The sequence below is a fragment of the Camellia sinensis genome, chromosome 3 (assembly GCF_055761805.1).
Source record: "Camellia sinensis isolate YWXY chromosome 3, ASM5576180v1, whole genome shotgun sequence".
NCBI classification, from domain to species: Eukaryota; Viridiplantae; Streptophyta; class Magnoliopsida; order Ericales; family Theaceae; genus Camellia; species Camellia sinensis.
Genome location: NC_138963.1, coordinates 104,685,069 through 104,757,157, shown reverse-complemented (window position 1 = coordinate 104,757,157; position 72,089 = coordinate 104,685,069). Strand labels below are relative to the sequence as shown.

At 34.2% G+C, this 72,089-nt stretch overlaps 5 protein-coding genes across 7 annotated transcripts in view; 3 read left to right on the top strand and 2 right to left on the bottom strand.

Moving 5' to 3' along the window:
* LOC114274598 (retrovirus-related Pol polyprotein from transposon RE2) overlaps positions 1–14,719 on the top strand; it is an 18,291-nt gene extending 3,572 nt beyond the window's left edge. Inside the window, exons 1-2 of one of the 2 annotated variants that reach the window (XM_028216588.2) lie at positions 7,531–8,145; positions 14,124–14,719. In XM_028216588.2, the coding sequence (XP_028072389.2) occupies positions 7,665–8,145; positions 14,124–14,143 (501 nt within the window). In that variant the 5' untranslated portion in view covers positions 7,531–7,664 and the 3' untranslated portion in view covers positions 14,144–14,719. Of the gene's footprint in view, positions 1–7,530; positions 8,146–14,123 lie in introns of those variants that run through there. The other variant, XR_014364379.1, reaches the window with a different exon arrangement.
* Positions 14,720–21,232: 6,513 nt separating this feature from the next.
* Positions 21,233–33,972, top strand: LOC114274589 (Exostosin family protein). Its single transcript, XM_028216554.2, has 3 exons — positions 21,233–21,933; positions 25,757–26,010; positions 33,201–33,972. The coding sequence occupies exons 1-3, from the start codon at positions 21,297–21,299 to the stop codon at positions 33,750–33,752; spliced, it is 1,443 nt and encodes a 480-aa protein (XP_028072355.2). The 5' UTR covers positions 21,233–21,296; the 3' UTR covers positions 33,753–33,972.
* Positions 27,296–31,181, top strand: LOC145822707 (uncharacterized). The gene is made up of 4 exons (XM_082920495.1): positions 27,296–29,276; positions 29,387–30,199; positions 30,297–30,415; positions 30,508–31,181. Exons 1-4 carry the CDS (start codon positions 28,310–28,312, stop codon positions 30,970–30,972), a joined length of 2,364 nt encoding a protein of 787 aa, XP_082776621.1. The 5' UTR covers positions 27,296–28,309; the 3' UTR covers positions 30,973–31,181.
* Positions 33,973–34,477: 505 nt separating the features above from the next.
* On the bottom strand, positions 34,478–35,335 carry LOC114274733 (protein DMP2). The gene has a single exon (XM_028216712.2). It carries the CDS (start codon positions 35,256–35,258, stop codon positions 34,578–34,580), a length of 681 nt encoding a protein of 226 aa, XP_028072513.2. The 5' UTR covers positions 35,259–35,335; the 3' UTR covers positions 34,478–34,577.
* A 14,564-nt stretch (positions 35,336–49,899) lies between these two features.
* On the bottom strand, positions 49,900–63,878 carry FAB1D (FORMS APLOID AND BINUCLEATE CELLS 1A). 2 transcript variants are annotated; one of them, XM_028216543.2, is made up of 13 exons: positions 63,610–63,878; positions 61,884–62,093; positions 61,756–61,789; positions 60,919–61,635; positions 60,263–60,407; positions 59,846–60,187; positions 55,751–56,602; positions 55,073–55,407; positions 54,193–54,319; positions 53,914–54,069; positions 51,059–52,504; positions 50,705–50,971; positions 49,900–50,525 (listed from the first exon to the last, which is right to left on the bottom strand). In XM_028216543.2, exons 1-13 carry the CDS (start codon positions 63,626–63,628, stop codon positions 50,169–50,171), a joined length of 5,007 nt encoding a protein of 1,668 aa, XP_028072344.2. In that variant the 5' UTR covers positions 63,629–63,878; the 3' UTR covers positions 49,900–50,168. The 2 variants fall into 2 exon arrangements, with proteins under 2 accessions (XP_028072344.2, XP_082776622.1); XM_082920496.1 differs by having other exon boundaries at positions 61,884–63,083; positions 63,610–63,796.
* Positions 63,879–72,089: the final 8,211 nt, after the last annotated feature.

Below are 72,089 nucleotides of genomic sequence, written 5' to 3'. Positions count from 1 at the left end.
ATCATCCCAAAATTATTTTCAAAACTCATAACCAAATAAATTTTCAATTTTCAACTCTTTTCAACAACTTATCTTTCAAAACTCTAAACCCTAAACCCTAACATTTTCTGCCCCGCTGTATCCCAAAAGTATCCGGAACATATCTCCCATGTATCTATGCGTATTTGAAATTCAACAAAAAAAAAAGTGGGATACTTTTTGGCCGTATCCAATACATATCTAGGCGTATTGGATGCGTGTCTGTATCCGATACTTGTACGGGACCTATTTTGGAGTATCTGTGCTTCATAGGTTCCCTCCAAAGTATTTCCTTCAAAAAGTAAATAATTTTTGTTCATTAATAAGTATTTAATTTTCAAATTTGTGTTAAATGTATTTAACGTTAGACTCATTTTAAATGTATGATTTCAATCTTTTTAATGATACAAACTTTATAAAAATTTGGATGTACATATTAAAAATCATTTGTACTTTATAACGTATACAAAAGAATATGATTGGTAGATAAAGTTGAAAGGAAAAGGTATTAAAGACAAAATTGGTATTTAAAAAAGTGAATAGTGTATTGATGCCATCCTCCATTTCTCATCCTTCCTCAAATATGGAGGATTAACCACTCGTCCTTCCAAATAGAGATGCTATGCATCTCCAACCAACACTCTCAATTAGAGCATGAAAACATATTTTTTTTTTTTCAAAAAGTAAATATAGAGTATCTCAGGATTCACTCAAACTCCAATCACAAATCATCATTTTCTTCTCTAAAGATTTCCCTCCAAAACATTTTCATGTGATACCAATTGTATAAAAATTAATTTGCATATTAAAACTTATTTGTAATATAATAAAAAATATAAAATGGATAGTGTTTTAGAGGTGCTCCTCTATTTTTCATCCTCCCTCCAAATATGGAGGATCAACCCATCCTCCTCCCAAATGGAGATAGATTTAGAGGATGGGTTGGAGGTGAAAATCCTCCCTTAAAAAATCCTCCAACCTATTCTCCATTTCTTCATTTTTGAAGGATATTTACCTCCAATCCACCCTCTAAATCCATCACCATTTAGGAGAAGGATGGTTTTTTTTTTTTTTTTTTTTTTTGAACTAGGGAGGAGGATGGGTTGATTGTCCATATTTGGAGGTAGGATGAAAAATGGAGGAACACATTTAGAACACTATTCATTTTATATTTTTGATTATATTACAAATAACTCTAATATGTAAATTTAATTTTTGTAAAATTGGTATCATTAAAAATGGTGAAATCATACCTTTAAAATGAGTACAATATTAAATATATTTAACAAAAAATTGAAAATTAAATATTTATTAATGAACAAAAATTATTCACTTTTTGATGAAATTATTTTGGAGGGAAATTTTTAGAGGAGAAAAATATGATTTGTGGTTGGTGTTTGGATGAATAGTGAGATACTCTATATTCACTTTTTGAATAACAAATATATTTTCATCCTCTAATTAAGAGTGTTGGGAGGAGCAAATCCTTCAAATATGAAGATATAGAGGGTGGGTTGGAGATGCTCTGACACTATTCACTTTTTGTAATAATGGCACTGAATTATGTCGGATTAGATGCTTCATGTCACATATATAGTATATGACTAACACATGAAAAAGTTCGTTTCCTCTGAGGGATTTTTTTGTTGTTTGATGATATTAGTCAATTGTTACACTTTAATCATTATTATGAAGAAAAAAAAAAGGGGAGATGCTTCAACTCTCCCTTGCTCTAATTCTTTCTTTCGATTTTTTTCTTCTATGACATGAAGGTTCTTTTATTCGTTTAAAATAAATAGGCACTTTTAGAATTAGCCCTTGATGTTTACAGATGATAATTTTTTGCAATGTGAAACAGAAGAATTAAAGGGACAAGTCCGTTTGGTTTTGAGTTTTTAAAATTACTTTTTGAGTTTTTAATTCATTTTTTTTTTTTCCGATTTTTAGTTTAAAAATATAATATTTGGGTCAAAAAAGTTTAGTTTTTAGATGCATTTAATCTAAATGTACTTAAAAAGTAAAGGCCTTGTTTGGTTTGTGTTTTTAAATATTATTTTAAAAATAATTTTTTGAAGAAAGTTTAGAAAATTTGAAATTTTGTTTTTTTGTGTATTTTGAAAATAGTTTTGGAGTTTTAGAGTTTGGGATGATTTTTTTTGTAGTTGAATAAATGTGTGTGATAGAAAAAGTGATTGAGGAGAGATGAAAGAGAAAAAGTGATTAATTGATGTGTAATAGAGAGAAAAGTGATTTTAGAATTTTTTTCTAAAATTCTAAAATCACTTTTTTTTGGAATTTTTTTTTCCTCCCAAAACATGTTTTGAGAGACAAACCAAACATGCCCAAAATATTTGTGAAGAAATTTTTTAAAAATTCAATAAATACGTGAATATGAAAATACACTGATTTTTTTTTTGTTTTTGTATTTTTTTGTATTTTTTTTTTCCTTTTTTTGTATTTACTGATTTTTAAAAGATTTTTTCATAAAATTTATACTTTTAGTGTATTTAGATTAAGTAAATCTAAAAAGTAAAAATCGTTGATTGAAATATTTTAAAAATTCTCTAAAAAAAAAAAGACGGATTGAAAACTCAAATACTGTCTTTGATTGCGTGTTGACTAGAAGGAACCGATCAAGTTTTGAAAATAATGGGAGATGATTAAGTAAGCCCGTCAAGGGCAAATCTAATTTTCTTTAATGTTCTTGTTCCCACATGCTCCAAACTTCTTGAACCCTCCTCACTATAGCAGATTTCAAATCTGAATCCTAAACAGGCCCATGTTAATATTTTGAGGGCAAAGGAAGACTGACCAAACCGTATATGCCTGAGCAGGGTACTCCTGTTAGTTAGTATGTTACCTTCTATAAGGTTCCCCACGTTTTTTTATTTTATTTCCCCATGGACAAACATATTAATCACTTAGTGTTTCTCCTATAGCTTCTCAAATAAACAATGGTATAGAGGCTCAAATTTATTTTTTTTTAAAGAATGAGTTTTTGCAATTATCTGGGCTAGAGTTCAATTTACTGTACTAATAACTTGTTTTTGATAGTTACCTTAATTCTTTTTCATTTGGATGTGTTCTCTAGCTTATACTTCCTACTTTTGTGCTCTCTCTGTTTGAAAGAGTGGCATATCTTCTATATTTTCTATATGACTTACAAGTTTCTAAGAAAGATGACAGAAATTAAGCTGGTGGAAAACTTTTTCAAAATTTCCTTTTTCTACTTCTGTTTCTGGTTCTATTACGATTATCTGAATGCATATTCGGTGGAGCTAACATCCTTCCTTTATGACATCAAACTTGGAGTTGATAAATTAAATCAGTGGATTCTTACCAAGGATTCGTGATGATATGTTTTACATTGCCCGTCAACCTGCCACAACCTTGGGATCCGATGTGTAAAAGCTAAAACACTTGGAACAAACTGGCAGAGTTTATCATTATCACTAATGGGCATTCATAATTGCCTTCTACAGTTAGTTAATAATTAGTCAAGCAAATGGTACCTGGATCAACTTATGAAATACTCGTAGAAATATTTTTTTGAAATATTATCAATAATCTTATTCGAGGCAAACAGGTCTAGGGCATACTTAAGATTTAAGTACTCACACCATTAAGTTTACATTCTCTTCCCCTTGTACAACCTTAATAAATAGAAAGATTTAGTGATGTGCTTGGGCTATGGTAAACAAGTCTAGGGTAGGGCTGCAAATGAATCGAGTTGTTCATGAACAAGCTCGGCTCGAATATTAGGCTCATTTAGTAAACGAGCCGAGCTTGTCAAGCTCAGCTCGTTTATCTTTATTTAAATTATATGATAAATATATTATTTATATATTAAATAATATATAAATAATAGTAAAAATATATTATTTATATATTAAATAATATTAAAAAAATCTTATCGAGTCGAGTCGAGTCGAGCCAAGCCGAGCCGAGCCGAGCGAGCTGAGCTCAAGCTCAATAAGCAAACGATGGCTTGGCTCGACTCTGTTGGAATATAGAATATTGTATATTTAGGAGATCCTGTGATTTATTTAGGGATTTGATTTTAGAATTTGATTGTGTAATTATTTAATTCATTTTTCCCGTGTATCTTATATTTATTATATATAAACATGGTCTTACCCAAATTAGGGTAAGTCAATTTTGTACAACTTTCTTCTTGGTATCAGAGCCAAAGAAACCCTAGCCGCTCCTCCTATCACCACCGCCAGCCTCTCCTCCTTTTCCTAGTAGCCAACCCACCTACCCAGCCCCTTACAACCACCCTACACCACCCGAAATCTTGTCTCTCTCCCTCGGCAATCCTTTCCAATCATTGTTAGGGTTCCTACAGCAGCCGACCAGGCTGTCCTGGTTCTATGCAGTTCGACACCGTTCTAGCGTGTTCCGGGCTGGTTTCTAATCCTTTTAGGGTCGTGTGTTGCTAATGTGCTAAGCAACCTGTGTGTGTTTCTTATTACTTAGGCTACCGGTTTGTTCGATAGCATATCTTTTGTGTGACGCCGCTACTTTAGCTTCGTGGTGTTTCAGAATGTCTTTGTTGCACAAACCCAAAGCATTGTGCCTCATTCAAACGTTCCTTGCCTCCTATGTTCCGGTTCATCGGATTACCAGTGTGTTGCTTAATGGTCGCAACTTTGCTGCTTGGAATCGGTCTATACATCTCTACCTTGGGGATAGAGGCAAATCTGGATGGCTTCTGGAAACCGAGACCCAACCTCCCGCTGATGATCCTAAGCGGGTTCAATAGGATATTAACAATTGCACCTTACTTGGTTGGATGTTCAATTCTATGGAAGAACGCATCTACAACATGTTTATGTACTGTGATACCGTTCCTCGGTTGTGGAGTGCTCTTACCTAAATGTACGCACATGCCCACAATAATGCTAGGATTTTTGAGCTCTATCAAGATATTTCTCATGCCTCTCAGGAAGTTTTGGGTTTTACCGTTGTTGAATTTTTTGGGTATCATTAGTCTCGCTGGGAGGAGTTAGCATAGTATGAGCCATTGAGTGATTTTCCAACTGTTGTCGCTTCTATTGTGTCTGCTCGTCTTGCTCGCCAGCACACGTATCAATTTCTGATGGGTTTAAAACCTGAATTCGAGTCTCTTCGTATTTAGATTTTGAACACATCACCTATGCCATCTTTATATGAGGCTTTTGCTACTGTTGACAGCGAGGAGCATCGTTGTCGATTGATTCAACCGGTTGCTTCGCTTCTTCCATTCCTGCCTCATCTTTAGTTTCAGATCAGATGGCTCTTGTTGCGAAGTTTAGTTCTCGTGCTTCTAGTAGCAAGGTTATTTGCCACCATTGTGGTGCAGCTGGTCATGTCCAAGCATGGTGTTTCAAGCTTCATCCTGAGCTGAAGCAACGCTTTGCAAGGACACGCCCTTCAGGCCCTCCCCATACTGCTATTATTGCCGACACATCTAGTACTCCTCAGCCGACTCATTCTGTTGATCTTCATCAGCTTCAATCTCAGATTGGTCGCCTTCAAGAGTAACTTGGTTCATTCACTACCATGTCTCCAAGTGTCCCTTCCACTGCCATACTCGCTACAGGTACTCCTAGAACCTTTCATGTTCGCACTGCACCTACTTGGGTATTGGATTCTGGGGCCAATGATCATATGACCAGTGAGTTTTCTTGTTTATCCTCTCCTATCTCTACTGCCACTCAGACTGTATGTCTTACTGATGGGTCTATTTCACATGTCCAACATAAGAGTGATGTGTCTTTGTCGTCTGATATTACACTTACTTCTGTATTACATGTGTCCCATTTTGCTTATAATCTTCTCTCTGTTAGTCACCTTGCTAAAAACCTTCATTGTGTTGTTATTTTCTTACCTACTCATTGCTTATTACAGGACTTGACTTCGAAGAAGATTTTTGATAGGGGGTTTGAACGCGACGAGCTATAGTACTTTGGGGACCCGCCACCTTCTCATCCTACCACATCTGACCTGCAAGCAGCTATGTTACCTGAGTCGTCTTCTTATGAGTTTTCTTTTCAGACTTTAGCCTTGTGGCATGCTCATTTAGGACATGCAAACTTTAATTATTTACGTTTACTTTTTCCGTCACTTAATAAAGCTTGCAAGGATCGTCAATTTCATTGTGTTGTTTGTGAACTGTCTAAACATACTCGTACTTATATTCCTCACATGTATCACGTCTTCTGTATGCTTGACCTTATCCACTCTGATATCTGGGGTCCTCCTATTTTGGCTTTTTCTGGGTATCGATATTATGTGACTTTCATAGATGACCACTCTAGGTGTACTTGGGTTTATTTGCTTAAAAAGAAGTCTAATGTGCTTCCACTTTTCATTCAATTTCTCCAAATGGTCGAAACCCAATTCCATACCGTTGTACGCAATATTTGTTCTGATAATTAGGAGGGAGTACACCTCTGATGCATTTCGCTCCCAACTTAATCAACAGGTTGCAACAACTCACTTGTACTTACACCCCCGAACAGAATGAGATTACTGAACATAAAAACCGTCATATTATGTTTGTTGTCTGGTGTCTTCTTTGTGAGATGAATGTTCCTAACTTCTACTGGCATATGGCTGTGCTTACTGCTGTTTACCTCATTAATCAGACACCTAGTTGGATTCGTCACAGGTTGGCCCCTTTTCAATTACTTCGTCTAGATACCATGTTATTTCCTCTTGTGCCTCATGTGTTTGGTTGTACTTGTTTTGTTCAGAATCGTAGTCCTACTCGAACCAAGTTAGATAACAAGTCTCTTAAATGCATCTTCTTGGGCTATTCAGCTCTCTCTAAAGGCTATAGGTGCTACGATCCGTAGTCTCATCGTTTTTATCATTTTATGGATGTCACATTTTGCGAAGATATGTAATTTTTTGGTTCTAACCCTGTGTTGTAGGATTCCGCCTCTAGTGCACCGCCTCCTGCTGTGTCACCGAGTGCTTGCCCTGTTCCTATCATTGATTCATTTGCTCCCTCGTCATCGCCTGTATCTGCACCTGCCAGTCCTCCACCATTACAAACATTCTCTCGTTGCCCTCATGCTCCGCCCCCTCCAGCATCTTCTTCGCCCTCAAGCCCAGGTGCTCCCTCTACTATTCGCTTCCCAGCTCCTTCCCGTTATCCAACCCATGAACACCACCCCCCTAATCGTTTTGGTTGGTTTAGTATTACTAATCACCCGATTTTCCAGTTTTTATGTTATGATGACCTTTCAACTTCTCATCGGTCTTTCTTGGAAAAACTTGAGTCAGTCTCTATCCCGTGCTCTGTGTGTGATGCTCTCCAGAATCCCCAATGGGTTGCAGCTTTGCAAGCTGAAATGGTTACTTTGGAGCATAATCTCACTTGAGATCTTGTCTCTTTACCTTCTGGTGAGACGACTGTTGGGTGCAAGTGGGTTTTTATTGTCAAATACTTGGCTGATGGTACAGTGAAACGATGTAAGGCAAGTCTTGTTGCTAAGGGCTTTACACAGGTTCTTGGCAAGGATTAAGGGGCTACGTTTGCACCGGTAGCTAAATTGACCACTATTCGTTTACTCATTTCCTTGGTTGTCTCTTCTTCTTGGCCCCTTCATCAACTTGATGTCAAGAATGCTTTTCTAAATGGGGACTTACTTGAGATGATCTATATGGATCCTCCACCTGGGTTTCGGGCTGAGGGGGAGTATGGTGGCAAGGTCTATCATCTGCGTAAGTCTCTCTATGGCTTGAAGCAATCTCCTCGTGCATGGTCCCACCCTTTCAGCTCTATTATCCTATCCATGGATTTTATTCAGTGTCACTCCGACTATACATGCTTCATTCGTCGTCAGCCCAATGGTCGATGTATTATTTTGCTGGTCTATGTGGATGATATCATCCTTAGAGGAGATGACACCATTGGTATTGCTAAGGTAAAACAGGAGCTTAGTCGAGTATTTGATATCAAAGACTTGGGTCCTCTCAAATATTTCTTGGAGATTGAAGTAGCTCGATCTCCCAGTGGGATATCGTTGTCCCAACGGAAGTATACTTTGGATCTTCTTCGGGACACTGGTATGATGGGGTGCAAGCCTGCATCTACTCCTGTGGATTTGAATCTGAAACTTTCGGCTGAGTCTGGTGAGTTGCTTTCTAATCCATCTCGCTACCAGAGATTGGTAGGACATTTGATCTATTTGACTAATACACGACCATATTTGACATTTGCTATGAGTGTGGTTAGTCAGTTTATGCATTCACCTCACACTGCTCACATTGATGTTGTTCACCACATCTTGAGATATCTCAAGTCATGAGTACCGAGCCATGGCTCATGGGACATGTGAATTACTATGGCTTCAGTCCATTCTTACTGAGCTAAGCTTTGAGGAGAATATTTCCTCCAAGCTATTTTGTGACAATACAATAAGTCTGCCATCTTACTTGCCTCTGACTTTATGCTTCATGAGTGTACTAAGCTTATTGAAGTTGATATTCATTTCATCCAGGACAAGATTCAAGCTGGCATTGTATGTCCCTCGTTTGTTCCATCTTCTGATCAGACTACCGACATCTTCACCAAATCTGTAGGACCATCCTTACTTTGGTCTTCCATTGGCAAGCTGGGTTTGGTTGACATCTTTAATCCAGCTTGAGAGGGAGTGTTAGAATGTAGAATTAGGAATGGCAATGGGGCGGGGCCGGGGATCACCCTCCCCGTCGCCGATCCCCAATGGTAAGAATGTCCACGTCCCCGGCCCCGATCCCCGACGGGGAACCTATTACCGTCCCCATCCCCGTCCCCTAACGGGGATCGGGTTTCCCCGACCCCGAAAATTCCCCGGATCCATAAAAAAAAAAAAGAAGAAGAAGAAGAAGCAAACACACAGTAGTAACAACATCCTCAACATCAACATCATCAACAACGATATCATCAAACAACATCAACAACACAAATAAATCTGAGTAGAGAGAGATAAATCTAAGTAGAGAGAGAGAGATCCATCTGCTCAGATCTGGCGTGGTAGAGGGAACGTCGTCGTCGTCGGAGGTCTCGGAGGAGAAGGAGGTGGCCCTCGTCGGAGGAGGAGGAGGAGGAAGAGGAGTTGGCGCTCGTCGAAGGAGGAGGAGGAGGTTCTGATTCGGTGGAACGTCGTCGTCGTCGTCGGAGGAGGAGGAGGAGGAGGAGGAGGAAGAGGAGTTGGCGCTCGTCGAAGGAGGAGGAGGAGGTTCTGATTCGGTGGAACGTCGTCGTCGTCGTCGTCGGAGGGAACGTCGTCGTCGGCTGTAGACACCTTATTCGGCAATGATTCTGTAGACACCTTATCTGCCATTGATCTTCACAAGAGCTACACAGCAGAGAGAGAGGGAAAGGGGCTCAGAGATGTGAGTGTGATGTGAGTGAGAGAAAGGGCCTAAAAACATATAATATAATATATATATATATTATAATAACTATACGCGGGGATCAGTCGGGGATCTGTCGGGGCGAGGCCGGGGTTGGGGAACTTATCCCCGTCCCCGGCCGGAAAATCATTGGGGATTTAATTTTCAATACCATCCCCGGCCCTATGGGGATAATTTTCAGGAAAAAACCGTTCTAATCAGGGTCGGGGAATCGGGTCCCCATCGGGCCGGGTTTAAATTGCCATCCCTATGTAGAATATTGTATATTTAGGAGATCCTGTGATTTCTATAAATTACAGTTATTTAGGGATTTGATTTTAGAATTTGATTGTGTAATTATTTAATTTCTTTTTCCCGTGTATCTTTTATTTATTATATATAGATATGGTCTCACCCAAATTAGGGTAAGCCAATTTTGTACAACTTTCTTCTAGCTCTGCTCATTTGCAACCCTAGTCTAGGGTATCCCATATATTAGGCTATAGTACTAATTAATCCAGGTCAATGTTTTTGAAACCGGGCCGAATCGGCCAGTTTAACCGGTTGATCTGTCGACCTGTCTAGGTTCTGGTCTGGTTTGACCGGTTGATTTGTCTACCTGTCTAGGCTCTGATCTGTCTTCCGGTTGACCCGTTTTACCTTGAAAACCGGTCTATTTTTGCTAAACTGGACAAACCCATGATTAAACTTCTTGACTGGACGAACCGGCCACAGTTGGAGAAAACCGGTCCAAAGGGAAGCCTTCGAAGTGCGTCTAATTAAGTGATGAAAAAGGTTACTCCCAAGAGTCAAAGTCAGCACCAAGAGCTGAAACCCATTCTTATTTCCATTGCACCACCGTATCTCCTTCTTGATATATGGTAAAAAAAATAATATTTATGGTATTCATTATATTTTATTCCAAATAAACATAAACATAACATAACCAAACCAAACCAAGCTAAGCTTTAAGTCCCATCAAATGGAGTCGACTACATGAATCCTTCTTCTCCACGCAGTCCTATCAAAGGCCATTTCGTTAGTCAAATTAAGTAGATCCATATCTCTATTTACAACGCTAGTCAACGTTAATCTATTCGTACCCCGTCCCCTAACACTTCCATCTACCGTTACAGCATCGCATCTCTTCACTACTATCTCTGTTGGTCTCCGTTGGATATGACCAAACTATCTCAATCGATTCTCTCTCAACTTATCTTCTATCGGTGCTACTCCTACCCATTCTCGAATACACTCATTCCTAATTCTGTCTTGTCTAGTCTTGCCACACATCAACCTTAACATCCTCATCTGAGCCACACTCATCTTATCTACATGTTGTTTCTTGGTTGCCCAACACCTATGTTACACGGACTCTTTGGAATTTCGAAGGTACCCGTGTCGACACGACACGTCACGGGTATGGGTGTGAGATACAGCCGGGATACGGCTCCTTAGAAACGAATACAGCAGAAGAATCGAAAGAGGAGAGAGCAAGGAGAGAGCTTGGCCTTCGACTTCAATTTGACTTGGTTGCAGAGCATCGATCGATCTGTGAAGTTGATCTACGAAGTCGATCTACTGTGCTCCTTCATCTTCCCCTTTGATCTCGATCTTGATCGTCTCTTCGTCTCTCTCTCTCTCTCTTTCTCTCTCTCTCTCTCTTCTTTGTTGATCAGTCTGTCTCTCTCTTCTTTTTAATATAATTTGAATTATATATAATGTAAACTATATTAATATAATATTATTCATATTATATAATATTATTTATTCAAAAAAATATTATATAATATAATATGTCATAAATAACATAACTTTTATGTCTAAAATTAAAATAATTTATTTTATTATATATAATATAATTTATTTTATGTCTAAAATAATGTTTATAATTTTTATTTACTATTTATTTGTTATTTTTTTTAATAAAATTTGTTATTCCTTAAACTTTTTAAACTCATCTTCATATAATAAATATATTTAAAAATAACTATTTAACGTATCCCCGTACCCATATGCTAATTTGGATCCATATCCACGTATCCTTAATTTTTAATTTTAAAGTGTCCGACCCTTAGATACACACCTGTATTTGATACCTGCACCCGAGTCCATGTAACGTAGCCCAACACTCCGTCCCATACAACATCGTTGGTCTAATAGCCGTTCTATAGAACTAACATTTTTAGTCTAGTGGGTATTCGTTTATCGCACAGTACCCCAGACGCACTTCTCCACTTGCACCATCCCGCCTTAATTCTATGGGTCACATCCGCATCAATCTCCTCCACTGTTGTCATAATCAACTCTTAATAACGAAAATGTTCACTCTTAGACAGTTCTTAGTTCTCAATTTTCACTTCTTCTCTGCTTTCATTGTTACTATTATTAAATTTACACTCTATGTACTCTGTCTTAGTTCTATTTATCCGGAATCCTTTAGATTCAAGAGCTTTTGTTTATATATATTTAACAATTAAGTGCTATGTCATCTTTAACTTTTGTTTATATTTGCTATTTTTATAACATTTTCTTTCTAACATTATATATAATTAATATATTTATGTAATGTATCTTAAAATATAAAAATAATTTATGCGATAAGGTCGAAAGAGGCTTTTCATTGTCATTTAGTAGCTTGGGATTGGATTTGTGCTCCTAAAAGAAGAAGGGGCTTGGGGGTTCGGAATTTGGCAAGGTTTAATCTGGCTTTGTTGGGTAAATGGTTGTGGCGGTTTGTGGAAGAAAATGATCGATTGTGGAGAAAGGTGGTGGTGGCAAAATATGGTGTAGGTTAGGGAGATTGGTGTTTTGGTGGAGTTAGGCAAACTCACGGGCAGAGTGTGTGGAAGGGGATTTGGTTAGAGAGAGAGGAGTTTGGAAGAGGGTTTGTTATCGGATTGGAGTGGGGGATAGAGTGAGTTTTTGAAGGGATAGGTGGTGTGATAAGGTGCCTTTGGAGGAGAGGTTCCCATTGATTTTTGGCATTGCGGAGGATCAGGAGGCGACAGTTGCATCTTATGGCTCTATGCGGGGTCAAACAACAGTGGGGAATGTCCAGTTGCAGCGAGAAGTACAGGATTGGGAGATGGATCAATTGGTGGATTTGTTGGGTTTCTGGTATGGGGTGCATTTTGGGGGTGTGGGGGTTGTAGAATGGTGTGGAATTGTCCTAGCTCCAAGGGGGTGTTTTCAGTTTCCTTGTTTTATCGTAGTATGGAGGATGGGGTGGAGGTTTTTTTCCTTGGAAGTGTGTTTGGGTCGTAGGGTGCCCATCTAAAGTTGCTTTCTTTGTGTGGACAGAGGTCTTAGGGCGTATTTTGACTATTGACAACTTGATTCTCAATCGGCATATTTTAGTTAATTGGTGCTGCATGTGTTGTGGGGACGCGGGGTCTGTGGATCATTTGCTTGTTCATTGTCCGGTTGCTTGTCATCTTTGGATGCTCATTGTTGCTACTTTTGGTTTGGTGTGGGTTCAACTGGCTTCGGTGTTGGCGGTGTTGTAAAGTTGGGCTGGCGACAGTTTGGAAAGAGGCACAAAAAGGCGTGGATGCTTGTAAGTCACTGTTTGATGTAGTTGGTTTGGTTAGAGCTGAATAGGCACATTTTTCAAGGGGTGTTTTATTCAGTACTGTGATTGGAACGACGATTGCTCACTGTGTTACATAGTTGGGTTGCGAGTTCGATAGATCCAGTTGTGTTGGCGTTTGTAGATTTTGTTGAGGACTTGATTAGTTAGGCTTTTGGGCTGATTTAGCCTTGGTTTTTGTATTCTTTGCATCCTCTTGATATTTTTTAATAAAATTAATTTATTTATCAAAAAAAAGATAAAAGACATTTTCTGATGTTTTTTACTTTGAAATCTTTGAAGATGTTGGAAATTAAAAAATAAGCCTTCAGTTTGTTTCACATTTCTTGTCATAGTAAAGATGTACTGTTATCATATTTGAATGTTATTTGCTTGAATGCCAAATGGATGAGGAAGGCAGTATTAGATTTTCTTTCCTTATGTATAAAACCTTATAATTAAGTTCTCATCTAATTAGACTAAATGACATTGAAGTTTAAATTTCCAAAAGACATAAGTCATACACCAATTGAATAATTTCTCATTGTGACAACATCAAGCTTGCTTCTGTTTTTCATTGCTACACATTTCTAGCCTTTTGGCAATCATGTGAGACATCTTGTATTTCTCATTCATGATAAGACTCAGGAACCATATCCATGTACAGGTGGTATCTAACTAGAGGTGCTTTGAGTTTATTTATCAAGTGTATGTAAGGACGCTCTCTTCTTGCAGATCTTGATACATCTTTAGGAACCTTAAACTATATGAATTACAGAAAGGTCTCACCACTTTTCAGATAACCTTTTGCTTTTCATATCAATGCAGAATAATTGCATTCAGGTCGATGTGTGAAATTCCATATTCATGTTCATGACATGAATTTTATTTAAGAAATAAAGAATAATATTCCCGTGTTTATCCTTTGGTGTAACTGTGATTTTTTAACAGAATTCACACTTTCTGGATTACACTTTTCACCAACAGCAACTCCTCCGTATTTGTATTGTTATTTATCAATTTTTGAACAGTTGCTTAAACCAAGGCAAAAATGTGTATGTGGATTTTATAGCAAATTTGAGTATTCTTAGTTGTCAATTTCTAAATATGTTACTTATATTTTCTTCTCTTTTAAAAGACAACTTTGCCATGTAAATTGCAGCGAAGAACATTAGGGCTTGAGACTGATTAAAGACTCTAAATATGAGTCTGGCATGTCTGGTGTGCCACAGCGTAGAAAGTCCTTCACACTCATATAGGAGTTACTCTGTTTCAAGTTCAGACAATGAGGGAAGATGTTCTGCAATCACAAACTGCCTTACCAGGAAGGTCTCTCTTCCACACCTGACAGCAAACAACTCTTCTATTGCATCGGCTAAGGTGACCCCACAACCAGGTATTCCTGATAATGGAGTTGCGGGGGCCCCACGGCTAGTCCGGAGCCGTGCTGTTAGAAGAGACATTGTCAGAGACTGGAATTTTGATGAAGTTGAAATGGGTCGGTAGTTTATGAATTCAGACTAGGAGGAGAAGGCTCTGCTCGTAGGGTAGCGTTGAGAGAGAGGGAGGGAGAGAAATAGAGAGAGCTTAAAGCTTGCTTTCGCTTATGTTTTTGGGTAAGGGAGGGAGAGAGATAGAGAGCTTAAAACTTGCTTTCACTTGTGTTATTGGATGCAGTTGAACTCTTTCCTGTTATGTGAGTTTGAGCATCTGTTAAAACTTGTGGAGAGTTAAATTTGAAGTATTTGTTTTTATTTCTTTTGTTTGTGTACTTTTTGCATTGTGGATTCATATTCTTTTGGAATTGTTTTTAGCCCATAGAATCCAACTGAACTGCCCAGGCAATCTTGATCAATATGATATTTTTTTCTTCTCAGTTTGGAACTTGGTACTCTAGTCTTAAAACACTATAATGCAGCTAGTTTTGAAAACATGGTAAATTCTATACTCAATATAAGTCAACTTTGGCATGACCTGTTCATTATTTTATTTTTTATTTTTTTTAGGAATAAACCTGTTCTTTGATTATTGGTATATCTTCTTTGGAAAAAATTTGCTTTTCACTCCTTAATTTTCATTCAAATTTCACTTTGTTCTCTCGCCTTATTGCAACAATTAAGTTCTTGTATTCAAACCCACGTGTTAGTGTGGTTTTACTGTCACTTTTGTTTGAAATTTGAATGCAAGTTAAAATATGAAGACCAGAGTGGAAATCAAGTGTAAATTAGAATTGAAAAGTGTAATTTACAAGAGGATCACGTAAAACACGAGTTGAAATGTGAGAATTTGTTTATAACCAATTCAAAGACTCGTAATAATTGTTTTTCTTATCGTTCTTGTTTTTGGGGCTGTGGTAAATACATGCTTATTTCCTGCTTTGGATTCAGAAATGAATGGATTTCTAGATTTGTGAAATTGTAATTTGATGGATTGTAAAGAGATTTAACAATGTTATCAATGTTTTGTATAGTTTAGAGATTTAACAATCCACTTGTTATGAGAAATTGTAAAGAGATTTAACAATGTTATCAATGTTTTGTATAGTTTTAGAGTTCATTTTGAATAGATTCCCATAACAAGTGGCCTTTGGGGTAATGCTTTACACCACTAGATGCGACACACCAATCTTTTATTAGTGTTACACATTATGGCCCGTTTGTTTGGTGTTATGGGGAGAGGATTGGATTTGGTAGTTAGGAAGGGATTGAAAATGGAGTGTTTGTTTTGAGAGATAGGGAAGTGATTAGTAATCCCTTGGAATTAGTAAGGAGGAGGAAGGGGAGTTGGTAAGGAGAAGGTAGAGATGGTATTAAAAAAATAGTGAGGGGATTAGAAATTTTTTATTTTTTTATTTTTTATATATTGGGAATTTTTTTTAAAATATAATGTTTATTTTTTATATTTTTTATTTGTTTTATTATTTTATATAAAAATAATTTAACAATTCCTCACTATCAATCCCCTCACTAACAATCCCCTCACTATTAATCCCCTCACTATCAATCTCCTCCATTCTATCTCCCAAAATAAACGGAGCCATGTTGTTTCTCAAACTCAGTAGTGATGAATTCTACTATTTATACTAATAATTATTAATTTGGAGTCCCATGTCCAAAAGCCACCAGAAGTCATGAGAGGATGGTCAAAATTCAGCTGGCTCACACTGATCGAAGATGGTGGATTGCGGTGGACAATAGGCGGAGGAAATGGGAGAGGAAGGAAGATATATAATTTTTTTTTTTTCTTTTTTTGCGTCCACATATTTTAGAAAATTTGGAGTGTTTCCACTTCCATCAAAATGAATAGAATCATCAAATTTGTTTTCATTTTAAATTTTCAAAATTTTTAAAATTAAAATTAAAAAAAAGGTTACCGACGAGGCATAGCTTTGCTTTGCCTATGCTTACCTCACATTGAAGGGTCGTTTGGTAATCACATAAGATAAAAAAATAAAAATAAAAAACGTTAAGTTTTTAACTTATACGAAATGTTATAGTGTGCACCCATTTAGGAATGCATATTAGATGCATCCTATTACAAAATTATATAATTTTATTATAAAATTTCGTAATATCAATCACAAAACGTATAATCTCGCATAAATTGACATAACAAAAATGTTTAAAATTTTGTAGTTGATGTTGCAAATGTTTGTGGCTTAGTTATGACATTTTTTATTACGCCAATTTGTAGCGATATTATGTATTTTGTGGTTGATGTTACGATATTTTGTAATAAAATTACACATTTTTGTAGTAGGATGTATATGGTCGAAAAATCAAAAAGTTATTAAACAAAAAGGAAAATTACAAATACACCACCTGTGATTTACTTAAAGTACAGATTGCTCCCCGTAGTTTTGAAAATTACCAATACCTCATTGTTAGAAAATTTTTATTTAACAAAATTAATAGAAAAAAAAAATTCCTAAGTACTCTCCTATACAACTATAAAATTATCAAAATTGTTAATTGAAATATATTTTTGATATCATTAAAAACGGTTAATTTTTCACACCCTACTTTTTATTACCCAAATAATTTTACCATATCCATTAACATAAATCCATTTCTATTAAGAATATGTAGAACTATACATGCATTACATCCGTAATAAATGACAGTTTTCTCAATCGTACATACATGGACTGCAACAGGAATTACATTTTAAAAAAATGTTCATAACGGTTTAACTATTTTACAACGATGGAGTCCTGCCAACAAGTATAGGCCCCGTGGCCAACAATCTAAAAAAGATCATCAATCTTGAATTATCTCTCAATTTACACCTAAAAAATTATTAGCAACGTGAGATAAAACATAAAGTCCAGTAAAGATTCCAATATAATCCTAAACAATAATAACATACAGATATCTATGATCATGAATGTACCATGACGTACAATATAAATAATGTGATAGTTTAATATTCAAAATATATTTATATAAGTACATTTTCTCTAAGAACATCCATTTGAACACTACAAGCGGTAAAATCATCTGTTTTCTTTCTAATTATCCAGTTTAGTTTCAAAAGCATCTCTTCACAATACAATCTTGGTTATTTAAACCCCCACGCTAATATAAAAGAATTATGTTTCTACATTTGTTTGAAAGTACGTTCACATATACGAGTCATAATCCAATCACGTATCTTCTACTACACACACTTAAGTAACAACACATCTACTATCTTCCTGGCTATAGGCCCAAGGGCTAGAAACACATATAATGGGATACCAAGAAAACATATCTTTCTAAATATAAATAACTGAACATAACACATATTTTCATTTCCACTAGCCTACATCACAGATAGCAAATGATGCAACCAACATAACACATAACTTTTTACCAGCCTCACCCGAAAGGGAATGACCCCAAGGTCACACTTTATCGGGCACAAACTGGAAGAGAGAGGAACCTATCACAAGGTGTCACGCTTTACCGACTCAATATGGAGAGAAATGGACCTCTTTTCACACTTTACCGGGTGCAAACTAGAAAGGACGAGGAACCTCTGTCAAGGCCCCACGCTTTACCAACCTCACCCGGAGGGAAATGGACCCCCAAATAATAACACAATAATAGCATAACATGCTAAACTACATAATACCGTACAAGTGTAATACTTACACATCATCTACTCAACAACAATAATGCCATCCTGCACTGATGACCAAAGACAAAACCTCTAAACATATAAATAGATACACGACTCATACAATAAAAATTCATAACTAATTCCATCTTTTCAAATCAACCATTTCTCATTTCATTTCATAAAAGAGTTACATATGCCATTTTTACTTCCAAAACCAAATTCGTTGTTTTAAAACCATAAACTACGTCCAGCCTTAACCAAAATTTTATCTTTTCCCTTAAACCAATAAAATACAACTACAATACAAAGTTAATTAAAAACTATTACTAAACCCACTTAAGTTTCCTTTCATAAGACTAAACCACTATTCAAATTCTTTAACACATAACTTGGTTATTACACATCTTCACCCCCTTAGGATTAATTAAGCCTATAATGATAAATTAGGGTTTTTCCCCACTCTCAACACGATCATGCCGAGCTACCTCTCAATTAACCGAAACATCCGCAACTCATCCAATCCCAACTCCCAAGATCCAAACCCCAAACTCCTATCATGCTTTTTATAAAATTTCTTAACAAACTTGTTTTTAAATGCTATAAAAACTAGCACATGTATATCTATAACGAGGTATTGAAAAAGAGTAAAGAAATCCTTACCTCAAGCAAGAAGAGAAGAAAGCCCGAAAATCCAACTTTGACGAAAACACGATTCGTTCAGATTAAATGGAAGCCCTCGCTGAGCTCTACGTTTTGATATATGGAACTAGGAGTCAAAGATGTATAAAAAAAAGATGAAATCAAGGTTAAAGAGATTGAAAACTCAAAAATAGCAGAAAGAGGGAGAAGAGAGGGTGAAAAGTGAAGAGATTTGACTAAAAAAAATGACTTTTAAAGTTATGATTCTGGATAGACCGCTCAAGCAATCAAAAGTGCACTCGAGCGGTGAATCGAGACTTTCAGTTTCTCAAACAATTTTGAAAGACAGAGTTGGAAGGGTCTACAAACCGCTCGAGCGGTGAAAGTTGCGCTCGAGCAAACAATGCACATAGCACAGATTCACAAATTTCAAATAGACATAACTCTCTCATCTAGACTCCGTTTAGGGTTGTTCTTGTGTTCAAATTGAAGCCCTGGAAGTAAGCTTTCCAATGATTCTAGCCCCACATCAAGATGCAAAGCATGAAAAGCAAAAATGATAAAAAAGTGAAGACTACTCAATAATAACTATTCAATTTTGTAGTTTTTGATCCAATCTCGCCCTACCACTATGGTAACACCTCGTCCAAGGCCCAAATATCGACTAAGAAGGTTCTCAATCATAATAATCAAATAATCAAATATAATCCCATTATACAAAGAAGTACAGAATGCTACATAAATGACTTAATGATTTATTAATAAAACGGATAATTTATTATGTGATTAAAAATTTGAAAAGGCAAGATGTAATTTTCAAAATTGCAGGAGGCAATTTGTATTTTAAGTAAATCTCAAGATATATATTTATAAGACTGCTGCTATTTCCCTAATTAATACTTTGGACTCCCATTTCTTTCATTTTCTTATTACAATAAAACCTCAGATGAAATTACTAAAAGGGACATGAATTATTTTGGAACACTCAATCTCACAATTAAACAAACCCCACCCACTAAATCATAATATAGGGTTTATGAGAGTATCTACCTCCACCACCACCCACATACTTTAAAACCCTCAAAACCTACACATCATAAAAACCTTTCAACGGCAACAGCGGAAATGGCAACAACTATTCAACAATACACACTTCTCGAACAATAGCAATGAGTGAAAGTTTTTCTGACAACCCTAATACTTTGAGGCGAACGGAGCATCACAATGTAAGCTAGGTTCACAACTTGGCTAATGTTCGCAACTCGGAGGAGGTTGACCTTTTAATGCTAAGTTTTTTCAAAAATACAAAGACACAACAAAAAAAATAATGAAAATGACTTGAATTTTTTTTTTCCCCCAAATTGAACTCCTAAATATATGCACCAAAAAAAAAAAAATGGCAACACATGACCGATTTAAAGGCATTAGTTCGAAAATGTCTAACCGAATATTATTCATATGTTTGGCCCTTTGAATCGGAACTTTTTTATGCATATATTCGGCACCTTGGATGTAATCTTAATGCATACTTATGTTTTGGTTCTGTAATGAACTCTAATTTTATTTGTTAATCAAATAGGTTGATGCATACTTATCGTTATTTATAAAACTTTGATGGGTTAAACTTGTTCACAAACACAAGATTTTACGTTTTTATAATGTTCTATAACACAAATCCAAATATGTACAAATTGTTCGGTAACATAGGTCCAAACATGGGTAATTTGTTCAGCAACACATGTTTGAACATGGTGACAGAGAGACTAACAACGAAGAGATTGAAAACGGAGAGAGATCGGCGGTGAGAGATCAGTTGTGACAGAGATCGACGACAAAGCGATCATCAGCACAGCTCTATCGACAGTGAGAGAAAGATTGGTAAGTTCAATCGTTAAGGGTTTTGGGAGATGAAGGGTTTTTAGGAGGTGTGCTAAGGGATGTACATTTTGGTGAGTGTGATATTTTTAGAAAGATAAATTTGGTAATATTTAGGGAGTTCTTAAAAGTTTTTAGAGTTTTAAATATTGTAAGTGGGGATCCCGAGAAATGGAGGGTCCAAAGTATTAATTAGGGTTCTACACGTTGAATGCTCTCAGTTCACATACTTAATGAAACTTTTTTTTGTTACAATTTTATCCTAAAATAAAATTATTAATTTATCTTCATCTTCCTTCAACATCTTAATTTTTCAAACCCTAATTTCTTAAGCTCCAACACCGACGGTAGGTGTTGTCTAGGGTTCGAGTTAGGATTAAGGTTATGATGAAGTTTAAATAAAGATGTTTACTGAGTAAATAGTGTTTGAAAATTATCGAGTGTATGCAGTGATCAAAGATATACACGGAAAATTTATGGCGTGTGAAAATAAAAGATCCCACTTAGAATTTATCTTCAAAAAGAACCACTGAACTCTTATTTTCTAATAACCTAACACCAGTTGGGCTGAATCATACAACTTCTCCCGGGTCGGGTTAATCCATATAATTGCCAAATGACTAAATTGCCATTCTTCCCCAAATCTGAATCCTTAGTACCTCAAAATGACTCATGGCACAAAACGAAGCATATCACAGCAGAGAAGAGTGAACCAAAAATGGCCTCGAAGAACAACACCAACAACGCAACTCTATGCTCTGTCTCTTCTCTGTTTCTCTCACTCTCTCTCCTCTGCATTCTCTCACTCTCTCTCTTCTTCTTCCTCTCCTACACAACCCACCAATCCCCATCTTCACTTTCCCAAGCTACCCCTTCATTCCCCTCCAATCCCATCAAAGTCTACCTCGCAGACCTACCCAGATCTCTCAACTACGGTCTCTTGGATAAATACTGGTCCTTGGACACCGATTCGAGGCTCGGAAGCGAATCAGACAAGGAAATTCGATCGACCCATTTGTGGAACAAAAGGCTTCAATACCCACCCTACCCGGAGAATCCACTGATCAAGCAGTACAGTGCGGAGTACTGGATCATGGGTGATCTGATGACCCCTGAGGAACTCAGAACTGGGTCGTTTGCGAGGCGGGTTTTCGATGTCGGCGAGGCCGATGTTGTTTTCGTGCCGTTTTTCGCGACCTTAAGCGCCGAAATTCAGTTGGATGTGGGGAAAGGGGCGTTTAGGAAGAAGGTGGGGAATGAGGATTATGAGAGGCAGAGACAGGTGGTGGATCTTCTCAAGACTACTGAGGCTTGGAACAGGTCTGGTGGTCGTGATCATGTTTTTGTTCTTACTGGTAAGTTGATATTTTTGTTGATTTAGTATTCGAATTTCGTCATGAATTAATGATTGTTGTTTCATGGGTTGTCATCACTTTTCTTCTTTTGTTTTCTGTTTCCAATTGAAAATTTTCAAGTCTAATTTATAATATGTAGCCTATATATGATCACTTTGTTATATATATGTATGTGTAGTAGATGCAGCTACTGGATTGATACTAGCTCTTCTTTGTTTTGTTTTTTCACCATCTCCAAATTTCAAATAGTCGTGTGTGTGTGTGTGTGTGGTGGTCACAAATTACCTTTGCATGTGAATGGTTTGCAAGTAAATATGAACCTATTACACTCTATCATAAATTAAGCTTTTCTTTCTTAATTTCTAAACTAGCATAATACCGGTGCTAAATTTATAAATGTTTGTAAATTTTTGTCACTGTGTTCAAACTCTAATGAAATAAACCCCTTGCAATGAGATGCTCTTTTTAATCTAAATCAATATTATATAATAAATAAATAAAAACTATAAGTTGTTATTATTTAGATTGTGTTTGAATCTAAAATTAAGTAAGAATTTGTCGAGAAAAACAAAAACGTGAGGAAAATGTAAAGAAAGGGAAATGGTGCTTCATTCATATTTTTTCATTGTTTCCTTTTTCTCCTCAAATTTCTTTACAAATTTTATATTCAAATCCAACTTTGAGTATAAACAATCTCAATTAATGTATTATATATTAAGAAATTACATTTTCATATTGATAATTTAAGTCTCACGATTTATTTACAATGACATGGTAAGAAAATTTGGTCTTACATAGTTAAATTAGTGACAAATCAAAGTTTGACACGTAATTTACTATGTCATTGTAGGTATTATTGTAAAACTTATTTTGTGTGTCTCAATCTTTTCCCCTTATGTATTATATTAATAATTAACAAATATATTTGAAGACTTAAACCAATCAGTGTTGGATACTAACATCACCTATATTAATAATTTTTGTGACATTTCAGAAGTTATAATTTTTTTTAGACTAGCAAATATCAACATGGAAGAGCAATCTAGCTATTGTGAATTTATTTGTATGGGTAGATTGTGTGAACAATATTGAAAAAATATATATATGTTCCCATATGAGAAAGTTTGTATTTAAAAATAAGGACAAATTATACTGATGGTCCCTTCAATTCGCCTCTTGTATCGATTTGGTCTCTATAGTTTTATTTATATCGATTTTAACCTTGAATTTTTCATGTTATGTTTATTTAGTCCAATTGGTAACGAACCTTTAAAAATTGGACCAAAATCAAAAACCAAAATAGTTTGTTCACTATTAACCTAAAAATGATTGAGAGATTAGTGTTCAATTTAAAAGATATTAGCTCAGTTGATTATTTTTGCATGCTCATATTCGAAACTGTATCGTGATTATTTCGTGTCAAAGACGAAGATTAATTGTTTCTTCTCCACTATGAAGATTGTATGTAATTGTTTATTTCTTTTCAGTTTAGACTATTTTTTGTATCAATTATTGGGATTTGTCCGCTTGATAGTTGTTAGATTTTTGGATATGTGTTATTGGATTATAATTGTCTAATTTAATATATTTATTTCATATTTGTAATTAATCTCCTATGGAATAGCCAAATCACAATGAACAATGTAAAATGTCCTCTCCTGTGAAAGACTTGTAATTGTATTATCAATTTACATATATCAAAAAACTAGAAACAACAATATGAATAATAATATAAAAAAGTCTTACATACATAGAAAACTACACAAATATCTATATAAAAAAAAAAAAAAAAAATTGCAATCAACTCCCAAAACAAAGACAGCTAAACACTTATATCTTTATTATCAATTTAGTATTTAAAAAAAGAAAAAAGAAAAAAAAGAAAGTACTCAGTTAAAAAAAGAAAAAAAAAGAAAAAAGGCATACGAAAATAAAAATCTAAAAAAAAAAAACTCGAAATAAGTTTGGACTATTGTCTAAGAGAGCAAGACTAACCTTTGCACCATTACATGATAGAGTTGGCCAATTTGGGAAAAATATTGAGTATGGGGTACATCTTAGGGTTTTCAAAGTTTTAAGTTTTATATTATTTTTATTGTTTTGATCAATATTATTTTTGGAACGAGTGAGGGTGAGTTACCATATTATTTTGAATTTTGAAATTCAACATTATTAGTTGAGTTGTTTTGATCAACATTATTTTTAGAAAGGGTGAGAGTGATTTACCATATTAGCTTGAATTTTGAAATTCGAAATCATAGATAATTAGAGCCTTTTTATTTTTTTAGTTTAATTAACCAACCAATAGATTTTTATTTTTTTATTTACATTTTAAATTATAAAAATCAAGAAATTTAGTTTGAGAACTTGGAGCTCTCACATCCCTTCTCATTAGAAGCCTCATTTTTCTTAATTTATATAGTATAGATATGAGTTGGAGCTCAATTAGGTTTGGTTTTGGTGCTATGAGTGGTAAGTGTGGGGATCGATGTCTTTGGAGAACAATAATATATCAAAATTTGGAAGGTAAGTATGTTTTATCCATTTTTAGGGTTAGAACCATCAATTTTGAAATTTAGGATCTCCTTAACCACTTATTCTATAATCATGAAATTTAGTGGGAACGTCCCTTTTTTTCAAAGTCTGTTTTCAAATGTCATTGGTCTCTACATGTTAGGTTTGGTAAAAGTGGAGTTACGATCCAAACAGTGCATAAAGGTCATTTTTTATTTATTTATTTATAGAAAGACAGAACAGTTAGGCTGACTTTAAAAATCACTTTCCCTTGGGCCACTCATTAGAAAATTATTTCCAAAATGAAAATCATATCTAGGGCTTGCCATATATAGGAACACTAATATTTTTATCAATCAAGTAAAAGTAACCCAAGCATTTACCTTATTGAGAATATTAATTTGGTCCAAATTCAACTAACTAGTTCATGTAACCATATTCCACTTTGGGTAAGGTCGTGAATACTTTCGAAGTCACATTCCAGTTAAGATTGAACTAGGAGAATTTTGCTAACCTTATTCACTTTATGATTTATATATGAAATTAAGGTGAATAATTCAAAAGCATTACCAAACTAATTTATCAATTGTCACCCAAACTGATGCTTTAATTAAATCATAAAATAATCAAGTGGTGCATTACTTAATTAAATTAAGGTTTGAATTTTTATGACATTACATAGTATCGCTAAGGTGCTTTGTTGGGTTTGAGGAGCATATTTAAAATGGAAGCTGGGTTGAAGGGGATTTAGCATTAGTGCTGAAGTGGCTGATACACCAAATAAAGTGGCGAGTTATCAATCTTGAGCAGGAAGAGGGGGAGGCTGCACTGCTCTTTTCTTGAGCACCTTTCAGAATGAGGTTTCTAGGCTTCCCAGACTCGTAATAAACTGCTATGAACAAGATTTTATTTATTTTATTTTATTTTTTATTTTTTTCTGCGTTCTTGCTTCTCAGCATGTCGCAAAATCATGAGGAAGCTTTAATGACCTGGAAATTAGTTGTGCCTCGGCCATAGTTTTTTTTTTATTATTATTTAAATTAACGGTCAATATATATAGGGGGTGCCATATGTGTGACAATCTTACAAAAATTGAAATATAATGAAAGTAAAAACCACTTATTTCTTAGATTGCCCTTGCTTGTGCCAATTGATGTGGATCAGGATGTCTGTGACATTATTTATTAATTTATCTACTACCAAAATTGAAAAGGGAAAAAAAAAAAAAAAAAAGTTGCATGCGTTAGCAGCTTATGATTTAGTCTCTGCATTGTCAGGTTATGTTAAAACTTGAAGCGTTCTTTGGCAGACCCTGTTGCAATGTGGCATGTCAGAGCTGAGATTGCCCCAGCAGTTCTCCTAGTGGTGGATTTTGGTGGGTGGTACAGGCTTGACTCAAAAGCATCTAACAGTAATACATCAGATATGATACAACACACCCAGGTTTCACTGCTGAAAGATGTAATTGTGCCATACACACATCTGTTACCTAGGTTGCAGATATCAGAAAACCAGAAACGTCCAACCCTTCTTTATTTCAAAGGAGCTAAGCATCGGCATCGGGTTAGTATTCAATTTCCACCTTTTATTCAATTTGATACTATCTTAGGATTTCTTTTGACTGAGTCATCCAATTATAGTAAATTGTTTTTTGATTTATAGCTTTTGGTGTTTGATGTAGTACTTTTATGTTTTGTAGTTCCACAATTGCTTGGTTTGCCTATAATTATTGACTCTTGTTAATTTATGTTGATTATAAACTGATTTTTAAGTTATTTGTGTTAATCTACGAGGCTTTTGTACATATTTAAAGTAGATAAATTTCCCCTAGATTTGTATATTATACAACTTGCATGTAGTGGCGGAACAGGATTTTAATTCAGAAGGGGCACGACTGAATTGAAATCTTAACAAAATTCACAATCCAATTTAATTTAATTTTTATTTGATGGTAGAACTAAAAATTAATGTAATGCAAAAGTTATATTTAAATATAAGCTCAAGTTAACCAATTAAATTATATAAAGATGCACACACAAAAAGAGATGTAGAGAGGGATAGAGAAAGAAATAAAACAAATGGTGAATAAATAATATATAGGGGCTGCTATATATCATTTGTTTTTTTCACTGCTTTGAATAACTGAATCACATGGTAATATATTATTAGGTATTAATCATGTAATAATTATTTATAAACAAATTAACTAATTATGAGTATTCATATAAGAGGTAATAGAAAGGCCATGTTTGGTGTAGCTGTTAAAACAAATTATAAATTATAGCTTAACAGATTATAGATTATGATTTAATCAAAAGTTGTTAATCTGTTTGGTGTAGCTGTTGGCAGTGTTGTCAAAGGCGCGCCTAGGCGCACGCCTAGGCGCAAGGCGAGTCGAGGCTCAGTATCTGCGCCTGTACAGGTACCAGGCGAGGCGGATTGAACCAGGCGCTCGCCTTAGACGCGACTTGATCAAGGCGAGAGAGGCGCAAGTCGATCGCCTAGGCGCGACTCAGTGTTCAAGTCGTAGATCTGATCTAACGACTCAGATAACCTTTCGAATGGCTCGTAATCACAGAGGATTACGACCCATGTAGCATATGAGACAAATAGGAACCCTAATCGATCGATTACGAACCTGTGTTCCAAAAAAGAAGTCTGCGACTCGACTTCTCGCGACTCGACTTCGATCGACTCGACTTCGATCGACTTCTCGCAGGTTCGACTTCGCAGGTTCGAGACGACTTCGCAGGCTCGAGTTCAACTTCGATCGTCTCTCTCCCCTTCTCCTTCTTCTTCGATCGTCTTCTTCGCAGGTCTCTGTTTTTTTTTTTTTTTTTTTTTCTTTTCTTTTCTTTTACCTTCGTTGAAGGTGATCTGTTTTTATTTTTTATTTTTTATTTTTTTCTTTTCTTTTGATTATGATAAATAAATAAATCCATAAATAACTTAATTAATTGATAAATAAATTCATAAATAACTTAATTAATTGATTATGATAAATTAATTAATTCATAAATAAATAAATAAATTGATTATGATAAATAAATAAATAATTTTTTTTTTCAATTATTTGACTTTCATAACCTGATTATTACATAAACAAATAAATAAATTAATTAATTCATACATACATACATAAATAAAAAAATAGATATTTTACATTTATTATGATTATATTATACTGAAATTGATTCATCATTATACTGAAATTAATTAATTCACCATTAATTAAAAAAATTGAAAATTGATTCATAACATTAATTAATTCATACATTACATACATTAAATTACATACATTATATACATTAATAGAAAATTGAATGTAACATAATTCACCATTAATTAAAAAAATTGAAAATTGATTCATAACATTAATTAATTCATACATTACATACATTAAATTACATACATTATATTATACATTAATAGAAAATTGAATGTAACATAATTCACCATTAATTAAAAAAATTGAAAATTGATTTCATAACATTAATTAATTCATATATACATACATTAAATTACATACATTATATTATTAATAGAAAATTGAATGTAACATAATTCACCATTAATTAAAAAAATTGAAAATTGATTCATAACATTAATTAATTCATACATTACATACATTAAATTACATACATTATACATTAATAGAAAATTGAATGTAACATAGGAATAAATGTAATGGAATGTAATGTACATTAATTAATTAATTCATCATTAATTAAAAAAATAGAAAATTGATTCATACATTACATTCATTAATTAATTCATCACATAACATGCATTACATTCATTATACTGAAATTATTTTTTTGTTATTTATTTTTTGTGTTTTGTAGTAAGTACTAAGTAGAAAATGACATCGGAAAGTAATAGAAAAGATCCGGCGTGGCAATATGCCCATTTGGTGGAGGAGAATAATTTAAACAAGTTTGAGTGTAATTTTTGTGGTAAAGTATCAAATGGAGGTGTTTATCGGGTGAAACAACACCTTGCGGGAGGTTATAGGAATGTCACTGCTTGCCCGAAGTGTCCTTCTCATGTAAGAGAAGAGATTAGAGAGTTCATGTCCAAAAAAAAGACACAAAAAGAAGAAATGAACATGTTGCCTGATTTCGATGACATGGACATGGAAGATGAAGATGAAGATGATGATGTCGTTGAGATCAATGTCAATCAACACCGCAACTTGACAAGTAGTAGCCAAGGTTCATCCAAATCCAAATCCAAATCAAAAACGCCAAAGAGAAAAGGGCCTATGGATGTTTACTTCACACCCAATCCTGAATCAGTGGTGAAAAATCGAAAAGACCAAGCAAAAGGGAAACAAATCAAAATTGATGCAAATGACCCTTACAAAAAAGAAATGAGAGCTCGAGCACTACAAAGATTTGCAAGGTGGATGTATGATGCTGGCATCCCTTTTAATGCAGTAAATTATGAGAGTTTTGGACCAATGATTGAAGCCATTGGCCAATATGGTCCTGGTATGAAGCCACCGACATACCATGAAGTGCGGGTTACCCAACTCAAAAAAGAAGTGAAACATACTGAAGATTTGATGAAGTATCATAAAGAGGATTGTGCAAAATACGGGTGTTCCATAATGGCAGATGGTTGGACTGATAAGAGAGGAAGGACATTGATTAACTTTTTAGTTAATTGTCCAAGAGGAACCATGTTTGTTGAGTCGGTTGATGCTTCTAGCTATTCAAAGGATGGGCAAAAGCTATTTGAATTGCTAGACAAGTTTGTGGAGAAAGTTGGAAAAGAGAATGTGGTGCAAGTTATCACTGATAGTGCTGCAGCTAATGTGTTGGCGGGTAAGAATATTTCCTCATTCCTTACATCAAAATTGTTTACTCATAGTTTGTTTTGTATTTAAAATTTAAAAACTTGAAAATAATAATTCTTCATTATTGTTACATTATAGGGAGGTTTTTGGAAGCTAAGTATGAACACTTGTATTGGACACCATGTGCTGCTCATTGTTTGGACTTGATGTTAGAAGACATTTTCAAGATACCTAGACTGAAAAAGACATTTGAAAGAGGTATTGCAGTACATGGCTACATTTACAATCGGCCTACGTTGCTAAACATGATGAGGCGCTTTACAAATTTGAAGAATTTGATCAAGCCTGCAAAAACTAGATTTGCAACCGCCTTTTTGACTTTGTCTAGGATGCATCAACAAAAAAACAATTTGAGAAAGATGGTCACCTCCGAAGACTGGACCTCAAGCAAATGGGCAAAGGAGCCACAAGGTAAAAGAATGGCACAAACTTTGTTGATGCCTTCATTTTGGAATACTGTTGTGTTTGCCCTTAAGGTCTCGGGTCCTCTTGTCAAAGTGCTTAGATTGGTTGATACCGAGAAGAAACCTCCCATGGGATACATTTATGAGGCAATGGATAGGGCAAAAGAATGCATTGCAAGTTCATTTGATCATAAAGAAGAGAAGTATAATGAAATTTTCGAAATCATTGACAAAAGATGGGATGTTCAATTGCATCGACCTTTACATGCAGCTGCACATTTTCTTAACCCAGAATTCTTTTACCCAAAAGCGTTAGAGGTGCAAAGAGATCATGAAGTGATGAATGGGTTTTATGAATGCATGCAAAGGTTGGTCCCGGATGTCACTGTTCAAGATTTGATCACTAATGAGATGAGTATTTATATGAAGGCTGAGAGTCTTTTTGGCAAGTCTGTTGCGATTAGGCAAAGAAATACAAGAGCACCAGGTAATATATTATAGACTCATAGAGTTTATTTTTAGTAATACTTTTAGTAAAACTTAATATTTGGTAACAATTATTTCTAACTAGTGGATTATCACAGCTGATTGGTGGGCATCATATGGTTCTTATACTCCAAACTTGCAAACTTTTGCCATAAAAGTCCTTAGCCTAACATGTAGTTCATCGGGTTGTGAACGAAATTGGAGTGTATTCGAACATGTGAGTATTTAACATTCTAACTAATTTTTTGTTCAATTCAAATATTTTTTATTCTAATTATATAGAATTTAATATCTTTTTAATAATTGCAGCTTCATAGCAAGAAAAGAAATAGATTGGAACAACAACGTCTCAATGATTTAGTGTATGTCAAATACAATAGAACATTGAGATTTAGGTATGACATGCGCAACACTCTTGATCCCATATCTTTGCAAAATATTGATGAAAGCAATGAGTGGTTGCTTGGGAGGATGGATGGAGAATCAGATGAAGATAATGAGCTTGTGTTTGATGATGATGATGGCTTGACGTGGGCCACTGTTGCTAGAGCTTCTGGAGTAGAAGAAAGTAGCCATGCAAGTAGAGCAACAAGTTCACGCTCAAAGGCACAACCGAGGATATCTAAATCATCAACGTTGACTCCACTTCAATTAATAGATGAAGAGGAAGCGGGCTCAGATGACACAGAGGAGGAAGATGTTGAGGGATACAAATCAACTGATGGAGAAGAAGATGATAGTTTGCTTGCCATTGATGTTGAGAATGATGATTGACTGACACCGACCTAACCTACTCTTTCTTTTGATATTGATGTTTTTAAGTGTTAAGACATATATTAGTATTTGTTGGATATTTATGTTTTAGATGTTTAGTGTTTATGTTTTTATTTTATTGAATGTGGATTATTTGATCTTTAAAAATTGAAATGTTATGTAATATGCACTTTCATGGCTTTGAGAATTATTCTATATTTTGTCTTGAATCTTGATTACTTTTTATTTTTTAAAAAATTGTCTTAGTACTATGAATGATTAGTCTATATTAATTTTTCTATTTTTTACGAATACTGTGCGCCTTACTTCAATAAAGCCCGCGCCTCGCCTTGCGCCTTGCGCCTAGGCTCCAAGAGACCTTCGGCGCCTTAGTGCGCCTTGAGCCTTTAAAAACACTGGCTGTTGGATTATAGATTTAAGTTGCTGAGTAGTGTTTGTTAAATAAGCTGTAACGTAGCTTTTTCAATTAACTTTTATTTTTTATTATTCACTACTTGTTTACATTTCTCCAAAAAAATAATAATAATAATTTATAGTCCATTTGTGTCTTTTTTTTATTTTTTAAAAAAATAAAAATAAAAAAATTCTAAGAGTATAATCGTAAATTAACATGTCGACAGCAGAAGCTGATAATCAGAAGTAATGGTTGAGTAGCTTTTCAGAATCAGTTTTTTTGAGTTAAAATAAGTTGTTAAAATTAGAAACTGTTTGAAATAAGTTTAACCAGACAGTTCAAAATAGCTTTTCCAAAGCTAGAAGCTATAAGTTGACTCAAAAAAACACAAATAAACACCCTCAAAATCAGCGACATATAACATTTTTCTAATGTAAAATTTATAAGAAATTTTTAACATAATTAAACATTTGAAGCGACAAATTAAACATATATATATTTTAAAAAATGGTTAAAAAAAAAAAGTGATATAAAAATTTCATAACAGTACTTGAAAGGTTTAAATTGAAATAATTTTTTACAAGAGGCAAAAGCATAATTTCCCAAAAGTTGGGGGGGGACACGTGACCCGCTGGGTCTCACGTGCCTCCACCCCTGCTTGGATGGTTTTTTTGAATTTGCAAAACATACAGTGACCATGCCCTCAAATAAGGGACAGTCGTGGTTACTTTAGCCAGTGTTTTAGTGTTCTTATTTTCCATTTTTTATATCTCTAATTCTTGCCTTCACTACACTGCTTTAGCGAGAACCTCATGCAATGGGGTATCCTTTTATATTCTCATTTTACTAAATAAAATTTTGATTATTTTTTCTATAGTTCAAAATACGCTTGACTTTTGTTAAAAGGTCAAGAAAGGTTTGTCTGTCCAATTGGTTGTCGATACATTTTTGCTTTCAATACTTCCCAAGTTCAGTTCACACATTACACAAGAACCACTGCCAAAACACCATACCACTTCCATGAAATGGCCAAAAGAAATTTTAATGTATATTTCCTGCCCAAAGTGTACTGTTTTTGGTATAGTACTTGTTGAACTGCTGCCTTGCTTTGGACAAAGATAAGTTTATGGGGGAATGGGTGTGGGGGACATTTTGTAAGTCATTAACTTGTTCCACTTGCAACTTGCAAGGTACCTAAGCATCCAAGAATTTTTGTCTCTATTGCAGTTTCTGTTGTTCTGACATGAAAAATAATTTTGTTCTGACATGAAAACTCATTTTTCTTTTGATATTATCGGAAATTTTCCAAACCAACATTGTCGACTCCATTCTCTCTTTAGAAGGATGTACAAAGATGCTGCAATATCTACCCACAAAACTTGTAGATTTGTAGTTTAGAATGGTAGATCTATGTTAGGAGGAGTTTTCGAGGGTTTGGTATGAAAAAAACCTCTAAAAAAGTGTATATGCCCTTAGGAAATAGGAAGTATCTCATTTGCTAATGAAAAATTATGGCATCCAAAATAGAAAACATTATTGGGCACATCAGTACACCCATTGATGAGGGTATGTGTTTGTTGTTCCTGATCTGGACAACCAACTTTCTCATTGAGATGAATGCCCTTCTTAATCAGACCTTTGAGAAAGCTAAATTATTATTCATCTAGACCCGTTTTTATCTCACCATAATTATCTTACACGCTCAGAGAAAGGTATAAGCTATGTTTTTTTTTTTTTTCCCCCTCTTCTGAATGAGAATTTCATGTGGAATACTGCTTTTATATATCATCACATCACATGAATTCTTAACAGCATTCAATATTCTAAACCACAGGGAGGGCTGGTTCGAGAAAAATTATGGGACTTGTTGGTTAACGAACCCGGAGTTATTATGGAAGAAGGCTTCCCTAATGCCACTGGAAAAGAGCAGTCAATAAAAGGGATGAGAACATCAGAATTCTGCTTGCATCCAGCTGGAGACACCCCCACTTCGTGCCGACTTTTCGATGCCATCCAAAGCCTCTGTATACCTATTATTGTCAGCGACAACATCGAGCTCCCATTTGAAGGGATGGTGGATTATTCAGAATTTTCTGTTTTCATTGCAGTTAGTGATGCTTTGCAACCAAACTGGCTTGTGCGTCATCTAAGAAGCTATTCTGACAAGAAAAAGGATATATTTCGCCAAAATATGGCTCAAGTTCAGCCCATTTTTGAGTTTGATAATGGCCATCCTGGTGGTATTGGGCCTATCTCACCTGATGGTGCTGTAAATTACATATGGAGGAAGGTCCACCAAAAATTGCCCGTGATTAAGGAAGCTATTATTCGGGAAAAGAGAAAACCGTCAGGCATATCTGTTCCAGTTCGATGCCATTGTACCTGAATTTTGAAGGAAAGGACTGCAATGGTATGTTTTCAAGTTCTTTTTGTAACAGTTTTTTTTTTTTTATTTTAAATTCCCTTCTGTTTTTTCTTAGCTGTGTCTAGCCTGTTCTTAGAAATCTTGTTGGGATGATTGGTTTATCTGGCTTTGCTATATATTCAAATTCATGATTTAGTTGGAAACATTCAATTCTCCATTAATATAGCTTCTATTATTTGTAGTTTTAGTTTTTCTGTTGATTTTCATAAACCAGTGTTTCTATGGTAATCACAGATATGGACAATATGGACACGCGGACACGAGTATATCAAAAAAAAATCAAGACACAGCACACCTGGGACATAATAATTAATAAATATATTTTTATATATATATATACACATTAAAATAATAACATTTAATTTTTTCCGTAACAAATACATTTATGCTCTATTATAACAAGTTGGTAAGAATCATTTCCCACATCCAATATATATACAAATTAGAAGCTCTAGGCTTTGAAAGTCTTTAAATTTAAAAGTACGAAGGAGAGATTAATTGTTGTTAGTTACACTTATTTTCTTGATCATTGTCTTTCAAATTATTATCCTTCAACTTGTGTTTTGTATACATGTCTATATGATGGACGTGTATATTCTAATTGGTCAAAATGATTTTAATTTTTAAAAAATATATAAAAAGAATAATTAAGTGTTTAGACGTGTATTCGACATGTGTTGGGAGTGTTTGACCAGCAGAAGTGTCATTGCATTCACAGTACCTAAAAACAAGTGAATAAACTTTGGTTGTAATTACACACACGCATGTATAGATGTGTATGAAGTTTCAATATCTGCTGTATAAAGCTCTTCTCTGCAGCAAGAAAGGATACCCAATTCCCCTTCTCCTTGAAGGGAACATCACAAACAAAACACTTATCACAAATCCAACCACCAGAGGTACAGTGTTTGTAACCTTTCTCGGCAACGCCGGGTAGTAACAGTCCACCATATCGACGTGCAAAGCTGCAAAAGTTAGAAAAGCAATCAATGAAAGCGACGAATGAAAAAGATCCGACCACCTCATTCTATAATCGGACGGCAGAAGCGGCTTCTTCTGTACTCCATTAAAAGTCCATATTCCACCGATTGTCGCCACGCCATAATATAACCTCCCAGTGGCCGTGCGAAAGCTATCGGTGATTGAAAGGAAGATGCAAGAGGCGGCCAAGAGTGCCAAGAAACAGCCCATAAGCCAGCGGTTCAATGATTCGCATTTGCCATCGTTGGTTAGGAGAGGAGCGAAAATGGTGAATGCGAGAATGGTGGCAGAGGGTAGGAGAACGTTGAGGCGAGCTGTGCCGCTTAGGATTGTGTTGAGGATGTATATGTAATGGGATTCATCGGTGTTGTCTTCTGTTGGGAAGTGGACTTTGTCATCATCTTCTCTTGCCGTTTCGATTAGGTCCTGATGGATTGTGGCATCCATTGTTGTTCCCAATCCTTGCCCTTCGTATCCAATCTGCATAAAAATGGCGGTAATTTGAGGACATTGGTGTGAAGATTCTTTGATGAAGTCTGGTGGCACAAGAAATTCTCTCTCTCTCTCTCTCTCTCTCTCTCTCTCTCTCCTTTATTCTTTTCTTCATTTGACTGTTGATGAGGAGTGGGAATCTTTCAAGGAACTATCATGCGTGGTTATCATTTTTCAAAAATATTTTTCAAAAAATTCTATTATCTTATTTTCTGTATTTTTTTATTTTTACTGAATTTTTTTAATATTTTGAGCAATTTTTTTAATTTTTAGACATACCTAACATAAATATAACTAAAAAGTAAAAAAAACTTGGAAAAATTTTTTTAAAAATTCACTAAATATCAAAAATACAAAAAAAAAATGCGAGAATTCAATACATTTTTTGTATTTTATGTATTTATTAATTTAAAAAAATATTTTTTCACATTTTTTTTACTTTTTATATACATTTAAGTAAGATGCATCTAAAAAAATAAAAAAAAAATGTTTAAAATTTTAAAAATATTCCCTAAAAACAAAAAAATATAAAAACTAAAAAACTCAACTTTCAAAAAATTTAATTCAAAAAATTCAAACCAAACGCATTTGCTTTTGCCATGCTTCTCAAATTCCATCGGATATGTCATTTCTACACATTTGAACATGGTGTACCCAAATCAAATATGAATTTAAAATTTTTGTACCATACATCTTCCACTATAAATTTTGAAATTGTGATTGTCTATAAAATTTTAAAATATTGTACTCATTAAAATTCATGGCCCAAAAAAAAGTTAACTTAAATTAAAAACTTGAAATATAAGAACTTGTTTTTTTTTGTCTCTCTTCTTTGTTTTCTTTCTCTTTTTCTTCGAAAAGTACTTTTAAAAAAATAGATATTTGTATAAAGCATCAACGTTTTTCAACACTTTTCTTTTCTTGCGTTTTCTTTGCTACCTAAGAAGCACGGACACTTCTAAGAATGTGACGTATCCGTGTCGTGTCCGTGTCGGACACCGACACTCTTTGGACACTCTTTGGACACGTGTCCGATACTCTTCAAAGCGTGTCCTATTTTTTAAATATTTTTAAAGACCCGGACGCTCTTTGGACATTTGGAGGACACACGTGTCAATTGTTTAAACAAATGTGTCTATTAATTATCCATATGTGAAACTAATTATAAGTTTGAACAAAACAACTTAAGATACAATAATAAAACAAAAACCATATAAATTTATAGGAAATAGTGCTATATTGTATTTTTTATTATCTTTGAATAATATATTCATATATATAATATATAATAAATATATAAAATTATATCTTTCATGCGTGTCCTCCACGTGTCGTGTCCTGCATTTTTTTAAAATTAACGTGTCGGCGTATCCGTGTCGTATTCGTGTCGTGTCACGAGTCCGTGTCCGTGCTTCTTAGTTTGCTACCGATTTTTGTTTGATAAGAAGCGCATAGAGAGAGAAAATTGCATCGTGCAGTAAGCCATCACGCCGCAGCAAGGGAACACCCCTTGCCTCCTTCAAATCTAATTTATTTCTAAGTTTTTTTTTTTTTCTCTCTCTCTCTCTCTCCCTCTCTGCAGTTGCATGAAATCATATTAAAAAATTAGGTTAAATTCATTTTATCCACTTGCGATTTGGGGTGGAACAATTTATCCCTATGGTTTAAATATAATCAAAAAGTCCCTATGTGATTTTGGACTAAAGTGTTACTGTTAGTTTTTCATCAAACTAATGAAAGGCAGGAGATGTTTGTTTGAAAGAATGAGAGAGCGAATTGGACTCCATATCGAATCTACCATAGTTGAGAATTCGTAGACTAGATTAGGAGCTCCACCGAATTATGAACCCCATAGAGGCATGTGAGATTTCAATCTCTCATGAGATTAAGTTATAAAATGACTCGTTTGCCTTCTAATAAGCATTTGATTTCATTATGTATTATATTTAGGTGGTGTTTGGGAAGTTTTTTTTTGGCTAAAAAAATACTAAAAGACAAAATTGGTTAAAAAATAAAAAAAAAAACAAATCCAGACAAAATGTCGTATCAAACCTATAGTCATTTCACTTTTTCTCTCACAAATATCACATCCAACTACAAAAAAATCCAACTATCTTCCCAAACACAAAAATTTTAACCTCCAAAAATAATCACAAACTAAAAAAAATCTACTAAAATAACAACTTTCCAAACACCCACAAAGTAAATAAAATAAAGGGAATTTTTTAAGAGTCTCTGATATTAAAATTTTATAACATAAAGGATATCTAATATTTTCATAATGTCTAAAATCTCTCAATATTTATTCCAATCAAAAGAATTTCTCTGGACCTCCCAGAGAAATTCTCTCTCTGGACTTCTCACTCTCCAAAATCCCATAGTGTGAAAATTCATATAGTGATCATAACTAGAGAAAATTCACAAAACTACAAACAGTGAGAGAAATTCTATCATCACACCATGGGTGAGTACTTCTACTTCAAACCAAAATACACACAATCTGTGGTAGCGTTTGGTACAGTTTTCTAAATATGATTTGATAATAGAGCTGTATTTTGAGTTTGTGAGATTTGAAATTATAATTTGAGTGTTAAAAATTTGTTTGGTTATAAGTTTTGAATTGAGTTTTGAGTTGAGTGTTGAGTTGAGTTTTTAATGTTTAATGTGGCATGTGAAATAAGAAAATTTATTTGATTATGAATTTTGTAAAGAGTTTTTAAAACTTAATTCAAATTGTTATAACTCATAACTAAATATACTACTCATAACTCTGTTGAAAATCCTAATTAACACTCACAAGCAAACTCTTTTTAAAATTCAATTAAAAAAATTAATTATTAACATAAAATAACATTAATCAATTTTTTTAATTGAAAATATTACAAAGAAAATAATTTTTTTTCAAAATAAATATTCAATTACTGATTTAAAATAACTTTTGATTGTATATTTGGTTTGATTTTTTTATAAATATTTTTGAATTAAAATATTTTTATATTTTTAATAATTACTGTCACAAATTATTTACTATTTATTGTATTGTTATTTTTAAATAAATGGCCAAAAAATTTATCAGGTATTATCCATGTGGGAGTCAAAAAAAAAATAGAATATTATTTTGTTAGCATCTACGCAGTTTACCACACACAATTCAATTTTATTCGAATTTTTTTATTTGTTGATTTTCATCAATTTCATGAAAAATGCATCCTTCATGTATTTCGTCATTTATATCATCTGTTCAACCACAAACTTTTATATTAGAGGCTGAACAACCAACAACTTCACCATCTTCATAATTTATGAAAGAGTTACCAAGTTCTTTCTTGATGTCTTCTCTTTTTCGTTTTCTGATGGCAAAAAAAAAAATTCACTGTTGCAGTCAACCGGCCGAACATCTGGGAGGATGTCCAGAGGGACAACCGGGTAGACTCAAAAATTTAAAAACTGTACGAAAACGTGAGAGCATTGGCTTGGAAGTTTGTTTTGAAAGGCGCTCTGCCAACAGAAATGTGTTTTGAAATGTGTGGTGAAATTAATTTTTAAAAATCTCATCCAAACGCTATGTTCACGTGAAGGGGTGGAATTGTGATTGGAAAATTTTACCAAACACAGTTGTATTTCTTGTTTTTGGTTTTTCATTGATTGTATGTATATATGTAAATATTTATAGGTTGACAAACTCAACTAGTGAGTGAATCGTTAAATGTTTTTGTATTATATTAACAAAAATACAAGGCTCAATTTTTTGGATATATGTGTATATAAAAGAACAAACATGAATATGGGTTTCTATAGGACACCTTCTTCGCTTTTAGCTTTTCTATGTTGAGTATTTTTGTTACCTGTCAACACATGTGTGAAAACTATGAGGTGCAAGTCAACACAAAGAAAATTCACATAGTTCAGAGAAAATTCGCACATCCAGAGAAAATTCACACAATTCAGAGAAAATTACACATGACAAAGAAAATTAAACATGACATAAGAGAAGTTTTGGAAATGCTAGAGAAATTCTTTATAATTCAGTCTAGAGATTTTCTCTAGATTGTTAAAGAATTAAACATGGCAGTAACCATGTTGATTTTACAGGCCCACAATTGTTTCTGTTTGCAAACACATGAGAGAGAAATTCTAAGTTCATTTCAGAAAAAGAAAAATAAAATAAAATAAAAATCAATCTGCCAAAATAATACAGCTCCTAATACAACCAAAGAACCTTTGATAAAGAAAATCCACGTCCTTCAGTATTACTCTTTTTGCTCAAGTAACCACTACGTAAAATTCAATCTTGGAACCAGAGGAAGTGAAATTCCTTGAAAGAATAATAATAATAATAAAAATAAATAATAGTATATTTTTAGGAAAACAAGAAAAGGTACAAAATACAAGGTTTTAAAGTACTCCAGAATACAGTGTACAAGCAAAGCAACAGACACACATCCGAAATATGTACAGAATCTAACAAGAATATGAAATGATTCTATGATTTCATTAAACAAGAATTAGTTCCCCTAAATAATTCTGTCACCAGAAATTGCGAAGAACCGTATAAGCATATGCAGAGCTCTTGCAAATTGCTACCTCTGTCATTCACTCCTTTTTTCGATTTTCTCTATCACTTCTACTACTTGCTCCCATGGAAATTGCCAAGTTCTCTCTCTCTCTCTCTCTCTCTCTCTCTCTCTCTCAACATATATATATATGGATATATAAATTTCACTTTCTTCTGGGTAATTGAACTTATTTCCAATAGCTACACAGCTTCTAGACTCGTGTTCTTCTCCCACCGACTGTGCTTCTTCTCTCTATTGTGGCAATTGCCCCTCAATGAATAAGAATCAACCTGTCTGCACCAGAGGCCAAGACCCTATGTATATGTGTACTGCACCTATCGATCATCATCATCATCATCAGAGGCAAAGGTCTAGATCATCTTCAGCAGCCTCATCCAATGGTGGCAGGACATTGAGATCAAAATCCATCACCTTGCAAATCGACAATGAAGGCCGAGGTCCGTCGCAGAGTTGGAGTCAGCAATGGCCACCGTCGACTCCTTGTCCTGCACTATCTCCACAGAGCAGCAAACCACAAAGCACAGAAACTTGTGAACGCTCGATCAAAGAGGCAACGAGCAAGAGATCAAATTGAGCTTGGAAGATTAAGAGACTAAAGATGACAAAGAAACCCTAGCTGTGGTGGAGAAGACGTAAATTTGAGGCAAGGATGAGAGGATCAACATAGTCTGTGCAGAAAAAGAGAGAGAGAGAAAGAGAGAGGGCAGCTCTCTACTATGTCAAATTTATCCGTGATATATGGTTATTGGGTTAAGAAACCTTGGGGCATCTCTAATCATTGGTGCTATAATGCCATTGTTATTGTTATTGAAAGATTGGTAAGGAGGGAGAGAGAAAAGAGAGAGACTGGAAAGACAGATTTGTATAATCACTATCTGTTATTATGTTTGTGTATTCATACAAGAGAATGAGTTCTCTCTCTTTATAGAGAGGAGAAGGAGACAATTGGAATACTAGAGCACCGAAAGCATACAAATATACATTAAAATAATACAAAGGCGTCTGTCAAAGCTGAAGGTGGTAGTGGATGAGTTCTTTACAGCTACAAAGGTGAGCTCTCTTTACAGCCTACACATGCACTATAGTGTATAGTATATTATATGTTAACAGCCCCCCGCAAACTCAAGGAGGGTAGGCATCGACCAAGTTGAGTTTGAAAACAAGAGCACGGAAGCGCCCAGGAGGATGAGCCTTGGTGAAAATATCAGCAGGTTGATCGGCAGAAGCAATGGGGAGAAGATGAACAGTACCACGTGTAACATGCTGTCGAATGAAATGACAATCAATCTCAATATGCTTGGTGCGATCATGAAAAACATCATTGTGAGCAATCTGAATGGCACTCTGATTGTCACAATAAAGAGGGGTAGCGCCAGAAGAGGAAATACCCATATCAGTGAGGAGCCAGCGAAGCCAGAGAAGTTCCTGAGTAGTATCAGCAAGGGCTCGGTATTCAGCTTCGGTGCTAGAACGGGCAGTGAGGGATTGTTTTTTGCTACGCCAAGTAAGAAGAGAATCCCCTAAGAAGAAACAAAATCCCGTGGTGAAGCGTCGATCCGTAGGATCCCCAGCCCAATCAGCATCAGAGAAGGCACGCAGTTCAAGAGATGAGGAAGCAGAATAGTGAAGGCCATGGAACAGGGTGCCTTTGATGTATCGAATGATGTGGAGTAGAGCAGTATAGTGGGGAGTGCGAGGAGCCGACATGTACTGACTAACAATGTGAACAGCATAGACAATGTCAGGACGAGTCACTGTGAGATAAACAAGACTACCGACGAGCTGACGATAAAGAGTAGCATCAGGGAGGAGAGCCCCATCGAGAGGAGTGAGACGAATCTGAGGATCAACTGGAGTAGATGTAGTTTTGCAATCAGTAAGACCAGCACGAGCCAGAAGATCGGATGCATATTTGGCCTGAGATAAATAAGAGCCAGTAGAATCATGAGAGACTTCAAGGCCTAAAAAGTAGTTGAGAGTACCAAGGTCCTTCATCTCAAACTGACGGTGGAGAAAACGTTTGAGGTGGAGAATACCAGCTGCATCATTACCAGTGATAATCATATCATCCACATACAGAAGGAGAAGAGTGGTACCATGAGGAGTAGTCCGTATAAAAAGAGCAGAGTCATAGGAGCTAGAGGTGAACCCGAAGTCATGAATGGTAGAACTGAACTTAGCAAACCAGGCGCGGGGTGCTTGCTTGAGGCCATAGAGGGCACGCTGTAGTTTGCAAACCTTATGAGGGGGAAAAGTGGACCCAGGTGGAGGTTGCATGTAGACCTCCTCAAGAAGAGTACCATTGAGGAAGGCATTTTTGACATCCATTTGAAAAAGCTCCCAGTGGCGAGCAGCAACAACAGCCAGTAAACTGCGAACAGAGGTAAGCCGAGCAACAGGGGAGAAGGTTTCCTCATAATCAATCCCATATTCCTGGTTGAAACCCTTGGCAACAAGACGAGCTTTGTAGCGTTCAATAGAGCCATCAGAATGAGTCTTGATTTTGTAAACCCATTTGCAGCCAATCGCAGTTTTGCCAGGAGGAAGGTCAACAAGATCCCAAGTATGAGTTTTGTCCAAAGCCTGAAGTTCATCAGTCATAGCTTGCTGCCAAAGAGGATTAGTACAAGCCTCACGATAGGAGGTAGGTTCATAAGTAGAAAAGGCAGCAGACCCAACAATATAATCACGAAGGAGGATAGGAGGTTGAGTTACCCGGTGTGGTCGACCCGTAGGAGGATCGGTGGGAGGAAGAACCGGTGGAGAAGAAGGTGGTGCAGGGAGAGGTGGACCTTCAGGGAGAGCAGTCTGGTCGGGAGCAGGAGTGAACGAGGGCGTCTCAATGAAGGAGGGACCTGTATCAAAATCATCAGAGAAGAGATCGATGGAAGGATTAGTAAACAGTACATTAGTGGAAAGTGCAGGTAAGTGAAAGGAGGAAAGAAAGGAAAACATTTGGTGCTCCCAAAAAACGACATGGTGGGAGATACGAAGACGTTTAGAGAGAGGGTCCTAACAGCGAAAACCTTTATGTTCAATTCCATACCCAAGAAAGCAACAAAGACGAGAACGCGGTTCAAGCTTGGTGCGTTCATGAGATTGAAGGAGAACAAAGCAGGCAGAGCCAAAAACCCGAAGATTAGCATATGGAGGGGGAGTGCCATGCAGACGTTCAAAGGGAGTTTGATTATGGATGACAGGGGAAGGAGCACAATTGATAGTGTAGACAGCAGTGAGGGCAGCTTCCCCCCAAAAGTTTTCAGGGCAGGAAGAAGAGAGAAGGAGAGCGCGAGTAGTGTCAAGAATATGCCTATGTTTCCGTTCAGCACGGCCATTTTGCTGGGACGTGCCAGCACAGGAACGATGAGGCAGTGTACCATGACTCTGAAGAAAAGAAAGGAAATCTGAATCCCGATATTCCATAGCATTGTCGGAGCGAAAAAGTTTGATGGTTTTGGAAAATTGGGTGTGGATCATTTGGGCAAATCGATAATAAAGGGTTTTGAGGTCAGACCGAGTTTTCATGAGAAAAATCCAAGTAAACCGTGAAAAATCATCAATGAAAATAACAAAATAACGAGATCCCCTCATAGTAGTGGTAGGGGAAGGGCCCCAAATATCCGAATGTATAAGATCAAAAGGTGCACAGGAAACAGAAGTACTTTTATTGAATGATAAAGCAGGTTGTTTGGAAAGTTGACAGGGTATACAATCGAAAGTATCTGGAATTACATGACCCAATTGTCCACTAGAAACCAAAGACTTTAAGCGAGTAATAGAAATATGTCCTAAGCGACAATGCCAAAGATGAAAAGGAGATAATGAGGAAGCGGAGGCAGGAGCAGCGATCTGAGGAGAGGCAGGAACATGAAGGTGAATGAGCTCATAGAGACGTCCGTGCTTACGGCCGATCCCAATAGTCTGCCTCGTCTGAGGGTCCTGCACCAAACAATGAGTAGCAGAAAAGGTGACAGTTAGACCAAGTTCACATAATTGACCAATAGAGATAAGGTTTAAAGTGAGAGCAGGGATATGATAAACTTGAGGTAAAGTTAAGGAAGATGTGGAAACAGTACCAAGATGACGGACAGGCATGAGAGAACCATCAGCAGTTTGAATGGAGGGAATATGAGGAGATGAGGAGATGGAAGAAAATATAGTGGAACTGGAGGTCATATGATTACAACAGGCAGAATCAAAATACCAAGAAGAGTTAGCTGGAATTACAGACAAAGCAGTAGGAGGAGGTGTACCAGAAGGGGAGAGAAGATGTTTGAACATGGCCTCGACATCCATTGGAGAAAAGAGAGGGGTAGACGGAGCCGGAGACTCAGAAAAACCCTCAGCGGCAGCAGCAGCAGTGGCGGGGTGAGGAGACTGATTGCCAGAATGAGGTTGATTCCTGGAACGATGAAAGCTCCCCCGAGAAGAACCACCGCGAGAAGAGTGGCTGTTGGAGGATGAGCGGGATGGATGGCGAAAGCAATCCTGTTGCAGATGACCAGGACTAAGTTTGTTGCAATATCGGCAGGTTCTGACCGGGCAATTGACCAAGAGATGTGTGGAAGGAAGGCCCCGATTCTGACAGTAGAGGCAGGCAGTGGTCCGCTGGGTGAATGATGGCCGGTACGGGGGAGTGGCAAGAACAGAGTCCACATGATGAGTTTGGAGAGTACCAAGACGAGTCTCTTCTGATAGCAACTCAGAAATAGCTTGTTCCAGAGTGGGCAAGGGATGGCGATGAAGAAGAGAGGCACGTACGGGCTCAAAAGATGAAGTGAGAGCCATGAGAAAGTGCACCAACCTTTACTGATTACGATAAGCAGTAAATAAAACAGCATCTTCTCGGTGAGGCCAAGTCGGTTCGGAAAAAGCAAGCTGGTCCCAAACGGAGTACATTTGAGAAAGGAAGTCATTGATGGACTGACTAGATTCTTGGCGCATCCGATGAAGTTGGCTTTGAAGTTGATATTGATGAGCAAGACCAGTAGTCTGGTATCGTTCTTGCAAAAAATCCCAGATGTCTTTTGCAAGAGTAGTGACAGAGTCAAGCTGAAAGCGACTAAACTGAAGACTGATAGAGGTAACAGAAGTATTTCGAAACCAGGTAATGATTTGGTAATTCTTACTATCCCATTCCTCAAGGCGATCTTCATATGTGGAAGTAGCAGGAGAAACAGTGGTTTCAGCAGTGTCTTTGACCGGTTGGGTCATGTCCCCGGTGATAATTCGTCAGAGCTTCTTTCCTTTGAGGAAGGAAGACATGGCTTGGGCCCATAGAACATAGTTGGAACCATCCAAAATAACGGAAATGGGATGAGAGGCATCAGGACGATCCATAATAATAGTGGAGTAGGGCTAAATAGATAGGGATAGACCTGTAGGAGCAAAATTAGGTAAAACAGAGTGTACCAGTGAGTCCGGAAGGTCGAAAATAGCTAGGAAAGGTGGGCTGTGTAGAGATGATGTCAGCAGGATGGAAAATGATGTCAGCGGCGCACGTTAGCAGGAAAGGCGTGCGGCGCACGGTAGCAGAGGGGGCTGGCGGCGTATGGTAGCAGAATGGCGCACACGGGTGCACAATAGCGGAACGGCGCACGCGCGGTTCACGGTAGACGAACGGCACACGCGGGTGCACGGTAGCAGGCGCGGCGCACGACAGGGCAGGGTGGAAGGCGCGTGGCAGCGCGTGTGAGCGTGGCAACGGAAGCAGAGACGCGCCGAGCAAAGGAGCGGCGCGTGAGAGCGCGTGAGAGCTTTTCTGGTGATGGGTTTGGTGCCGTTGGAATCGTAAGGAGATTCCGAGCTGTTTGGTGTATTCCACTGTGTACGGGACTAAGCACCAAAATTGAGAGATGCCAGAATTGTATTTCTGGGCTCTGATACCATGAAAGATTGGTAAGGAGGGAGAGAGAAAAGAGAGAGACTGGAAAGACAGATTTGTATAATCACTATCTGTTATTATGTTTGTGTATTCATACAAGAGAATGAGTTCTCTCTCTTTATAGAGAGGAGAAGGAGACAATTAGAATACTGGAGCACCGAAAGCATACAAATATACATTAAAATAATACAAAGGCGTCTGTCAAAGCTGAAGGTGGTAGTGGGTCTGTCAAAGCTGAAGGTGGTAGTGGATGAGTTCTTTACAGCTACAAAGGTGAGCTCTCTTTACAGCCTACACATGCACTATAGTGTATAGTATATTATATGTTAACAGTTATAATTTGATAATGAATAGTATTATTTTATCAAATTATAGCAATGGTATTTCAATAGTCATTTGTTATTTTGGCAAATTTCAACCAATTTTCCCTCCAAGTTTGTAGGTGTTGTTTGGATATAATTTTTTTTTTTTTTTGTGATTTTATTTTTGTTTATTTTTTGTCTTTTGTGAACTTTTTTTAATTGTTTGTAAAAAAAATTATATATTTATATTATTCCCGACTAGACAAATATAAAAAATGAAAAAAAAAAATGAAAAATTGGAGAAAAAAATATATAATTCACCCCAGCCAAAAATATATCACTACATATTTATTTTTGACACAAACTGTTGATTGTTTTTATTTTTGGCTTTTTTTTTTTTTTTTTTTTTTTTTTTTTTTAGCCAAATAGAGCACAACAGCTCTATTTGGTTTCATCACGATCGTCTACCTGTTTGTTGTTTATTTTTGTTTTTTTTTTTTTTTTAGCCATACAGAGCACAACGGCTCTATTTGGTTTCATTATCATCGACCATCTATTTGTTGTTATTTTTGTTTTTCTTTTTTTTTTTAGCCAAATAGAGCACAACGGCTCTATTTGGTTTCATCACCATCGTCTACCTGTTTGTTGTTTATTTTTGTTTTTCTTTTTTTTTTTTAGCCATACAGAACACAACGGCTCTATTTGGTTTCATTACCATCGACCATCTGTTTATTGTTATTTTTGTTTTTTCTTTTTTTTTAGCCAAACAGAGCACAACGGCTCTATTTGGTTTCATCACCACCGTCCACATGTCTCTTCCCTCTCTCTCTCACTCTCAGTCTCTCTCTCTCTCTCTCTCTATTTGGTTTCATCATCACCTCCTCCCTTCCAATCTCTATCTTTCTCTCTCTCTCTCTCTCACTCTCAGATATCATCTCTTCTCTCTTCATCACCGAAAGTCTCTCTGCTCTCCGTCTCTCTCTTCTCCATCCATCACCAGTCTTTCTCTTTGCTCTCTGTCTCTCTCTTCTCCATCCATAACCTCCGTTTCTCTCTGTTTTCCATCTCTCTCTACCCCTCACCCCTGTCTTTATCTCACTCTTCTCCCTCTCTATATCTCTTTTCTATCTGACTGATCGGTCATTTTCTCACATGTCCATCACCAATTCCCTCTGAATCAATTATTCATGTCTTCAAATTTCACAAACCCACCTCCAAATCTATCCATCTCCCTCTCACTCTCACTCTCGCTCTCACTGCTGTCTACCCCATCCATCTGTTTCTCTTATTGTATCATCTGTATCAAAGAATACAAAGAAGATCACGAATTTGTATCATTTGTAGAATCATCTGTATCAAAGAACACAAAAAAGATCATCTGTCTCTCTTCTTCCTCTCATTGTCAAGTATTTTTTTTTTTTTACTTCACTATGCTAATTTTCTAATTATTTTTTTTTTAATTTTTGTTTGCTTCAAATTGGTGAAACTAAAATTTGTAAAATTGAAAATTTGGTGATTCTGTGTTTGGTATGTTGAAATTTGGTGATTATGTGTTTTTTTTTTTTTTAAATATTATTGCTCCATCTCTGATATATTATTGTTCCACTGTGTTTATTTCTTCCATGAAAATTTTGGAGCCAAATTTATGTTTATTTGGATGATGGGCAAGTTTGGCAATTGCCAAACTTGTTGCCAAATTTGAGAGATGAAATGGCATTTGCCAAATTTGGCAGGGGTTATGGCAGCCCATTAGAGCAACATTTTTTAAAACTCTTGTCAAATTTTGGCAATGGCAGCTCAAATAGCTTGCCAATGGAGATGCTCTTAGACATCACAAAATAATATTGTGACTCTCTTCTATTACTAAAAATGGGATAGGAACTTTAGACTAATTTTTCCTAAAATAAAATGTAAAAATCTCAATTAAAAAATAAAATAAAATAAATTTATTTAATTTTTATTGATGTTTATTTATTTAATTTTTTATATATGTTTTATTTAAATTTTTTTGATATTTTATTTAATATTTATTATTTTTAAAAAATAAATTTATTTAAAATTTTATTTTAAAAATAACATAAAATTTTATTGATGTTTTGTTTATTTATTAAAAAAATAAATTTATTTAAATTTTAAAAAATAAAATAAAATAAAATTTTATTTAATCTAGCCAAAAATTTAAAAATATTAAAGACAAATTTAATATTGCTATTACTTAGTAAACAACTGAAAAGGGTAAAATAATCTGTTGAGCATTTATTATTCATCATAATATTCTAATCAAATATTGAATTCAATAGGATAGTATTTCGAGATATCTAATCTCACAAGAAAACAAATATGGATAATCATTTCCAATCAAATAGTCCAGAGACCATATATCTCAGCAGTAACAGTTCAATGGATTATAGTCCCCCTATCCAGTCTGTCTAGACAAATATACTGGTATATTACATATACTATTTTTTAAAGTCTGTTTTGTTCTCTGAAAAAATAGAATTAAATTAATACAACAAAATGACAATTTTACTCCTATTTTCTCTAAACCTAAAATTACATTAATATGTTAATTAAAATAAATTAAATGAAAATATAATTAAAAATTGACATAAAATATAAAAAAATAATTAAATAAAATATAAAAACAAACAATAATTAAGAATTGATCTAAAATTTAATTAAGGGTAAATTATACTAACACTCCCTGAGATTTGGTCCAATTATATTCCACCCCTGACGTTTTAGAAATTACATTCTCACCCTATCATTAATAGTTTCATTTCACAAACCCCCCTGCTTATATAAAAAGCAATAACTCCTAGTAGAAAAATAGAGGAAATTACATTGGAAAAAAAATGAAGTAACGCAAGAAAAAAGAGTGTATGAGTTCAATGTTTTCAATTTGTCTAAATAATTACAATGACAAGGAGTTAGTGTAATTTCCTAAACGTCAGGGCAGATATGTATTAAGCACAAACCTCAGTGGGTGTAAGTGTAATTTACCCTTTAATGAAATTAAAATTAGATTAACATGTTAGAATTTATAATAATAAATAATTAAGAATTTAGGATTAATTGCGATCTAAAATATAATTAAATTAAAATTAGATTAAAAAGTTAGTAATTATAATAAATAGTTAAATATTTAGGATTAATTGTGGTCTACAATATAATTAAAATTAGAATTAGAATAAAAATTTAAGAATTACAATAAATAATTAAGAATTTATAATTAATTGTGATTTAATGGAATTAATACTAGACATTATAAATTATGTGTATGAAAATTAAGAGAAAGAAAATAACAAAAAAAATATAGTGTTTAAGGGTATTATAGTCATTTCATTTCATATCTATAATTAATTTTAGTCCAAAATCACATGGGGCATATGACTATTTTCAAAAGATAGGGGGGTAAAATGCTACGAAGCTATATCACGAAAAATGATGTACCAGTCCACTTTCTAAACCCAATGATGGAGTCCGTAAGAGAAATGATTAACTAATAATTAGAGAAGATATGAAAGAGAAAGTTGACCCAGGTATTCTAATTAATTGTCATATCATTAGGTATAGCCATGCTCGCCATATCACATGAAGGTAAAATGAATTTTGCACAAAAAAAATTAGGAAGGATTTTCCCATTCAAAACTGTCAGTTATTTTGTCTCTGACAGCTTCATATTCATTTTCTTTCCTTGATTATGTTGGAAATCAATTTTTTGGTCATTCTACATATCCATATAACAAGACAAGAAAAGAAATTCCTCTACTAATACGTCATTGCTTTCTTTCTCTTCACCTAATAAAGACATGTAAATATTGAATACTGTTCAGACCACAAAAAATAACATCAATATTGAAGCTTGTTCATACCACAACAACTTTCTTTTCATTGATTCCAAATAATCATACAAACTGTCCGACCATCGCGATTTTCTACAATTACTCAATAAATTTTACAAAAATAAAATACATATATATATATATATATATATGACTCGAGACGGACAGCTGAAGAACCTATAGGAATATATAGATATATCTCCCCAGAAATTCACTAAAATTGCTGAATCAGTGGGGTATGCGCTGTGAACTTTCACTATGTACAGTATTTTACTGAGAACTAGTGGAAACAAAAGTCACCTAGAAAAACCATTTTGCTCTTTTTGGTCGTGAGATTTTGAATGAGAAGAGTCATCATCGTGACTCGTGCCCATTCCACACAGTTTGCAAGGGTTAGCAGATCTCTGTGAGCACCAATGATCGGGGACACTCAAGAAGTAGGTGGTAATGAACTTCCTAAATCTCTTCTTGTACTCTCGCGGAGATATGATGGTTGGCAACTGGTTCTTAGGAACAACAAGCGAGGACTTGACCCATGTCTCAAGTTGCTTGTCCCAAGTATATTGCCTCAGATAATCAATAATGCCGCATACAAGTTCACGCCGATGAGTATCCACTCCCACCAGTAGAGAATAATCCATCACATTGATTGACTGCAAATAAGCACTGAGTGAGGGCTTGACCCAGGTAATAACATCTTACATTTATTTTAGTGTCCATTTGTTTTCGAAAGTTTGAAAACTGGAAATGAAAAATGCCAACAGATTTCTAATTTTGTGAAGAAAAAAAATTGTGTTTTCACATTTTTTAAAATAACTTCGTGCAAACTCACATTGAGAAACGTCGTGTCATTCCACACAGCACGTTGCAGAAGACGCTTGGATTTTGTACCAACATATAAAGGAGAGGCATTCATGTCATTGACGAAGTTTTGGTCCAAAAGAACATCTCCTGAACCATCAGCAGCAGAATTGAATCGAGCATGCAAAGCACCTTTAAGATCGTACTGGCGTGTAATGTTTCGACCAAATGAAAGGTTCTCCATCACCATGAGGTCATATTTTATCTCTTTCCCACTCTTTGTCTGTCTAATAGTTATCTGCAATCGAATCAAATGCTTCAAAGAATGTCCACCGTATATATATATATATAGGTTAGAGAGTATGAAAGAAATAGATAGACCAACCTGATAAATCCCAAGAATTTTCGCAAGGCAGGTTTGGTTCCCTTGCTCATAGCACTCATTCATATACCCAAAATAATCTGGAGCAAACTTTGCGAATGACTCGAATTCTGTCTTCTTAATTTCCTTTATAATGAAGCGGTCATCAAGAGTTTTAGCAAAGAACGATTTACTCTTCCCACCTTTGGCATCCCAGTTTCTACAACGGCACAGGGAAGCAATGTAATCAAGCTCTGATGGACAACATCCGTTTCTGAGTTCACGGAATTGGTTGGCATATAAACAGAGTACAGAATATTTACCCCTTCCAGGTAATTTTCCAAACCCCATAGAGACTTCTGGGTGAAGATCCCCAAAAGAAACCAAGGAGTGCAACAAATTCAACCCATCAAAACTTGACAAGTGTGATTCTTCTAAAGATCGCGGAGAATGGGTTCCGTCTGAATCCAAAGAGCCAACAGAAGAGAAATGCGGGGAAATCAGAGAGGATATCCGTGTCAGGCGGTGCGACTTCTCATACATTTTAGCCATTGTTACTTTATCTCTCCTAGCATCGTCGTTCAAAACCTTTGTTGGAGCAGGTACATCATTCAACAATGTAAGAGCACAAGCAATAATGCTTGAGAATTCATCCTCATAGTCTGACACAATATATTCATCAGTACCAAGAGGTATATGTAGCCTTGAGCCCTCCTCAGTGATCAATCCAAGAGCATTAGGGAAGCTCTCTACAGTATAGCTACATATAGATTCCAATTTTGGCACGTAACCTCTCTGAAGATCCTTCAAGTACTCCCGCCGAATTTCTGAAAATGAAGTCCAGACTGATGATCCCTTCAAATTTTCCGAGTTGGGTAGTAATGGAAAATAAGACGAATCTCTTTGAGACACATTTATATCATGAACACCGCCTCCAAGATCTGCAGTAATCGGAATGGTTCTATCCACTTCCAAATCACCAAGCGAAGGACGATTCTCTTCCTCACAATTATCATCGCCACTACAAAAATGGATAGGGACATGGCCAGATGCATTTAAGCCCTCAATATCCTCAGCAACAATAGATGAGGTGAATGGCTCGGCTCGTTCTCTAGATCCTTCATTGGGAATTTCTTGAATTGGAAATTCTTTGGACTCTAAAGATGGTTCCGACTTGATTTTCATATCAACACCATTGTCAGAAATTTTATCGCCATTCCCAAATGAATTTACTTCCTTGTTAGTTTCCCCAGCACCAGTGCCATCCTCCAAATAAGTTTGCTTCTGCATTGCTTTGCCAGTGGTTCTATTGTTGATCACTCTAGAGTCTGAAGAGAGCAGTGAATGTAAACGTTGATCCCAGATGCATGATTCAAGCTGAAGATCACACAGAAATCGGTTCAAACTAAGAAGTTTGTACGTGCCCTCATCTGGATTCCCACTCTTGACAACAGCATTCTGAATGTTCATCTGATTTTTTATTTACGCAACCAACAGAACAGAAATACAACCTTAGCTACTATTTTATAGAATTAAAGAAAGAAATACTTGCATGTAGAAGATTAAAAATTGTTAGTGATTCGACAACATAGATCATGGAACTATAATTAAAATAGTATAAGGAGGAAAGATAAATCATATAAGCAAAGAATATTACACTAGATCCAGAATGTGGCATATCTGATCTGATAACTACAAATACGAGTTCCTGAATCCTCATACCTAAAGATATCTAACAAAACCAAAAAAGAACTTTGACAGTCTTATTCTGTTACACAAACTCTTCTAAATGTATGAAATACCCGTGTTAGACACTCAACACATGAGTGAAGGTATGGGATATGTGTCTAACATGTGTAGTTGGCCATTCACCTTCGCAATTGATTTAACCACAACAAAACTATGCATAAACCCCCATATTTTGCATGAAATGCTTTAGGGAACCTTATGAACACCATTTCACCCTCAAATATAAAACAAGTATTATTAAGAAATATGAATATTGTGTGGTGTCCCTGTGCCTTTGGACATGGGATTAGACTAATTGGACACTTAGACACATACCCACACACAACACACCCTTGTACCCGAGTCCATATAACATAGATCTTATTTCATCATGGCCTCGTTTGGGAACAGGCTAATTTAGTAACTTTTTGGCTATTTGGCTAAAATATGAGTTAAAAAAAACTAGTATGTTTGGGATGACTTTTTGACTTTTTACGAAAACATGTGCAAAAAGTAGAGAGAAAAAAGAATTTTTGACTTTTTTGTATGAATTGTTGGCTTTTTGGCTAATGTAGTGACTTTTTGACTTTTTGGCTAAAAATGAGGGTTCCCAAACGAGGCCTAAGGGGTGATTTTGTAAGCTTTTCTTGGATATTCAAGAATCAAGAGATTTTCTTCAATGTTCTTAAAAGTAAGGTTTGAACTTGAGACCCACCCCTAACCAACATAAGCAAAAGCAATTAACCCTGTATTATGGATATTACCCAATTAAAATTGTCAAGTAATCCCAGTTCCTATCCATATGCATCAGACTTACAGAATTACAATAATTCACAACTAAGTCAACAGCACAGAACAAGGTAGTAAAATTGTTTCTATTAAGGCACAGATCCATGTCATATACCAATGCTTCATGCACAAAGGCATATACAGAGGCATACATGTACTATATTAAAGCTTGTCAAAAAAGGAAATCTATGTCTATACTGTGTAATTTATCAACCTTGACAAATGAAAATTAGGCACTGAGAGATGTCTTGTGTTGTAACAAACTAAATTCATCAAAGCAGACGAACACCTATACATAGTTCTTCCAACTTACAAGCAAAACAATAAAAACAATTAGTACCAAGAAGATGTTGAGATCTAACCTCAAATTGACTCCTTTCCTGCTTTAACATCTCTTCAATATCAGAGAACTCCTTTATTGTTCCACCAAGGTTCAGGCTTGAACCTGAAAATCGAGAGGAAATCTCTTGCAAAGATTTTGCAACCTCCTCGAACAAATGTATTCCTTTCATGTAAACCTTGGAGGTAAAGAAAGAAAATGTCAATTCCAGTTGAAGCAAGAAAATAAGAACAAATACTTGTCATTTATCATTGACCCGGAAGAGACAAATGGAAAAGAGCATGCTCAAAAAAGTTCATACATTTTCAATTTCCCTCTTAAGCAACTCTCGTTTGATTAAATTACTGAACTCCAGTTTCTGAGGTGGTAAAGACACAGAATAGGTTTCAACTTGAGAGTATCTCAACATTGCAACCATGGGGCCTAATCTGCACGTAGAATTCAGATGAAGTAAGAATATAGATACAAAAACTCACAAAAGGTAGTGTAGAAGGGATGTAATAAAACATACACATGATCCACAGATATAATCATCTATCTCATGAAAACAGAAAAGTGGATTTAGAGGAGATATACTAAGACCACGACAGGAAATGCAAGCACAAGAACTGTGGATTTCTTAAGGGAAAAGTTAAATCTAGCCCAATTTGATAATCCACCATCCCCTCTCAAATGGATGTAAATTTTACAACTTTTTTATCAAAGCTATTGAAAATGAGAAATTCTATTTGCATACCACACTTTATCACAATACACACTATTTGTGCCGTTCAGATATCAACTTCTGAACAAAAATCAATTGTTCGGATATTAACTATTGAATAGGATTTTTATTCGACCAATTGATTTTTGGTCAATAGTTGATATTTGAACAATTGATGTTTGTTCGGAAGTTGATATTCAAACGGTACAAATGGTGTGTACTGAGATAAGGTGTGGTGTGCGAACAGAATTACCCATTGACAATAAACTTTTATGGTGCAGTGCAGGGACAAAAAGGCCCAAAGTGTCTCTCCAAGCCCAAGCCCCTCCTGCTAATTCTGTTTTTACATCCACATGAACATTCACAAACACATCAAGATATCACAACTTAGATAAATATAAACATGTTGCTCCTCTCAATGCAGAACACCCAAACAAATGCAGCCTTGGAATACATAGTATTAACAAGTAGGCCGTACCCAAAGAAGCAAAGGAAGTCCCTGTGCAAAGAATGCCCACAGCTAGATGGTCTACTAAATGAAGAGTGGTTTGAAAAGCTGAGATCCAAAAACTTTCCAAATGACAAACCACGGGCAGCAGTGGATACCAACACTCTTTTAGTAGATTTTGAGTTCCCATTGTGAGATTTACATTTACCACAGCGACTCCACATCCAAAGTTTCCCTTCAGTTTCACCAGGCAAATGCCACATATTAGGCAAGCTTCTAACTTGGATTGTGAGCTGCTTATTGTGATGTGCATAGTAGTAAAAATGAGCGTTTGGTGGCTCATTGCATGTCTTGCACTGAAGCCTCTGCACAAACCGGCAGTTTGTATGAGTGCTCACTTCAAGTGAATACAAAACAAAACTAAAAAGAAAAATGATCAAACGAAATATAATTCAAGTATGACCAAAACTTTAACAAAGACCATCACATCCTTCTGATCAGGACACTAACAATTATTTAGTCATTTCACTGAAAAGTAAAAACTGCTTCTCAATAGAATGACCAAAGCAACCTTCAGAACCCTGGAGAAACAACAATAGTCACTTCTGTAGATGAAAGTTCCACTCGGCAATCCTGTTAAACTCGTCCAAAAGCTCATACTGACAATACAAGAATAAAAATGCCCAAACAAATGGAGTTTTGAGGAACCTGATTGAGTAAATTATCCTGCAAAAACTTTCCAAGGGGAACATCAAAGTTCCGGTAGAACTTGATATGAGAAAGATGACTTTGCTCACAAATAGTCCCTCTTGAGGCATTCCGGATAGACATCAAAACCAAAATACTCTCAGAATCCAACACTGTACTGATGTTATCCTTACTTTGCATTTGGTCTTCACCATTTCCACCAGATTTTTGTGTCTCTGAAGGGGCTTCGCAACAAGCAGACGGCGAATTGGATTGTTCATGATCAGATGCTTTGTCTTCATCAGAGCTACCCTTCACTTCCACATCACAATGATCAAATGCCTCTGGAGAAATTGAAACATGAAGGGAAGCTGGGTTTTGACCATTGGAGTCCCTTCCATTACATTCTAAGTATGTGGACATGGAGGGGCAAGAATGAGAGGACAAAAGAGGGAAACTGTCCCCAATTACTCTCTTTAGAGAGGCTGAAAGGGATGATAACCCAGAAAGAACAACAGGATTGTATGGCTCATAAGAGAATGTAGAATTTCCTTCTAATGCCAAGTTCAAGTTGTGGGACCCTTCTTCATGGAATCCATTGGGTATGGGAATGTCAATTGTACACGAAGAATTAGTTTCTGCATTAGGCTCCTCGAGACAAGAAAATTTTGAATTACCGGATTGAGCTGATGGGGAGTGTCGATCAGTTGGTGATACACTTGGCACTCCATTGAAAGGAATGGTAGAGAACATTGCTCCTTGATCTAGTAGGAAAGAAGTCTCTAGGATTAAATGATATGCCATAACAACTGCACACTGGACCACACATTTAATCCTCTTCAATTCATTGCTGTGAGTTCCCTTCAGCAAAATCTGAAAGATCAAGTTTGTAACCATTATAAGTTTAGAAGTATTTCTTCAAAAAGCCCACATTCCATGAAAACATAAGAACTTGATTCTACAATTTTAACTTATATCACAAAAGGAAATACTAAAACTAGCCAGTGTCTACTCCCAAGCCAAGACCAAGAAGAATGATTTTCAGATATTTCATACTTTTTCGCCAAGTCCATGAACATGCACAGTACAGTAGCCAAGGCATCAGTTAAGAGAATGGCTACTTGCAACCCAACACCCACTCCAGAATCAGGGTAGAAGTTGCTGGCATACAAGTCTCCTGTGTTCTCTATGTGAAGCCCTGGCACTAAAAGCATTAGGCGTTCATATGAAAAAAAATTTCATGTGATTTGCGTTAAGACTCAAGCATACCATTATACCACCTAAGAATTAGTACCCATGTCAAACACACCATAAACAGGCAAGGAAAGAAAAATATGGTGCGAACAAGCATAACATCAGAATTCTACAAAACCAACTTGATACTGACACAATGTCCTCCTTCAATAAAGGTTCATCATAATAGTTACCTGTATTTTCAAAATGATGTGAAGTACCCATTCCAAAGATGTTATAAAGCCTTACCCAATTCAATCCCTTTGAAATTCCTAAGCTATTGGGTAAGAAGGATTGAACCAAAATAATTAAATGTCACCCATACCCAACACAAAATAACCAAATAAATGTGACAAGGAAAACTACACCTTCATACTCAGCTCCACTTAACCCAACTCAACTTAGCAACCCAGTTAACTGGGGTCAGTATGGTACACAATGCTCAAAAATAAATCATTCATAATATTTGTTGACTTCATTGTACATACCAGAGAATGGCATAATATACGAAAATATGGAAGAAAACGAATTTGTAAATAAATTGAATTTTACACTAAAAAGAAATGAACAAAAAGGTATGTAGGTGGTTTCTTTAGAGAATGAGAATAAAGAAAGTTTAACAATTTCAGAAATAAGCAGATCCTGTAAACAAAGTTGGCTCCCTATTCTGCCTTCCTCTATAATTCATAGCCAATTTGTGGACAATGCCAAGGCAATAATGTATCGAGCGACAACTAGGTGCTAAGAAGCATGGAAGATGGAATATCTGTGTTGGACACATGCAGGACACTTCCAGATGCATGTCAAACACACATCCAACATGCACTCTAATGTTGAGCTAACATCAACATCAAAGACGTTGCACATATACCACTCAGAATGATGTGAGCTTGCCCAAAAAATAATGTTTAAAATCAATGCAGGTGCAAGAACCAATTGTTACAAATTTTCAGTACTTTGGCAGAGGGGATCCTTCAAAACCATACTAAAAACAAGGGAAAAATTAAGGCTATGTTTGGTGTGAGTTTCTAATCAATTTTCCACCCTTATATTTGAATGCTATGTTTGGCTTTAGTTTTCAAATCATGATTTCAAATCAATTTCAAAACACATTTTGAAAACATGTTTGGTAAACCAAACAATTTTTGAATTTTTGGTCTACCCAGCCGGTTAACCGGAACAGTACTCCCTCTCTTTTTTTCTTTTTTTTTGCAATTGCTAATCGCCACTTGTTATTTGGGGGGGGGGGGGGGGGGGAATTATATTTGTTTTTGATATTTTTTTAAATATACAAATTATTTTTTTAGACCAAAATGACAAATTATTTTTTTGAATTGAATTTAAAAAGAGTTTGGTTATGAATTTTGAATAGAATTTTCAATAGAGTTTTGAGTTGTGTGTTTGGTTATGAGTTAAAAGTTTTCAATTAAGTTTTGAAAACTTTTTTCAAAACTCATAACCAAACAAATTTTCTCTTTTTAAATCATAATTCCAAAATTCACAAACTCAAAATACAACTCTATTATCAAATCATAATTCTAAAACTCTACCAAATGCTACCTAACTTTACCCCTTTGTACTTTGCCTATAAAACATTTACACCCCCTAAACTTCAAAAGCCCACACTTACATCCTTTGTAATTAAGAGAAAGATGAAACTGTCGACTTCTCTATTCAATTTAACACTGAGTGTCTCAAGCAAGCTGCAAGCCATATGCAATGCGCCATTGCATTCTAATAGTTAAAATCATGTTTATACCCTCAAAATAGTGGGCTGTTTGCCACAAAGTTTTTTGTTTCCCCTGCTTCTTTTGAACTGCAACAGATCGTATTTGGCTTTAAAAGTCAAAACACATATAAGGCAAAATACATGGGAAAATTGCATCTGATCATCTCCAAGCAAGAAAAGCAAGTTCTATTTACTACATTAGGAAGATAATTATATCCTAGCTCTGCATTACACATAGTAAAGAACTGATACATTGAAAGTTACTCCATTATAATATATAGAGAAGAGTTTCTCACGGTTCTGAATTGGGGGGAAGGTGTTGGGTGGTGCAGGTGGAGCATGGGGAGGGGGCTGGGAGCTTCTATATTAAAAAGAAACTGAGAGGGTGAGAGAAAGCCGAGAGGCAGAGGTATAAAATTTGAGTTATGTTCCTGGTAATTTTGTCTTTTCACATTTTCCATTAACTCCATCCATGTTTTCAATGTAGTCCAGAGTTCAAGGGGCATATTGTGTAGGTTTTTGAAATTGAGAGGGTGTATGTGTTTTCAGGGCAAAGTATAAGGGGGTAAAGTGATTTTTCCCCTAAATACAAATAACTTCTTTAAGAGGGACAAAAAAAACGTAAAAAAGAATATTGTGGTTCCGTACTTTCTACGTTCACATCTTCTATTTGACTCTGAATGATCAAGAGCAATAGCTTATAATTCATTATTGTATGTCTCAAATTCGCAAACTTTTTTCAATTACATGTATCAAATTTTAAATTTTTTTTCTTGGAATAATGAAATTAGAAAGAGGATGAGATCCCTCCAGTTCATACAACCCTTTAAGCATAAAGCATTATGACCCTAAGAGATGGACTCCATCACAGTGCCGGACAGAAATTTATCAATTATCATACATCTATGTATACAAACATGTGCATGCATGTGTTGGGAAATAGATTATCGAAACAGAACTAATATAGTGAAGCAGAAATGTTCAAAAATTCATTTTACAGCAAACTGACAAGCATGCCAAACTCCTGTACTTAAAAAACCAATAAATGAGGAACTGCCTTTAATGATCTTCAACTATATTAAAATCTAACTGCTTTGGAAGGTAAAGTCTTCTAGGCCACAAGAAATGAAATTGAAAAGGAACGGGACACGCACCGTACAACCAAGGCGTGTAGGACAGCCCTCGATGAACATCAATGTTTTGCAGGGCCTCTTTCCAACATCACCAGAGCCAGTGTGCTCCTCTACAAATTTTTCAAAATAAAGGGAATCACAGTGTTTAAGTTTTTGGCCCGCCAAGATCTCCGTTGATAAGATCGGTGAACCAGTACAACGAGCAACTCTCTCCAGACGATGGAGTTTCATATCAAAGACTAGTGTCATTCCTTTTGCAAGAATAGACTCTTGGATATCGCGAGAAACAGTTTTCTCCACTAAAACCACATTTGGATGGCACATTTCTATCATGTCGATGATGGACTTCAGACTATCTTGTTCCTGTCAATGATTATACAATTAGAATAGATAGTTACACACTTCCTTGAGAACATAAAACCATTCCAAACATTTTACCTGCTGCATTGATTCGAATGATGACAGCCCACTTGAAGAAAGACCTAGCGCACCTCGGATCAACAACAATCTGGGGTTCTTGTACTTGGTTGGCATATGCTTGTGTGCAGCGTGCTTTTTGAAGACCAAGCCTCTGATCACTTGACTGCAAAATCAAATGCGATTTAATTTCAAATAAAACACACTCCCCAATAAAGCTTGGTGACATTTAGATGGTTGATTTTTACAGCATTAAAATTCTATTCAGCACAATTTTCACACTTAATGCAACATAAGAATTGTGAACACGGTGTCTGCACAGACACCTAACTTAATTTTCACCAAAAAAAAATATATACATTTCATGTATTAATGAAATACATAAGAAATTTTCAACTCGGGTGCCTGACTTAATAGTTTGAAAAGTTATCCCCATTAGTTTAGTCCCCATTAATGGAAACAATTATGGTAGAATCCATGGCTTACTGAAAAGCCTACAAATTACCAATTTCCTCATGTTCAAACAAAAGGATTTTCTTTAGATGATTTATTGGAAATGCACTGATCCAAGATCCAATTAAGCATCCAACATATGCAGAAGAGATTACTTCTCTGCTTCCAACTTCAATGAAGAAAATTTGATTTTCCTATTAAAGTGGACATAAAAAGCATATCACCTTTGGCTAGGAGAACCAGTTGCAACACACTTGATCTTCACATAGCCATCAGGATCCATTGCCTTGCCCTCAGTAGCATCAGGCTTCACAAATGAAGCAGCTTCCCATGATAAAGAAGTAACTATATCCACCCAACTGTCACCATCTTCCCCAGAAAAGGAAACCCCTACAGACCTAAGAAGTTGACAGACAAGAGCCTTGAACTTTCCATTCATCACCTCTTCCATTGCCTTTTGCTTTTCCGCTCTGAACCTGTAGCTCCCACTGCCTTCTTCTCCAAAGCTGCTTAAACTACAAGGCTTTCCCCACTTTGTGCCATCACCACACTCATCATCGTCGTCGTCGTCATAATTGACCACACTATCCTCAATGTCATCCTCAATGTCTTCTGCATATGGAGGTATCCATATGAAAAAATCCAGTTCATCTTTTGAAGAGTGAGCTGTCTCAGTTTCCAAATTAATATCTAAACTAGCACTTCCAAAAACATTATCTTTTGCTTCTTGATTATCACCATTTCCTACAATTTCTGCATCTCTAGATGCACTGCCCCTGTTATTTACACTACTGCTCTCCTTGGCGTTGTCTTTTGCCACCATGTTGGATCGATGAATTCCATTTTCATGAATCGGACAGCTCAAGTTCTGGTGGTGCCCATTTGGCCTAAAGTTGAGATCCTCTCTACAACTGTCTGAGCCAACTTCTTCTTGATAACCCCTATCAAAAATCAAAAGGTCATAACAAAATATAAAAAGGCAAGAAAGAGACTGGTTATCTTGGTAATAACTCAACCAAAAAAAAAAACCATATATTCTTAATCCAAATGGATGAGCATACCTGCCATTTTGGTATGCATCAACAGAAAAATCACCTGAAGGACAAGAAGACAAAAGTAATCAATCGAAGGACACTTAATCCAAATGGATGAGAAACAAAAGAATAATAGGAAGAGTGGGAAACTTTACTGCAGCTTGAGACAGTGCTATCACTACTGGTCAGTGAACGAGTTGGACTTATCAATGGTGTTGCATAAGGACTTGAACCATCCTGCTTTATTGATTCTTTCTCTTTCTTTTCCCCACAAAATTTACATGGCCAAACGGCATCATTGCCATTTAATTTAATAGAATTTTCATTTTCATGGTTCTCCTTGCATTCATTTGACATTGTTGACACTGCTCCACAAACATGACACATATTACACATTCAATCCCAGGATATTTGGCTAACTCATGCATTCAATCTAACCTTGATCAGCTAACTAGTTCAAGATTAAAAGGATTAATTAACTAGTCATAAAAAAAGAAAAATAAAAATAGAAACTCCCCGTTCTCAGCATTTAACAAAATCCAAATGAATTACCAACACCGAATGAAGATTTATAAAAATAAAAAATAACGAAAAGAAAAATAGTGTTTTGCAACAATTAAGGATTCAAAAACCACAGACCCCAAATTAAAAACCTTGAACTTGTCAAAGTTAAGAAACTGTTGACCAAAACACCTAGATACAGTATAACACCCTTAAACTCAAATTTCCTTGAAATAAAATTTTAAAAATAAAAATTAAAATTAAAATTAAAATTGCAGAGGCATTCATAAATACAATAAAAAGGAAATTTAAAAGAGAAGAAAAATAGTGTTTTGCAACAATTAAGGATTCAAAAACCACAGAAACCCCAAATTAAAAACCTTGAACTTGTCAAAGTTAAGAAACTGTTGACCAAAACACCTAGATACTAACACCCTTAAACCCAAATTTCCTTGAAATAAAATTTTAAAAAAAAAATTTGCAGAGGCATTCATAAATATAATAAAAGGGAAATTTAAAAGAATGATCTTATAGGCAAAGCTTCAGATTCACCATCAGACAATAATTGTGTGAATAAAAACAAGAATAAAATAAGGAGCGCAAAATACTCTTAGATCTCCCAAATTCATAAATCTATTAGATGTCATGACTGCCACATTCAAATGCTCAGATCAAAACTGTCCACATTTACTTGTTTTTGTGAGAATCCAAATATTCAACATCATCAAATCTTGATAAGAAATAGAGAGAAAAATAATAAAGAGGAATTCAGGACTAATACAAAGCCCAATACAGTAATCATCTTCCGATATCAAGATCAAAACGTATGAACATCATAATCACCAGTTACAAACCTTCAAAAACAAAAACAAAAATAGAAAATAAATTTATAAAAATGATATTATATAATTTGAGAGTGAAACAAATAAGACCATTAAGCAACTGACAGACTGACCATCCAATCTCTTACAATACAAAGAAGAAGAAACAGAAAACCCAATTGAGATTATTACCCAAATCTGATGAATCTTTAGGTCGAAAGAAGAGAGAGAAGAGTCAAAATCAAAAACAAACCACTCCAAAAGTCGATACTATTCAAATGAAAAAACAAAGACAACCCACAGAAAAAAAAGCCCCCAAAACATCCCAGGAATTTATAGACAGTTGATCTGGTGACTTGTGAGTCCACAAGATCCTCAATAGTAATTTCATTTTCCAAAACACTAAACAACAATTAAACACAAAATCAAACATTATTACAACAATATAATATCTCAGACATAAAAGCTGCTAACATTTTGAGCTGAAAACGGAAACCAGATCCATGAAGAGGATATTAAAATGAAAAAATGGAAAGGATTTGGATTTGGATGAACTTACCATTCAAGCAAGCACGCATGTCACCAACTCCAAATCAATACCAACCAAGGATATAACCACCACCACCATCACCAATTCAGTATACCCAATTACCAATATTTTCTGTTTGTTTCTCGGGAAAGTAAAGAAAGAGAGAAAAAACTTGCTAATTGAAGAGAGAGACAGAGAGAGAGAGAGCGCGTCAAAGAGAAAAGAATGTGAATTTGAGAAGGACAAAGAAAGGTGAATGTAAGAAGAAAGCAGAAGAAAGCAAAAGAAAGAATTTCCTCAAAAGTGGGGCCCACTGTGTTGTTACTGAATTACTGTTATGCTGTGTGTTTGGTTGAGGGATTTGAAGAGGAATTTAGAAAGAGAAAGGGAAAAGATGTGTGAAACTATGTGAAATATAGATATATTTTTTTTCACATTTCACCTACCTTTTTCATTTCCCTTTCCAAATCCCTCCTCAAATCCCTCGACCAAAAACAACATTAGTATTGCGTATGTAATAGCACAGACAGGGACGGAGCCTATATATTATATAAATAATAACACGATAAGACCCCATCAAAATAAATAAAATAAAATGATAATAAATGTCATATAAGAACAATTTTAATGGTCAATTGGTAAAAAGAATAGTTAAATCTATAATTAATAATGAATAATGAATAATGTAAAAAGTTATGGGATAATAATGTTGCTTTAATGGTAAAATTGTTATTTTTTATCTTAATTGGACGACTGGCGGGTTTTAAAATTTTGTAATTTAGCATTTTTTGCAACTTTCACCACCCGATCGATCATTCGGTTATCTACCTAGTCAACTACCGGTCTCTTAAAATTGTTGTACTGGCAACTTTAACTATAGATAAAATTGATATGAAATTTGACGAAAGATATAGTAAAAGTATAATGTGTAAATTACACTAACACTCTCTGAAGTTTGGATTTAATACATATTATTTTTAAAGTTTGGGAAATTACACTGACTCCCTTGTCATTGTAATTATTTAGATGGAATTAATGTTAGTATCAAAAAGACATTGAATTTACATATTTTTTCTTTTTTTACTTTACTTTACTTCTTTTGTTTTTTTTTTCCCTTTGCTTTACTTTTTTTTTTTAAATATAATTTCTTCTATTTTCTTACTAAAAGTTATTGCCTTTTATATAAGTATGGGTTTGTGAAATAAGACTATTAACGACAAGGGTGGGAATATAATTTCTATAACGTCAGGAAGTGAAATGTAATCGAACCAAATCTCAGGGGGTGTGAATATAATTTACCCAAGTATAGTTTAGCAACTTTGAGAGCTCACCGTGGGAGATGAAAAAAGTGAACTCCATACTATTTTATAGCAATAGCAGCTCCAATGTCTCACCGTTAGAGTTGTTCTAATACAAGATAAATTACAAATATTAGTTTCTGAGATTTGTTTAAATACGAATTGTCTTTTGTAGTTTTATAAATTGCATCACACTTCTTTTATTAATAAATTATCTAGTCAAATTAACAGTTTTTAATAATATCAAAAATATATTTCAATTAACAATTCAGATAATTTTATTGTTGTATAGAAGAATAATTAGAAATTTTATTTTTCTATTAATTTTATAAAATAAAAATTCTAATAAAAAATATTTATAATTTTTTAAAATATGTGAGACAATACATATTTTAAATAAATTTCAAATATTTTACTTGTGATTTACCTATAATATATTATTTTTTACATTCACTAAATTCAAAGCTGATTTATGTCTATATATACGTGTAATGTAATAAGTGGATATACATGTTGATCTTTTTCGGGGTGATTGTGTAATAACCACAATCTTTTATGGTTTTCTGATTTTGTCCTTATCATTTTTTGGCAAATTATTAACGTGCTATTTGTAATTTATTTTTCTATTAGTTTGGTTTTTATAGTTTTAATTGTATTAATTTTATTTTTTAATTTAAATATAATTAATAACATCTATTAAAAATTTAATAAAAATTAAGGACAACTATTTTAGGACAGACACCAGGATTCCAATCACTTTAAGAATACTAAATTAATTATTTTGTTCATTAATTTCAATTCAATTTATAAATGTGCATTATTAATTAGATTAAATTTGGATAATTTGTAAAATTCAAATGCAAAATTAAATATAATTAAAAATATAAGGACTGCAGTAACTCAAAAACAAACTATATGGACCACCGACGATGAAAAATGAGCCTATACTTATAAAAATAGATGTATAAAATGTTTAAATTACTTTAACATTATTTTTCTAATTTAAGCGATAGTTAGACTTTAGCTAGCTTGACCGCATTTTATTTTTTATTTTTTATATTTAATATTTCCTCTAATTAAGACAGTTTTCTTGACCAAAAAAGTTTAAGGCAATTTTCTATATCATTTTTAACAATGCTAGCCAACTTGATTTTTTTTTTTTTTTATAGCCAACTTGTTAATATCCTACAATTAATAAAAGGGTCAAATCTAAAAAATAATAAAATAAAATAAAAGGGTCAAGTTTTTTTTATTTTAATTCTAAAACTTTCATTTTAAATTATCAGAACAATTGATAACTAAGGTCTCGTTTGGCAACTTACTGTTTGAATCTAAAAGTCAAAAAATCATTAAAATAACTAAAAAACTAACGGCCTATATCAAAAAATCAAAGATTCATTTTTCTCTCTACTTTTTGCACATTTTTTTTTATAAAAAATTAAAAAATATTACAAATATATAAATTTTTTTATCTCATATTTTAATTAAAAAATTAAAAAATTACTAAAATAATCTACTCCTAAACGAGGGTAAGTTACTTGTTAAACTCCCTATTACTTTTGTGAAAAATGTTTGGGGGCCCTAATTTTGTGGCTCAAATGTGGCTCAAATGGCCAAAACGACGTCGTTTTGGCCATTTTAATGTTGTTTTGTACTCAAAACGACGTCGTTTTGGCCATTTGAGCCACATTTGAGCCACAGAATTATTATAAGTCAATGGAGCACAGGTGAGTAATTTACCTAGTATTTGTAGACCAATTGAATGAAAATGAGTACTTTTCACATTTTTTTTTTCATTTATTTTATAGTTTCCAAATTTTAATCTATGTGTTGTAGAATCATTTTACTTCCTTGTTTGGCGTTGGCTTTTTTAGTTGGTTTTTTTGAATTGGGACTTTTTAGTTTTGAATTAAAAAGTTCATTTGATTTGACTTTTTTTGAGAGAAAAAGTGAAATAATTATGATTTGGATATGACATTTTATTTTATTGACTTATTTAGCCTATTTTATTTTGTATTTTTTTAGCCCAACTAAGTTAGCCAAACGAAGGCTAAAAATGTTTATGAACTTTCAACAATTTAATTTTAAAAATCCTATATAAAGCTTTAAACAATATATATATATATATATAAAACAAACAAAAATAGCTTGATAATAGTAAAACTAATCAAGACTAATCACCTGATCCACTAAATTATTGAATTCACCAGTCTTTATAGTGGGTAACATATGATAGTAAACAATGCATAAAATAAAAATTAAAAATTAAAAAAAAAAATTTAAAAAAGAGAGATTTATTATTATTGGTTAAGCTAAGAGTATTTGTACGTTGCAAGAGATTCAAGCATGAGATCTACTAGAATTATTTAGGATCCTAGTGAAATTTATTGTTTTTAAATCTTAACATCTACAAATTATTATCTTGATACAACCTAAAATTGGATAATATAGCAGAAGAAATAGCCAAAATAAAACTTTAACCATCTTTGTATGGTTTTCTTTATGGTACAATATACCCATTGATGCACAAAACTGCTACTAATGGATATTAATCTTTCATTCATATGCTAAAAATATATATGATTATGAAAATTATGAAATCTTTGGCCTCTTTTGGAAAGTGAGAAAAAAAAAAAAAAAAAAGGCAAACTTTTTGAATTTTTAGTTTATTTGGGTTATATCACCTCTCTACTTTTTGTAATAAACAAAAAATTTAGCACTTTCCAAAATAACACCTTGACATGATTTGAATCATTGACCTCATAGCGTGGCCATTTGGTGCAGTTTATCTAAGCTGTTTATAGTTTTTTTTTTTTCCTGAGAGTCTGTGTCAGATTATTTAGTGTAACTTGCTTATCATTTATTAAGTAAAAATAATTTAAATAAGTTTTAAAATAAATTGATTTTCAAAAGCTTATTGAGAGGTGCTTTTAACTTTCACTTTTAAATTGTCAAAATTTTAATCTAGAATAAGCTATATCAAACACCACTAATGAGTTAGATGGTTCAGGGCCAATATATCGTAATTTTAATTTAAAATACCACCTTTACCATCATCGTTGTAAGTAAGCAAGAAAAAAAGTTAGTGATATTTGCATGTACAAGTACTCGCATTTTTTTAGCAAAACTTATTTGTAGTTTATTTGATGTAAACTTGTTTTGTTTGGCAAAATTTTATTTAATTTATTTTTTTATCTCAAATATATATATATATATATATATTAAATGGAGAGCTCAAGTAGTTAAAAAGTTAGACTTTTAAAGTTGGACTTGTGAGTTTTTTTAAACTAACTTATTTTAAGTTGTCAACAAGTTTTACAAAACACATGATCCTTTTTAGATATATTGTGAATTTATGAGCCATATTTGAATAACTGAATTAATTTGAGACAAAATAGGAAAGCCATTGCTATTTTTTTTATAAGAAAATGATTAATTACACTATTTTAAAAAAAAAATTGAAAAAGAAAATATAACAAATTCTACAATTTTGATATAATTATACTGAGTTGTTTCTTTTTAATAAGGCTAAATGAACCAAACTAATGCAAATGATAAGAAGACATAAGGATAAAGAAGATAAAATATATATTTCATTATAAAAGATATGACAACATAATTTTTTTATCAATATGACTAATAAATTAATAATGAAAATTAATGTTATGCGAATCTAAACTCCCAAAGAATCTAATGTAATTATGACAAATATATAGGATTTATTGTATTTTGGGTAAATTACACTTTATCCATTTCTACAATTGCCTCTATCCCTTTATCCTCCTCAACTAGAAATTGAAACAACTAACCTCCCTCATCTACTAATTTTTTTTTATATATTTTAATTTGGACCTTTATGACTAAAATACCCTTCAATTGGATAAATTACACTTTATTCTCTTGAACTATCTCCTCATCTCACTTTACCCCTTGAACTATCAAATAATTCAATTTGTACTTTCTTTTTCTTTTTTTCTTTTTATCACTAAATTAAGCTTTAGTTTGTTAGAAAATAAATTTTTTTAAAAAAATTTAAAAACCAAACAGCGACAATATTTATGAATTTTTTTTTTTCAAAAGTCCACTAAAGACAAGAAATTTAAAAATATACCAGTTTTTTGCTATTTTTTCATATTTAGTGATTTTTTCAAAAAAATCTTCACAAATATTTAAATTTTAGATGCATTTAAAAATTTAATTTTTTTTACTAAATTATGAAAAAAATTACTAAAAATAAAAAATACAAAAAATTATTTAGAAAAACGTAAGCTTTGTATTTTAAATTAAAAATAAAATAAAAATAGTTGAGTAGAGTGATATTGAGTTATAGTTCAAATGGGTAAAGTGCAATTTAATCCTATAGTTAAAAGGTATTTTTGTCATTAAGGTCTAAATTGAAAAGAATTAACAGATGAGAAGGTTTAATGTTATAATTTTTAGTTCAAGGGAGTAAAATGTAATTTGCCCTTGTATTTATTTATTTTTTTAAATATTAGGGTCCTTGCTAAAGGAAACTAACAGTAGAATTTTTAAAACAAACAATTAACGAAATGGGTTATGAGTTAACAATAATACCTGCACAAGATAATAAAAAAATAAAAAATAAAAAATAAAAAGGCAACGGTTGGCAAGGACAAAAGGAAGAGTCAAACAATAACAGGAGTTTCCAATTAAATATTCTTAATTGTTTTTAATAATGGTTACCAGAATTATATATATTTTTTATTGTATTTTAGTGGACTTTTGGATTGAAGTTTTTAGAATTTTTTTAATTAATAAGTTTGAAAACACTCGTTACAGCTCATCTCTTCGGATAGGATTGGAATTGGGGTGGTTATCATGCCGCCCGCATGGCAACGACGGATATTTCCGTTTGTTTTAATTATTTAAATCGTTTATTTTTTAAAATGTATTGTATAAAATATATCTATAAAAATTTAAATTGATCAAATATTAATAATTCTTTCATTGAATTGTAATTATTTGTATACGGTTTTATATTTTAAGATATAATTATCATTTTTTTAGATACATATGCAATTTTAAAGCTATCGATATTCGATTAATTTGGTTTTTTACAAATATATTTCACTCAATGTACCCTAAAAGTGAATGGTTTAGATCATTGAAATGGATCTCAAAATTAGGCTCATCAGCCGTATAACAGTGACTGTGGTGCCCTCCGCATAGTAGCCACCCCAATTCCATTAGGAATTGGATTATGTTAGAAATTTACATAAAATTATATCATACGTAAAATACATGACACATATATTAAATTTTTAAGACAATAATATCCTTATCTAGTGATCTTTTGTACTTTGCCACTAAAATAATAAAGACAAAGTACAAATGAGATCTCTAGATAAATATATTATTATCCCAAAAAAATCAATAACAAGTATCATAATGGGATTATTGACTTCAAAAATTATTACGTATGTCACATGTTTCACGCATAACTTAAATCCGTTTAAATTCCTAGACAGAATGCTAATGAAAAATGTTATGCGTCCAAAATAATAATTTGAGATACTTAATTGTTACATTTTAAAATTTAAAAAGACAAGGTTCAAATAAGTCATAAATTAATAGGATTTACTGTGTCTTATCCTAATATTACAAGCAAAAATTGACTTTCTTAAGTAAATTCCAAACTAATAACACTTACTTATCATAAATGATGAAATCTATTAAACTACTATAATATTAACACAAAATGATAATAAAATAATAATAATAATTGTTATAGTATTATTATTCCTTTTTATATACTCATTACATATATCATAAATTTTGTATTTTAAAAAATACATACGTGTATACGTATGATATAAGTATTATCTATCTATATAAGGCAAAAATGAAGTTTCTAACCTACAAATCTGGTGAGAGTTTCAAGTTCTCAATCTAAATTTCATAATTTTTTTTATTTTTAAAAATTAAAAAAATCTTCTATTGGCTAGCTCCACTACTAGAAATTAGACTTTTTGCGTATATTTTTTGTTGTAGCAAACTCATATATGATTTTTTTTAATAAATAATTATTTGCGACAGTAAAACAATGGTCGCTAAAAGTGTTTTTTATTTTTTTAATTTTTTTTGCGACGGCAAAATAGCTGTCGCAAAAAGTAGTGTAGGCGGTCGCAAATAATTTGCGACCGTTGTTTTGCCGTCACAAAAAGTATTTGCCACCTCCACATTTGCGTCCCCCATTTGCGGTCGCATAGGCCGTCGCAAAAAGTCTTTTGTGACTGTATTTTTATTATTTGCGACGGCATGTGACGGTCGCAAAAAGTATTTTTTTTAGTAGTGCTCTTATTCAAGCAAAAATAAATAAATAAATAAAAATTAATATCCCTTGATTTATGACTTTCAAATGGAAAGTATATCAAACCTAAAAAAGAGAAAAAGTATACTAATCCATTTCAAAATTCAAATTTTAGGGTCACTAAATATGGAAAGCAATCAATTAATTTAAATTTAAAAATGGCACAATATAAATTCAAAATTATAATGATCTATCCCATGATTTATAAGTTTTAACTACAAATTTAAAATTATCATAATTAACACATAATTTTTGTATTTAGGAGCAATAAGAGTGACATTGAGATTATTTATATATTTTACAATAGAATGCTTTTAAGAAGTGATATTATGAGAATTTCAAAACTTCATACAAAATCTATATCCTATTATAATTGAAAAATGTTTTCATTCTATTAAAGCTTAAAGTTGCAATTCTTTTTCTTTTTCTTTTTCTTTTTTTTTGATTTTGTTTAATTTTTGTAAATATGTGTCACAATATGATTGATTTATAAATTAATTTTATATTCTTAAAATAAAATTTTAAATTTAGATTCTTCCTTTAATTATGTTACCAGAATAAAATCAATATTCATTTCTTAATTTAGGCATCTTTTATTAAATTATAAAATAAAATTTTAAATTTAAATTTAAATTCTTTTTTTAAATTATGTTACTACAATTAGGATGAGATCAATATTCACATGTGTTATAATGATGTGTCATAATATTATTGGTCTAAACATAATATGTTATTAAATACACTTATTCAAATTATTAATCACTAGTAAAAGTTTATATTTTTTTTTTTTGTCATTTTTAGTTTTAAATTTTATATAAAAAAATTATGTCATTTTAAACTACAAGGACTTAAACAATAATTTTTTTAATACAAATATTTTT

Coding starts and splice junctions, on each gene's coding strand:
- LOC114274589 (XM_028216554.2), top strand. CDS start 21,297: ATGGCCTCGAAGAACAACACCAACAACGCAACTCTATGCTCTGTCTCT. Junction 21,934..25,756: donor TCATGTTTTTGTTCTTACTG/GTAAGTTGATAT, acceptor GTTCTTTGGCAG/ACCCTGTTGCAATGTGGCAT. Junction 26,011..33,200: donor GAGCTAAGCATCGGCATCGG/GTTAGTATTCAA, acceptor TCTAAACCACAG/GGAGGGCTGGTTCGAGAAAA.
- LOC114274733 (XM_028216712.2), bottom strand. CDS start 35,258: ATGCAGATTGGATACGAAGGGCAAGGATTGGGAACAACAATGGATGCC.
- LOC145822707 (XM_082920495.1), top strand. CDS start 28,310: ATGACATCGGAAAGTAATAGAAAAGATCCGGCGTGGCAATATGCCCAT. Junction 29,277..29,386: donor TGCAGCTAATGTGTTGGCGG/GTAAGAATATTT, acceptor GTTACATTATAG/GGAGGTTTTTGGAAGCTAAG. Junction 30,200..30,296: donor AAGAAATACAAGAGCACCAG/GTAATATATTAT, acceptor GGATTATCACAG/CTGATTGGTGGGCATCATAT.
- FAB1D (XM_082920496.1), bottom strand. CDS start 62,124: ATGTGTAATATGTGTCATGTTTGTGGAGCAGTGTCAACAATGTCAAAT. Junction 56,603..59,845: donor CTACACGCCTTGGTTGTACG/GTGCGTGTCCCG, acceptor TTGATCTTTCAG/ATTTTGCTGAAGGGAACTCA. Junction 52,505..53,913: donor AGGAAAGGAGTCAATTTGAG/GTTAGATCTCAA, acceptor ATAAAAAATCAG/ATGAACATTCAGAATGCTGT.